The sequence below is a fragment of the Schistocerca piceifrons genome, chromosome 2, assembly GCF_021461385.2.
Source record: "Schistocerca piceifrons isolate TAMUIC-IGC-003096 chromosome 2, iqSchPice1.1, whole genome shotgun sequence".
Lineage (NCBI taxonomy): Eukaryota > Metazoa > Arthropoda > Insecta > Orthoptera > Acrididae > Schistocerca > Schistocerca piceifrons.
This window is the reverse complement of record NC_060139.1, coordinates 365,744,610-365,816,698: the sequence shown is the minus strand read 5'-3', so window position 1 is coordinate 365,816,698 and position 72,089 is coordinate 365,744,610. Positions and strand designations below refer to the sequence as shown.

The 72,089-nt window shown below is 43.7% G+C and overlaps 1 pseudogene; it reads right to left on the bottom strand.

The window, feature by feature from the left end:
• Positions 1 to 36,978: 36,978 nt before the first annotated feature.
• Positions 36,979 to 37,096, bottom strand: LOC124778737 (annotated as a pseudogene).
• Between the last annotated feature and the right edge of the window lie 34,993 nt (positions 37,097 to 72,089).

Here is a 72,089-nt window from a genome sequence, read left to right as displayed (position 1 = left end):
GGTACGCCATACTTGGACCGATGGCCGCACCGGCTACAGTTTGTTGTCCGAGACTGTCATCCGCAGTCTGCGCAGTCTGCTGTCAGATAGAGCTCTGTAATACAAGTGCTTATTTGAGCACTTCCTAAGTTTAAACCCCTCAAAACTCCGATTCACAGGACACCTTTCTTAAAAAGACTAAGGAAGTGCAGGGTCATTTTATATTTGCATTACATGTCCTAACAATAATTGCGTGTGGCTCAATGGCCGGTAGCGAAACTTTCTGTTACGCGCCACTAAGAATGTTTGTTGTTGTAGTTGGTTCAAATGGCACTGAGCACTATGGGACAACTTCTGAGGTCATCAGTCCCCTAGAACTTAGAACTACTTAAACCTAACTAACCTAAGGACATCACAAACATCCATGCCCGATGCAGGATTCGAACCTGTGACCGTAGCGGTCGCGCGGTTCCAGACTGAATGTTGTTGTTGTTGTTGTTGTGGTCTTCAGTCCAGAGGATGGTTTGATGCAGCTTTCCATGCTACTCTATCCTGTGCGATCTTCTTCATCTCCCAGTACCTACTGCAACTTACATCCTTCTGAATCTGCTTAGTGTATTCATCTCTTGGTCTCCCTCTACGATTTTTACCCTCCACCCTGCCCTCCAATACTAAATTGGTGATCCCTTTATGCCGCAGAACATGTCCTACCAACCGATCCCTTCTTCTAGTCAAGTGGCGCCACAAATTTCTCTTCTCTCCAATTCTATTCAATACCTCCTCATTAGTTATGTGATCTACCCATCTAACCTTCAGCATTCTTCTGTAGCATCACATTTCGAAAGCCTCTATTGTCTTCTTGTCCAAACTATTTATCGTCCATGTTTCACTTCCATACATGGTTACACTCCATATGAATATTTTCAGAAAAGACTTCCTAACACTTAAATCTAGACTCAATGTTAACAAATTTCTCTTCTTCAGAAACGCTTTTCTTGCCATTGCCAGACTACATTTTATATCCTCTCTACTTCGACCATCATCAGTTATTTTGCTCCCCAAATAACAAAACTCATCTACTACTTTAAGTGTCTCATTTCCTAATCTAATTCGCTCAGCATCACCTTACGTGTCCCTAATCTATCCCATTTATAAAAGCGCGAAAAGGGGACCTACATGTTCCATCATCTTTCGGGCGTGCACTCGGGACAGCGACAATTCTTCTTGCGATATTTCGGCTGGAAACCTCCCATCCATCTTCAAGGCGAGTCGGAGACTGAGTTCATAGCGTTTGCGCGTGCCTATTTATGCGGAGAGTCACGTGATACAAAGCTGCTGAGGATTGAAAGCGCATGCGTCAAAGATATCAAAGTCGCCACTACTGCCCTAGTCCCGCCCGAGTGCACGCCCGAAAGATGATGGAACATTATGTCCGCCGGGAAAACTTCAAGAATCACAGGGGACCTACAGTTTAACATGGAATCCGCACAACGCGTCGTTCCTGGTGATTCCTCGCATCGTTGAGAAGTGAAGGCTAGATTAAATACCGACTGAAAATTTCCGTGGTCCGGCCGGTTACCAGGCACGCGCTTTGCCACTAGACCACCAGGCCCGACAGCACATGTCCTCTATAAATTTCTGTTTGGCCCTCCATGAAAGATTAATATTTGTTTTTTACTTTCAGATAGCTTCTTAGCACCTCCAAGACAATGGCATATTACAGCATTTCGATGCAGTCAACCTCTGAGCGAGTGTAAGGGCATATCGACTGCGACTGAAAAGTTACACAACCACATTGAGGTGAACGCAACGGAGTACTCCTGAGACTTTCGTGGAAGACAATTGATGAAGCGATATTTGTAATTCTTGGAGTACGCCCAGTGGATGTAATAGTGAAATACATGGCTGTGCCGTGCTGGTCATAGCGACAAAACCTATAGAGAGTTTATGTACGAGTAATTATAGGTTCTAGAAACGTTGATGAAGGTAGCCTAAAACATCGCGATATAAATATGTGCCAACGTAAGGGGAGCGAATTCACTGAAGTGTGAACAAGGTGTGGTACATTTCCAGATATCAGGGAAAGACTGCAGGTGTTGTTGTTGTTGTGGTCTTCAGTCCTGAGACTGGTTTGATGCAGCTCTCCATGCTACTCTATCCTGTGCAAGCTTCTTCATCTCCCAGTACCTACTGCAACCTACATCCTTCTGAATCTGCTTAGTGTATTCATCTCTTGGTCTCCCTCTACGATTTTTACCCTCCACGCTGCCCTCAAATGCTAAATTTGTGATCCCTTGATGCCTCAAAACATGTCCTACCAACCGATCCCTTCTTCTAGTCAAGTTGTGCCACAAACTTCTCTTCTCCCCAATCCTGTTCAATACCTCCTCATTAGTTACGTGATCTACCCACCTTATCTTCAGCATTCTTCTGTAGCACCACATTTCGAAAGCTTCTATTCTCTTCTTGTCCAAACTGGTTATCGTCCATGTTTCACTTCCATACATGGCTACACTCCATACAAATACTTTCAGAAACGACTTCCTGACACTTAAATCTACACTCGATGTTAACAAATTTCTCTTCTTCAGAAACGATTTCCTTGCCATTGCCAGTCTACATTTTATAACCTCTCTACATCGACCATCATCAGTTATTTTACCCCCTAAATAGCAAAACTCCTTTACTACTTTAAGTGTCTCATTACCTAATCTAATCCCCTCAGCATCACCCGATTTAATTTGACTACATTCCATTATCCTCGTTTTGCTTTTATTGATGTTCATCCTATATCCTCCTTTCAAGACACTGTCCATTCCGTTCAACTGCTCTTCCAAGTCCTTTGCTGTCTCTGACAGAATTACAATGTCATCGGCAAACCTCAAAGTTTTTACTTCTTCTCCATGAATTTTAATACCTACTCCGAATTTTTCTTTTGTTTCCTTTACTGCTTGCTCAATATACAGATTGAATAACATCGGGGAGAGGCTACAACCCTGTCTCACTCCTTTCCCAACCACTGCTTCCCTTTCATGCCCCTCGACTCTTATAACTGCCATCTGGTTTCTGTACAAATTGTAAATAGCCTTTCGCTCCCTGTATTTTACCCCTGCCACCTTCAGAATTTGAAAGAGAGTATTCCAGTCAACATTGTCAAAAGCTTTCTCTAAGTCTACAAATGCTAGAAACGTAGGTTTGCCTTTTCTTAATCTTTCTTCTAAGGTAAGTCGTAAGGTTAGTATTGCCTCACGTGTTCCAACATTGCCACGGAATCCAAACTGATCTTCCCCGAGGTCCGCTTCTACTAGTTTTTCCATTCTTCTGTAAAGAATTCGCGTTAGTATTTTGCAGCTGTGACTTATTAAACTGATAGTTTGGTAATTTTCACATCTGTCAACACCTGCTTTCTTTGGGATTGGAATTATTATTTTCTTCTTGAAGTCTGTGGGTATTTCGCCTGTCTCATACATCTTGCTCACCAGATGGTAGAGTTTTGTCATGACTGGCTCTCCCAAGGCCATCAGTAGTTCTAATGGAATGTTGTCTACTCCCGGGGCCTTGTTTCGACTCAGGTCTTTCAGTGCTCTGTCAAACTCTTCACGCAGTATCTTATCTCCCATTTCATCTTCATCTACATCCTCTTCCATTTCCATAATATTGTCCTCAAGTACATCGCCCTTGTATAAACCCTCTATATACTCCTTCCACCTTTCTGCCTTCCCTTCTTTGCTTAGAACTGGGTTTCCATCTGAGCTCTTGATATTCATACAAGTGGTTCTCTTCTCTCCAAAGGTCTCTTTAATTTTCCTGTAGGCAGTATCTATCTTACCTCTAGTGAGACAAGCCTCTACATCCTTACATTTGTCCTCTAGCCATCCCTGCTTAGCCATTTTGCACTTCCTGACGATCTCATTTTTGAGACGTTTGTATTCCTTTTTGCCTGTTTCATTTACTGCATTTTTATATTTTCTCCTTTCATCAATTAAATTCAATATTTCTTCTGTTACCCAAGGATTTCTATTAGCCCTCGTCTTTTTACCTACTTGATCCTCTGCTGCCTTCACTACTTCATCCCTCAGACCTACCCATTCTTCTTCTACTGTGTTTCTTTCCCCCATTCCTGTCAATTGTTCCCTTATGCTCTCCCTCAAACTCTGTACAACCTCTGGTTCTTTCAGTTTATCCAGGTCCCATCTCCTTAAATTCCCACCTTTTTGCAGTTTCTTCAGTTTCAATCTGCAGTTCATAACTAATATATTGTGGTCAGAATCCACATCTGCCCCTGGAAATGTCTTACAGTTTAAAACCTGGTTCCTAAATCTCTGTCTTACCATTATATAATCTATCTGATACCTTTTACTATCTCCAGGATTCTTCCAGGTATACAACCTTCTTTTATGATTCTTGAACCAAGTGTTAGCTATAAGACTGCAGGTACACCACTTTAACTCAAGTCAGGCCACTGTTCAGTTCATCAGCCGTTTTTCTTCTTTACATCATTTACTATTTAGAACTGAAAAACGGAATTTATAAATGGTTCAAATGGCTCTAAGCACTATGGGACTTAACATCTGAGATCAACAGTCCCCTAGACTTGGAAATACGTAAACCTAACTAACCTAAGGACATCACACGCATCCATGCCCGAGGCAGGATTCGAACCTGCGACCGCAGCAGCAGCGCGGTTCCGGACTGACGTGCCTAGAACCGCCCGGTCAAAGCGGCCGCCTCCGGAATTTATAAATGTATGCCTTTTGCCAGGTCAGAACCCTGAACAGATAGTCTTACAGTGTCTTTTTACGGCAGACGCTAGGCAGGAGGTGCCTTTAGGTGGTTTGTTTAACTTTCTAAAATAACCAGAGCCATGCACTTCAGTTGTACGCAGTGTTTCAGAATTAAAGGTACATAACTTCCTTGTGCGACCTCTTGTCGGAGATACAGTGGAACGTTGTCGTGAAGTAATTGAGCATAACGTACGTGAATAAATAACAGTTACGATGTCAAACCGAAGACAAGTGCCCCTAGCACAATAATTTGTTCATCTTATGGGGGATTTGCTGGAGGCACCTGATATGAACGAAACTAGAGGTCGGCAGTAAGTCCTAATTAAGTGACCTTTTCCCGACGCAGTTGGGTGACATTAAATTCTGCATTAATCTATACTTCTATGTTATCACTAGGCATTTGTTTGTTTGCTCAGATTTGTTATGCGTAGTGTGTAGAATTAAGTTGTTAACATATCTATAACAGAGAAAGTCCGCACGGAATTCTCGACGACCTCGAGTTGTATCGAGACATGTAACAACCAAACGGTACCGAGCAAATAAGATATAGCGTAGACAGTTGTCGGCGTACAAAGCGTGTCTAGCAAGACTCAAAAACTTTCAGGGATAGCCAGTAAGCTTTGAAATGTGTGAAATAGAATGGATTCCATTCAATTTTATCGAAAATATTATGTTTTATTAAGCAATACATTTTTCCAACATTTAACTTTATGATTGTAATTCATCAAATAATGGCTGAGATACTGTGTCACTTGTCTGTTCAACGAACTGCAACATACAGCCTGCAAGAATCTCTACTGTATGAAACTTCCACCACCGTGCCAGCAGCTTCTGAGTAAGTCGACTTTCTCCTAGCGGTACTGCACAGCGCTCACCGTTAGCTGCGTGTTCTCCTACACTGCAGTTCTGTCTCGTTTAAATCAAATTATGTATGAGATGAAACAAAGCTTTGGAATATAAAATTCCCAAAGCCTTGTCTTTTTTTGGAGAGATGGGGGGGGGGGGGGGGGCGATTTATAAGCAGTTTGTACAGAAAAACCTATTAATATAGCACATATTATTTCTCTCCGTCTTCTATCTACGGGGCTGTTTTAAGAAATGTCGGTAAGCAACGAAAGTGCAGCCAGCCACATGTTGTGAATGAATGATTTATGTAAATGTAACTAACTTCGGACTGGGCGCATACAGCAATGAGGGTTTCTCGTACAAATTTCATATTTTCGTCCTGTGATACAATAGAATATCCATTATTTGGACATTTACACAACTTTTCATATTATGTTCAACGCCTATACAATTTATTTACTTGACAAATATTTTTATTGTATGATATGCTCAATCATGAGCAAGACTGAGTAAGACATGACGCACAAATGTGTTCGCGTCTGCAGTGTTTAAACGTCACATTAGCTCAGTGATGTAGTATGGTTCGTTGTGTCAAAAAGCAAAATGGTACAGTGATGGAATATTGCCTCAGTTATTGTTATATCTCTCATTACATAATGCAGAGTTTCTTATTCTTAGCCCCGACGGTGAAGAAACAAACGTACAGGTACACACACACGTTTTATATATGTATGTGTTTGTGCAATTATTAAAACTAGTGGCAACTGACAGTCGAGTTTTTGTTTTTATTTGGGATAATATGTAGTCCACGTTAAAACTTTTATCTATTGTGGATACGGGCCACTACAACAGTGATGAACAAAGGTTTCCAGAACGCCTTAGTATTCCTTTTTGAGTAACTGAAAAAACTAAAGCACATTGATGTGCAAAAGTTAAGGATAAGGTATTCTGATAAAGTATGACACAGTCACGCACCCAGCAGGATTCGGACGCGAAAGTCTGCACATTTATATTAACTTCAGTGTTCTTTGCCGAACGCAGAAGGTTGTAATATTACCAATTTGAGTGTAGATTTAAAATAAATGATCTTTCGATTTCAAAGAATATAATTTAGCTTAAAATAATTTACGTTTACCGCAATGCTACTTACAATAACCTCTCTCGTGTGTCAAGCTAATGCAGAACAGAGCTTTTTTTCCTTAAGAAAGAATCCCTATTACTTTTTCTTTGCTCATGAAATGAAGGAAGAGAGAGTGGTTGTTCACATTTGCATGGACCCATTGTTTCTACACAGTAATGGTCATTGTTGTGACGGACGAAAAACCACTCGTCGGCAATGTGAGTGGGTTCTTAGATTTACTTCAGGAGGAGGCTGAGTAGATACCACAACACACAAACAAAAATTAGTCACTACACGATAATGGTCATTGTTGTGACGGACGAAAAACCACTCGTCGGCACTGTGCGTGGGTTCTTAGATTTACTTCAGGAGGAGTCCGAGTAGATACTACAACACGCAAACAAAAATTAGTCACTTTATTATAAGTTGAACAAAACGAAATACTAACATTGAAACAATCCATGTCCACAGGACTATGTATATTTGTTACTGGAGCTGAACGCTGTTGTATCACTTGATACAGTATAAAATAATAATCTCTTCTCTCAATATACTGTACAGTTGACTATAAACTTTGCTACCGTGCTTTCTGTAGTGAGAGACGCTTCGTCCGGCGATGATTGCAGAGTGGGCTGAGAGGCACTCCGCTCTGAGGTAAATCAGTCTTCAACAGTGGCGGCGTATGGAAACTCTTGGGAAACTTTACGCCGACCTTTCCTATCGCTGCGTTTGGTAGCAACTATGCTTATTTATCGTTCCGTCGCGGGGTACCTACTTTGTCATGGTACCTCGTTCTTCGCACGAGACCACAGTCGTATTGAAGAAAACTATCATTAACGGACTTACGTCAAAGAGAATAATGTGATATTTACAATCCCAAAATCGGTGAGGAAGAAAATTGCAAGCAGCCACAGTTTTTGACGAATAATTTATCCCACTGCAACTAGGTTTGGGCGTAGGCGCTTCGTCAGAGGACAACAAGAATTTCTCGTCGAAATTTCGCATTTTTGTTCTTTAATGTAACAGAACATACGGACCCATGATTTTGAGGATTACGAAAGCTTTAACACTACATTCGAGGCCTATACGTCTTACACATACGGGGAGAAATATTACTTTATACATCACAGTGTATTGGTCGACTTCATTAATGTATCTTATATCGAATCACGAGTCAGACTTAGGACAACATCGTGGACGTATGTGTTCACGAATGTTATGTTTCCATCTGACGTCACAGCAGCTGAGGTATAGCGTTGATTGTACCAGAGAACAAGATGGTGCACAGGTGGAATACTTATACAGTCATTGGCTTGTCTCTTACAGTATAACACAAAGTCTCTTATTCCTAATAAATTTCAACCAGCTTCCATCATTTTGCATGTCTAGAGAATGTAGGTATACTGTAAAACACTGATACGCAAGATTAAGGACGTATGATACGTCGCTGCCAAGTTATTATTGCTCAGTGAAACTAGGACCATATACAGTGTGTTAGAAAAAGGTACGGCCAAACTTTCAGGAAACATTCAACACACACAAAGAAAGAAAATATGTTATGTGGACATGTGTCCGGAAACGCTTACTTTCCATGTTAGAGCTCATTTTATTACTTCTCTTCAAATCACATTAATCATGGAATGGAAACACACAGCAACAGAACATACCAGCGTGACTTCAAACACTTTGTTACAGGAAATGTTCAAAATGTCCTCCGTTAGCGAGGATACATGCATCCTCCCTCCGTCGCATGGAATCCCTGATGCGCTGATGTAGCATGGATAATGGCGTATTGTATCACAGCCGTCCACAATACGAGCACGAAGAGTCTCTACATTTGGTACTGGGGTTGCGAAACAAGAGCTTTCAAATGCCCCCATAAATGAAGGTCAAGAGGGTTGAGGTCAGGAGAGCGTGGAGGCCATGGATTAGTCCGCCTCTACCAATCCATCGGTCACCGAATCTGTTGTTGAGAAGCTTACGAACACTTCGACTGAAATGTGCAGGAGCTCCATCGTGCATGAACCACATGTTGTGTCGTACTTGTAAAGGCACATGTTCTAGCAGTACAGGTAGAGTATCCCGTATGAAATCATGATAACGTGCTCCATTGAGCGTAGGTGGTAGAACATGGGGCCCAATCAAGACATCACCAACAATGCCTGCCCAAACGTTCACAGAAAATCTGTGTTGATGACGTGATTGCACAATTTCAACATTACCTTCCCCCAATTGGGCCAACTGGCGGTGAATCGAGGAAGTACAGTACATACTGACGAAACTAAAATAAGCTCTAACATGGAAATTAAGCGTTTCCGGACACATGTTCACATAACATCTTTTCTTTATTTGTGTGTGAGGAATGTTTCCTGAAAGTTTGGCCGTACCTTTTTGTAACACCCTGTATAAAAGAACTGGTATAGTGCTGTACAGAAGGTTACTGAAAGAAATGCGTAATGGGACGCACAGAAATGACACTTTTAGACAGAGACAATAATGACACTGATGTTACAGCTGTTTAAGGCGTGTCACGAACATTACAAAAGGCGGGACGTGGTTGTTAAGAGGATGTGCGTTCTCCACGGACACGGACAGCAACACATGCTCTGCAACGTGATCCCTGTTAGCCACGAGCTTGGTGAGGAGTTCTTGGGGTAGGGCGTTCCACTCCTCTATCAACGCGGTTGGCAAGTGATGAACGGACGCTGGCGCAGGTGGACGTGCTGCTGAACGTCGCCCCAACACATCCCATACGTACTCGATGGGATTTCAGTCGGAGGAATGAGCAGGGAAGTCTTGTCCACGACTCTAACTTTCATTGTCACCGATGTATCCACCTATGGTACCTGAACACTACGAGAGGTTCTCCCAGGGGTATGCGGGAACAGCAACAGTGGTTGAAATGAATCGATAAAGAGGTATACAGAGTGTTTCAAGACGAATACAAAAAAAAAAAAACCAGACAGTTTTAAACGCCTAATTGCTTTACTAATGAGTTAATGTGTTAAATGTTTGCCTTCAAGCATATAAGCGAGAAAATTTTTAGGAAAGATCTAAAGTTTTACTTAAAGTTTATTGGAAGTCACTAAGAGCTCTCATTATGAAACACTGGATGAATATTAACTGGATAAGTGGCGTTCCATTTTAATCGAAAGCCATTTTTTCATGCATCTCAGTGCTTAGACGTCATATCTCCTAAACTATATATATTACGATCATATAATTTTCCAAGTACATTCGGTAATATATGTAGATACTGTGTGCAATGTGTATTGCGAACAGAATTAGCACTAAAGAAGTAACCAATTAGAACGTCGTGCTTGATGCTGAAATTTTACTGCGCGCTTGTTTAAACCACAGTTAGTTCTTCACGCATCTAAATGTTTATGACGTCATATCTCCTGAACTACGTATCGTTCAATGACTTAATTTTGCGCGTACATTCAGCAGCATATGTGGATACTATCTGAAAACTCTGTTGTGAATACTTACTAGTAAAGAACTGATAAATTAAAACGTTATGCCAGATGCTGAAGTTCGACTGGATAAACAGCGGAAATATGGGAATGTCAACGATAAAGAGTTTCGTGACGGTTTCAAATTATGTGTAAATTTTGTTGGAAGTCGCTAAGTAACCTCATTCTCAAATACTGGACGAATGTAGTCCGTGTATTTGTGCACCGTCGGTTACACTCCCTCCAGACAAAACACTTCTTCCGACTGTAATACTTGTCTTACTGTGCTAAGCGTTTAACATAAGGTTATTTCCCTTAATGAGCTGATTACCACAGTATTTTCAATTCTGGCAGTAATTAGATAAAATAGTGAAAATCGAATTTTTCCTGCCTCTACACTGCAAATGCTACTGGGTTCCGGAATAGCCTTTTAGTAATGTAGACTTAAGGAGGTGACAGCATACTAATTTAAATAAAACATCCCGTATAATATGTCCACTTTTTCCTGGTCACATAGATACAGCTGTTAGACTGCAAACCGAACCAATACAAGCATGCGGCTTCAGTGCGTGTTAGAATTCTCTTGACAACGCCATATGTAACTCGTTTCAGGTCGTCATGGCGTTCGTTATTGACCAAAGCACTACTTGTAACGCTAACAATCAATTCGAGTCTTGTGTCTACGTTTTCTTTCTAGATTCCGCTGTTAATTATACCCACAGCAAAAAATCCATCTTCCGATGAATGTTACATTCTTCCAATAACGTTGGTAGATAGTTTTCGAGAAAGCATGTAAGACGATGCGGCAACACAACTGGCCCAGTCAACTGACTCTGCCATACCATACCACTCATTTACAGAGAACAGCTCTTGAAATTGTGTCTCCACAGAGGCATGTTGGTTTCCGTCAGACCACAGATGTGAGTTACTAGTGTTTCTGACAACGTCAAGAGGGAAACTGGCTCCATCAGTGAACAGTATTAATGGGATTATTAAACGATTTACATATTTTGCCAGCTATAAATTTCCTGTCGTTTATCTTCATCTCCTTCTCAAAGGTTCTGAAACCGCTGCAAACTATAAGAGTAGAGGCTGTGCATATGTAATGTCCGTCATATTCTCTTATGTGGAACACCAATACCTGCAGAAAATCTGAGTGTGCGTGTGGAAACACAACAGTCTACTCCATCCACACTCTATTCATTTGCACATACAAATGAGACGTAACGGCTGGGAATTACCCCAGGTTCACACTGTTTAGTGGAAGCACGAGTAAACACTCTTGAGATTACTACTCTGTGGCCGAATAACTGTCTGCCGTATTCTCAACAAGCAGCAGCGTTAACTAATGTTAAGCCGTTCACGAATACCATATCGGCATGCTCAGTACCCGTGAATACATGGGACATGCTTAAACGATACAGTAAAATTGGCGAATAGACCACAGTAACAGTGAACAGTAAACTCAAGCAGAACACTACAACATCAAAACAAAAATGAAAATCGATAAATAAAGGCATATAAAGGGTGCATCAAAACATGTGTGACAAACTTTAGAGTTTTATTCTTGAGGATCAAATATAATAATAATTGTACATGAACTTGTAACCTTTCATTAGGAACGTATGAAAGGAATTGCCTGTAGTGACGTCAGGTGGTGTTATTTACCTTAAATCTGCATTTTTACTCACTTTCTTGTACACAGTTACGAGAGGCGTTCAGTAAGTTATGCAATACATTTATGTTATTGGCCAACTTCGGTTTGAAAAATGCGGTATTTGATGTAGGGACATGATGAAATATTCCCGCTACAGCCCTTATAGTTACATGAAGTTCCGATTGGTGGTAGCGCCATACGTAGCCTTCAAAATGGCGACTGTAACGGATGTGGGTTCCAAGCAGAGAGCTGTCATTTTCCTGTGGTAGAGAACCAGAGCCTCGCAGATATTCATGCTTGCCTACAAAACGTCTACGGAGACCTTTCAATCAACAAAAGCACCGTGAGTCGTTGGGCGAGGCGTCGGTTATGATCGCAATAAGGTCCCGCATATCTGTCCGATCTCCCGCGTGCCAGACGGCTGCACACAGCTGGGACTCCTGCAATTCTGGAATGTGCGGACACTCTCATTCCAGGTGATCGACGGATCACAGTCAATCATGTCGCTGGATAACCGGACGTCTCTGTTGGAAGCACTGACATACTCATTCACCAGTTGGGATACTCAAAGGTGTGTGTCCACTGGATTCCTCGCTGCCGGCCGGTGTGGCCGAGCGGTTCTAGGCGCTTCAGTCCGGAACCGCGCTGCTGCTGCGATCGCAGGTACGAATCCTGCCTCGGGCATGGATGTGTGTGATGTCCTTAGGTTAGTTAGGTTTAAGTAGTTCTAAGTCTAGGGGACTGATGACCTAAGATGTTAAGTCCCGTAGTGCTTAGAGCCATTTAAACCATTTGATTCCTCGCTGTCTAGCAGAACACCGTAAACGGCAACAAAGAACCATCTGTGCGGAATTACTTGGGCGTTAGAGGCTGATCGTGACAATTTCTTTGTCAAACATCGTCACAGGCGATGAAACATGGCTTCGTCACTTTGAAACCGAAACAAAATGACAGTCCATGGAGTGGCGCCACACCACCTCTCCTCCGAAGAAAAGGTTCAAAGCGCACTTTCAGCCACTAAAGTCATGGCGACGGTCTTCTGCGATTCTGAAGGTTTTATCCTGTTTGATGTCCTTCCGAAAGGTGCTACGATCAACTCGGTAGTGTATTGTGCTACCCTCAGGAAACTGAAGAAACGACTTCAGCGTGTTCATCGCAACAAAAACGCCACAAACGAGCTTCTCCTTCTCCATGACAACGCAAGTCCTCACACAACTCTGCGCACCCGAGAGGAGCTCAAGAAACTTCACTGGACTCTTCTTCCTCTTCCACCCTACAACCCGGATCCCACACCTTCCGACTTGATCTGTTTGGCCCAATGAAGGACGCACTCTGCTGGAAGCAATACGTGGATGATGTGGACGTTATTGATGCAGCAAGACGTTGGCTCCGACGTGGGCCACTAGACTGGTATCACGCTGGCATACAGGCGCTTCCTGTAAGGTGGCGTAGACCCAACCGGTTAGCCGTGCGATCTATCGCACTAGTTTCTGGACGGGAAGACGTGTCGGTCCCCGGCGCGAATCCACCCTGCGTATTAGTGTCGAGGTCCGGTGGGCCGGCTAGTCTGTGGATGGTTTTTAAGGCGGTTTTCCATCTGCTTCGGCGAATGCAAGCTGGTTCCCCTTATTCCGCCTCAGTTACACTACATCGGCGATTACTGCGCAAACACTTTCTCCGCGTACGCGTACACCATAATTACTCTACCACGCAAACATTGGGGTCATTGTTGGTGTGAGACGTTCCCGTGGGGAGGGGGCGGGGGGGTCCACTGGGGGCCGAACCGCACAATAACTCTGGGTTCGGTGTGGGGGGAGGAGGAGCGGTGCGGTGAGTGAACTGCTGCAGCCTGTTTTGGGGCTGTGTACCACTGAGGACGAAGCCTCTCCGTCGTTTCTAGGTCCCCAGTTCAATACAATACAACACAAGGTGGCGTAAACCCGTCACATTGAGCGGATATACAATCACGCTCATAAATTAAGTATAATGCTGATACATGGTGAAACAACGCTCTGGTGGGCGGTTTGCGGGTTTAAATCACCTCGGGGTATGACCATGCGGTGCATTTAACCTGCAGTCGTCGCACGGTGGCGCTGGCATCAGTCCACATACGCAGAGGTGTGTTGGTGCATGTCAGAGTACAGTGCAGCGAGTAAGTGTGCAGACGTTTTCAGACGTGCTAATGGTGAATGTGTGTTGAAAATGGCTCAAAGAACACATTGATGAGGTTACGCGGGGTAGAATACTAGGGCGACTGGAGGCTGGTCAAACACAGCAGGTCGTAACAAGGGCCCTCCGTGTGCCACAATGTGTGATCTCAAGATTATGGCAACGATTCCAGCACACAGGAAACTTGTCCAGGAGCTACAGTACGGGATGTTCACAGTGTACAACACCACAAGAAGACCGATATCTCACCATCAGTACCCCGACATGGAGTACTGCAGATAGCCTTGCTCGGGGCCTTACGCAGCCACTGGAACAGTTGTCTCCAGACACACAGTCTACAGACGACTGAACAGACATGGTTTATTCGCCCATAGACCTGCAAGGTGCATTCCACTGACCCCTGGTCACAGGACAGCCCGTAAACCCTGATATCAAGAACACAGTACATGCTCATTGGAACACACAAGAATACAGTACATGGTCATTGGAACAATGGTTCACGTACGAGTCCAGGTATAGTCCGAACAGTGATTCTCGCCGGGTTTTCATCTGGCGTGAACCAGGAACCAGATAACAACCCCTTAATGTCCTTGAAAGGGACCTGTATGGAGGTCGTGGTTTGATGGTGTGTGGTGGCATTATGATTGGTGCACGTACACCCCTGCATGTCTTCGACAGAGGAACTGTTACAGGTCAGGTGTATCGGGCCGTCATTTTGCACCAGTATGTCCGCCTTTTCAGGGGTGCAGTGGGTCCCACCTTCCTCCTGATGAATGATAACGCACGGCCCCATCGAGCTGCCATCGTGGAGGACTACCTTGAAACATAAGATATCAGGCGAATGGAGTGGCCTGCCTGTTCTCCAGACGTAAACCCCATCGAGCACGTCTGGGATGCTCTCGGTCGACGTATCTCTGCACGTCTTCAAACCCCTAGAACACTTCAGGATCTTCGACAGGCGCTGGTGCAAGAATGGGAGGCTATACCCCAGCGGCTGCCCTACCACCTGATCCAGATTATGCCAACCCGTTGTGCGGCCTGTGTACGTGTGCATGGTGATCATATCCCGTTTTGATGTCGGTGTACATGCGCAGGGAACAGTGGCGTTTTGTAGCACATGTGTTTCAGGACGGTTTTCTCAACTTATCACCAATACCGTGGACTTACAGATCTGTGTCGAGTGTGTTCCCTATGTGCCTATGCTGTTAGTACCAGTTTTGTGTAGTGCCACGTTGTGTGGCACAACATTCTGCAATTATCCTTAATTTATGAGCATGACCGTATATTGAAAAAGAGTTTTGTTGCCAAAAGAGTGGGGAGTAGTATGGTGTATTCTGAATCCTGAATAAAACCAACCTGCTTACATAAAAATGTGTTGCATTACTCATTGAACCCCCCTCGTAGTCATAATATTTCTTATGTTTTGCCTGTCAGTTGTTTGTTCTATTTTAAAGTAACTTCTGTCACCACACAACACAACGATATATTCAGTGTTTGAAAAGACGGATACGCACTACATGTCCGCCCTAGCTGGTGGCTATACAACGCAGCATGTCAACTTTATGCTGAATGTTACCTTGAGAGGCAGTTACCTCGTGCCAGAAAATTTGTACGATTCCACCAAGGCTTGCGAGTAACAGGCTCATTTGCGAAGAGCGTTGCAAATGGAGGGATACCACGCGCGATGCACGAATCCCTGAGCCTGAAGAAAGGATTCTTCGTACCGTGAATGAAACTGCATCAGCTAGAACAAGGAAATTTGCGACAAGGCAAGGCATTTATCACTTGACCACCTGGAACATCCTGCACGAAAATCTTGTGTACCTGTACCAGCTACAAACAGCAAGGATTAAATAGGCTGTCTTTGGGCCAAGAATAACTCTCTACTAAGGCATGTTGTGCCAGTGTTCCGTGTTTCTGCAGTTCTTAGCATCAACGTTATGCACTGAAAGTGAATAAAATGACATTTGAGGTAAAGTACACAACCAGGAGTCACTACAGAGAATTCTTTTCACATTTGCTTAACGAAGACTTTCGTGATCTTATAATTTTTTTTTGACTTTGATGTCAAACATAAAGTGTCTGACACATGTTTTTATACACTCTGTATTCACTATTCCTCCTATGAAGTAAATTTTTCGATAGGAATGAAATCACTGAATAAGTAATGATATGAAATGGCATTAGTGCAAATTGTTCAGATGTGTTAAAGCTGCAATGTAATGAAAATGCCGTGCAAATATGTGCCAGACCGATACTTGAACACGGAGTACTGTTCGAAAATCACAGGTTTAAACCCCAGCCACAATGAATATGAAGATGGTATCCGTTCTTTCCGACATGTCCGAAAGAGCAGATACCATCTTCATATAGTTAAGGCTAACCGGCCATTGACCTTCTTCTTCTGTGTGGATGCACACTCATTGTCCGAACTGTTATGGGAATCGGTAAGATTGTCTGCCGCGAGTAACGAGTGTAATGGGCAGGGGCACTTGATTCAAACGGCTCTAAGCACTATGGGACTTAACTTCTGAGGTCATCAGTCCCCTAGAACTTAGAAGTACTTAAACCTAACCAACCTAAGGACATCACACACATCCATGCCCGAGGCAGGATTCGAACCTGCGACCGTAGCGGTCGCGCGGTTCCAGACTGAAGCGCCTAGAACAGCTCGGCCACCCCGGCCGGCTAGGCAGGGGCACTACGAATGTAGTGTGTGGACATTTAAGTTGGGAATGTGGGTCTCACGGGGGGGCGTGCAAGGGATTAATCCCTACAGTCGTACTATCGTCTGTTCCCTCGGTGGCTCACATGTATAGTGTCTGCCATGTAAGCAGGAAATCCCGGGTTCGAGTCCCGGTCGGGGCACACATTTTCAACTGTCCCCGTTGATGTATATCGACGCCTGTCGACAGCTTAGGGTCTTGATTTAATTATAATTTCAGTCACAATGACAGTCCTGGAGACGTGCTGAGATACTGTAATGCTTAAGGTAAAAGATCGTGCTATGCAGGAAATCCGGTTCGCGACCCAGTCCAGCAAAAATCTGCTATCGTCCGCCATATTCATTAACATTATGAGGTTTGGATTTGTAGACAAAAAAACTTTCGCCTTTGCCATTTATGATATTCACACCATTCGGCTGTTTATCACGTGCCCCATAGTTGCGGTGGTGTATTATACACGGTGCTTATTCAGAGTCACTGCCAGCGGAAATTCCGGCTCTTCCACTGCTGAGCAGCTCCGGTAAAACCCCTACGCTGTTGTCACGGAGTCACACGAGATGGCGAGCTGGAGCGAGGTAATTGTCAGAGCTGCCAACTGCGGCCATCTCGCCTGTGGACGAGGTGCTGCAACTGGCGTGGTGTGCTCGCGCCCCGCTTCCCGTCCTAAATGAGGCGTCCCGAGTCCCCACACAAACCTTCCCCACCCCCCCTCTCCCGCCCCCTCCCCCTTTCACAGACAGAGACTATGGCCCAGGCCACGGTGCCAATTGGCCCACAGCTCGACGCCGACAACCGTGGCTCTCAACGCTGAAAATAATGGAACTCAGGCAGCCAACTATCTGCAGGAGCCGTCACCCCTGATTCCTTATATCGTGTGTCACCGCAAATGTTATAAACTGGTCTATAGCATTCGCCCCCTCATATAAGAGCGCGTGCTGAAAAGTAATGACTTCGATATTTTTATGTGAAAAATCTTAAATATTTGTAATAAAACGTTGTTATATTTTATTCGATTCTTAGCGCAGTTCTTTACTATAGTCTGTCGGTAAACTGAAGAGCGAGCGAGTCCCCACTCTGCCTAACCTGCTACGTCACAGGGCGCTTCTACAGGCTGTTCCACAACGTAGTACAAATGGCTCTGAGCACTATGGGACTCAACTGCTGAGGTCATTAGTCCCCTATAACTTAGAACTTAACTAACCTAAGGACACCACAAACATCCATGCCCGAGGCAGGATTCGAACCTGCGACCGTAGCGGTCTTGCGGTTCCAGACTGCAGCGCCTTTAACCCAACGTAGTACAGTCCCTGCCGCGGCGCGCGCTTTAACTCTTGAGGACGCTGTGTACAGATACGTCCCGTCTGCGTTTATTTTTAGACAAATGTGTTAAGATTATAAGGAAAACAAAAGACGATAGCTTCTTCGAAACAAAACATTATAGAGTAAATAATATTAACATAAGAACGGAAGTCATGATTCTACTACAAACATAGAACCGAATGCCTATTCATATGAATGTATGTTCCTCTATTCGTAAGACGAACCAGATTTAGTGCAATCAGTCTGTAGAATTTAAGGCTTGTTCTTACTTTGTGTTTCTACTAAAAAGTAGAAGTTTTCTTCGAAGGGCTGCATTAAAACTTAACAATTCTTGCAACACGAAGAGTGTTTAAAAAGTAACCAGAAATTTTTAATTACGTGTGTTGTATTAGTTCGATTTGCACTGCTTTTTTTGTCATTGTCTTCGTAAACATGTCTGTAAAGTATTTCCAGGTAAATCCCATTTCACGCAATGTGTTGTGTAAAACATCTTTTTGCAACGAAAATGTATTTTTTGTTTTACGCCGGTGAGTAATTTCCGTAATGTGGGCATTATTTTTTGGTTTATGTAAAAGTCCTCCATCGTTTGTCGAATGACCGATTTTGTGAAACTGTCTATAACGATGGGTTTCCTCCCTAAATTCGTAGTTTTCCTTCGTGGCGATTTCAGTAAACCATGCGCCTTGTTTTCGCGTCCCTTCCTTATGCGTCCTATTTTGGCGAGGCTGACGTTTGCATAAACTGCAGCCCTTTGATTGGCACTGGTAATATTAGCCAACAGTTCTTTTTGTGTCGCCTCCTTAACAGACGCTGTAATAACGTTAGAGGCGATCGAACGCTCGTTCTGCGCAAGTATCTTCGTATTCCGCACATTTTCTTGCAATGCAGGGCGATTACCCGTCGCTTCCGGATACTGAAGTATATCAGTGAGTACACTGAGTCAACTGACTGAGATCGGCAACTAAGATCCCACGAACATCTCCAAGGTATTACTGCAACCTACATCCTTTTCAATCTGCCTATTGCATTCACTTTTTACTAGCCTCTACAATTTTTGCCGCACGGGATTAGCCGAGCGGTCTATGGCCCTGCAGTCATGGAATGTGCTGCTGGTCCCGGCGGAGGTTCGAGTCCTCCCTCGGTCATGGGTGTGTGTGTTTGTCCTTAGGATAATTTAGGTTAAGTAGTGTGTAAGCTTAGGGACTGATGACCTTAGCAGTTAAGTCCCATAAGATTTCACACACATTTTTTTTCTACAATTTTTAGCCTAAGCTTTTCCCTCCAGTACTAAACCGACAAACCTTTGACGTCTCAGAATGTGTCCTAGCAACGGATCCCTTCTTTTAGTCAAATATGCCACAAATGTCTTTTCTCCCCATTTCTATTCAGTACCTCCTATTGGTTACTTAATCTGCCCATATAATATTCAGCATTCTTCTGTAGCACTACATTACAAAACTTCTAATCTCTTCACATCTGAATTGTTTATCGTCTGCGTTTCACTTCCATACAACGCTACACTCCAGACGAATGCCTCCAGAAGAGACTTCCTAACATTTAAACCTACATTCGATGTTATAAGATTTCCTTTCTTCGGAATTCTTCCGAACTGCTTTCTTCCCATTTCCATTCTACATTTTATATCGTCTCTACTTCAGCCATCATCAGTTATTTTATCGCCCAAAGAGCAAAACTTGTTTACTACTTTTAGTATCTTGTTTCCTCTGATTTATTTCGACTAGATTCCATTTCCCTGTTTTTCGCTTTTGTTTATGTTCTTCTTACACCATCCTTTTAAGGCACTGTCCACTCTGTTCAACTGCTCTTCCAAGTCCTTTGCTGTCTCTGACAGAATTACTATGTCATCGACAAACCACGAAGTTTTTATTTCTTCTCCCTGAACTCTAATTCCTTCTCCCCTTCTCCTAAATTTCTTTGGTTTCCTTTACTGCCTGACTGGATAGCATCAGGGAAAGGCTACAAACCTGTCTCACTCCCTTCTCAATCACTGCTTTCCTTTCATGCCCCTCGACTCTCACAACTGCCGCCTGGTTCTGCACAAGTTGTAAACGGCATTTCACTCCCTGTATTTTACCCCTCCTATCTTCAGAATTTTAAAGCGTATATTCCAGGCGACATCGTCAAAAACTTTTCCCAAATCTGCAACAGCTATAAAAGTAGGTTTTTTCCTTCAGTTCTCTTCTAAGATAAGTCACAGGGTTATTCCTGCCTCGCGCGTTTCCACATTTCTCCGGAGTCTAAACTAATATTCCCCGAAATCGCCTTCTACCAATTTTTCCATTCCTCTACAAAGAATTCGTGTTAGTATTTTGCAACCTTGACTTATTAAACTGGTACTTCAGTAATATTCACACATGTCAGAACCTGCTTTCTGTGGAAATGGAATTACTACATTCTTGTTGACGTCTGAGGATGTTTCAGCTGCTTCATACATCTTCCATACCAGGTGGAATAGTTTTGTTATGGCTGCTTCTCCAAAGAATATGAGTAGTTCTCAGGGAATGGTATCTGGTCCTGGGGCCTTTTTCGGCTAAGGTATTTCAGTAACATATCTCCTATCTCATCTTTATCTACGTCCTTTATCAGCACCATCTTATAGTTCTGCTATTCTTACCAGAAACATCGTTTATGGACATTAACCCTCGCAATACCAAGGTGGGGAGGGGGGGGGGGGGGGGTACTTTGTGACCATAATTTTTATATCAGATTCCACAATTGTTTTAATATTTTCAGTAAAACTGAACCCAAAAATTTAAGGGTTACTAGTGAGTGTGACTTTTCACAACAAATGTCATTCATATTTTCAGGTTATGTGAATTCTTACACATCTACATAATTTTAAAAAAGTTTGTTGTGCATGGAAATCAACAACAGTTAATGAAATTAATTTTCTTTCTTTACTTTTTTTAAGTAATCATAAAGCACCCGTCCACTCAATGTGAACATTACGTAAAGTACAATGGTATTGCTAAGATCGTACTAAAAGATATTTCCAGGTACTGTATCTCATTTATATCTAAAAAGTATGTTGTTAATAAAAGTCAGATACATTTAGCGAATTTCTTTTCTTAGAATTTTTTCTTGGGTGGACACAAGTTACCCCCTTTCCCACCCCACCTCTTCCTGGTATGACGTGCTATGGGAAATGAGTTGGTATTGCTAGGGTTAACGCTGCCTTGCGGTACAACCGATGTTACTTTCGTTAATGTGGAACATTCAACGACCAGTATAACGTAAATCACAATTCAAATATTCCTCCATCCAACCAGTCACGTATTTGCTAAGACTCCTCGTAGGAACTTATATTGGTTACCAGTTGGCGACGTGTTTTAGTGTAGAACGTATTTCGGAAATCCAGGAAGGCGGGATCTCCTTGTTCACCACTATTATTCTTTGCCATACCACTTGTCCAAATAAAAGCAACTGTGTTCCTCACGAGTAATTTTTCCTGAATACGCTATGGGAAAAGGCTACGATCGTTCCAGTGATTGGTATCTGAATGTTGTATTTGCGTCAGTAGTATTACAAAAGAAATAAATGCCGATATAGTAACTTCTTATAGGTAATGTCCTGTTTACTTATCAGTACTGACATTATTACAGCGCCCTTATTATTCCTGTAGTATCGGTGTAACGACTCCAAAGGCTAATTTATTGATAAAGTAAGTGGCAGGCTTCGATTTTTCTTAAATAGCAGGAAACCGCAGGTTCTCCACGGAAACAAATCACCGGACTGTCGTGTGGACCGTACTGAAATAAACTTCAAGTTTATGGAATCCAATTATTTATCGGTAGATTATTAAGAAACTGCAGGATATCCACGAAAGACATTTCTTACGAAATTTTTGCACGAACCGTATAGTAATCACTAAATGTATTCGCAATTGCGAATATAGACTCCCATCAGCTGCCGAATGTAGTGGTTATAATGAAAATTTGTTCCCGACCGGGACACGAACTCGGATTGCCTGCTTATCGCGAGCGGTCGCCTTACCATTTGACTATCCGTGCACGACTCACGGCCACATCCAAACTTCCATACGTCGTCAATCATGCGTCTACTTGTAACTTGTACTCGTACATCCATTACGTATATTCCTGTCCAGGCGAGACATTCTGCTTGAAAGTCACTTGCCCGGTGTCGGCGAATAAATACGATATTGCAATGCCTGTGTTATTCCGAATTACGACGCAATGATCCTTTAGACATGCATGCATAATCGAATTAGGGAAAAAAGAATTTATGGCACAGCTTGACTGAGAAAAGGTATAGACATACTCAAGCATCAAGGAATTGCTAGTTTGGTAATAGGATGGCGGTGAGGGGGTGGGGGGGGGCAGGGGGCGGGAGTTGTGGTGGAAGGACGGGGGCGGATCATTGTAGAGGGGGACGAAGGCATGAATACAGTAAGCAGGTTCAAATGGATTGTAGGGGTCACCCACTATCGGGCTGAAACCTCTGCTGTTTTACCGGGATGAAGGCCGAGGCCTGTGTGATATCGCAAGACACTTCTGCATAAAACTCTTTGCCGTATCGTCGGCGGCGGCAGGTTGCTTAGCACGGCGGGGAAGAATCTGCCGAACCCAGTGGCTGGCTCAGGCTGCCGTAGTTCGCTGCATCAGCCCTGTGCCCAGATGGTGACTACCAATAAGCGGGTTGCTTGGTGTGGAAGCCATACCCCGTCGGTAGCTCTGCGCGGAAATGGTGGTGGCCACGGCTCATGTGTTGCGTGTCATACGCCGTAGGTAGCCTGTTCCTCCCAGATCACTGGCCCTGTTGTGCTATCAGATCAACGCGATGTCAGCTGCCGTGACGTCGTGTTATGTGCTGATTATGACCCGCCGGTTCGGTAGGCCGTGTGCCCCAAACGACTTTGGGTTTTGAAGCAGTTTTTGCCCCAGACTGGATCGGTGCTGCAGGCCCCTAGGCTACCCATTAGTGGCTGCTGGTACTGGAGCCTGTCTTCTGTCATCCTTGGTTACGGATCAGTGGTCATTTCGTAACGCGGCAGGAGTATAACCGGTACTGGAAAAATCTCATGCACGACACATTCATTAATACAATGCTCAGAGAATCGAGTGCGTACGATACGAACGCCATCGAACTTACTGACTGACTCTAGCCTCCGGCCGCTGTGGACGAGCGGTTATAGGCGCTCCAGTCCGGAACCGCGCTGCTGCTACGGTCGCAGGTTCGAATCCTGCCTTGGCCATGGATGTGTGTGATGTTCTTGGATTAGTTATGTTTAAGTAGTATTAAGTCTAGGGGACTGATGACCTCAGATCTTAAGTCCGACAGTGCTTAGAGCGCTTAGAGCAATTTGAACCATTTGACTCTAGCCAGCCGGCCGATGAGGCCGAGCAGTCCTAGGCGCTTCAGTCTGGAACCGCGCGACTGCTATGGTCGCAGGTTCGAATCCTGCCTCGGGCAAGGATGTGTGTGATGTCCTCAGGTTAGTTATGTTTAAGTAGTTCTAAGTTCTAGGGGACTGAAGACCTCAGCTGTTACGTTCAAAATGTTTCAAATGGCTCTAAGCACTGTGGGACTTAACACTTGACGTCGTCATTCCCCTAGACTTAGAACTAGTTAAACCTAACTAACCTAAGGACATCACACACATCCATGCCCGAGGCACGATTCGAACCTGCGACCATAGCACGAGCGCGGTTCCGGACTGAAGCGTCTCGAACCACTCGGCCACAGCGGCCGGCATATGGTAAGTCCCATAGTACTCAGAGCCATTTGAACCATTTTTGACTCTAGCCTTCGAGGTAGAATATTTAGGGCATCGAGGACAGGCTCTGCTGTTTTATGTCAGTCGTCACGACCGGACGGTTCTGCTCTTCACGACTTGTTAGTGGTCTTCCTTTCTGCTGCATTTCCTTAACCAATTTATTCCAGTCTTTCAACTGCTTTGTGAAACCTCGTATATACGTTGTTGCATCCTCCTTAGCGTTTCTTTCGTAATTTCATGAGAGTAACGGAGGCACGTTGGTCTGCACTCGTCTAACAATTTTCTTCTGAGCTCTTTCGCACTCACACACAGTAGTGTCGATGCCGCCCTGTAGTGAACGACTATCCGCGTAAATGTTTACAACTTACGCCTCAGTCGTGTTGATACTTCTGTGTGCTCGAACAATGCCATTCTGTTCGGAATTGGAAAATTTAACTCTGCTGCTCCTTTACTTTCTTGATGCGTAACAGGTTGTAGATTACAGCAGTTACTAGGAGATGAAGAGGCTTGCACAGGATAGAGTAGCATGGAGAGCCGGCCGAAGTGGCCGTGCGGTTAAAGGCGCTGCAGTCTGGAACCGCAAGACCGCTACGGTCGCAGGTTCGAATCCTGCCTCGGGCATGGATGTTTGTGATGTCCTTAGGTTAGTTAGGTTTAACTAGTTCTAAGTTCTAGGGGACTAATGACCTCAGCAGTTGAGTCCCATAGTGCTCAGAGCCATTTGAACCATTTAGAGTAGCATGGAGAGGTGTATCGAACCAGTCTTCGGAATGAAGACCACGACAGCAACAACAACAACAACACTCTCCAGCAGGCTTAGTACGTCTCTGAACATCTGTTTACGCAATGACTTTCTCCAAAATGGTTCAAATGGCTCTGAGCACTATGGGACTTAGCAACTGAGGTCATCAGGCCCCCGGAACTTAGAACTACTTAAACTTAACTAACCTAAGTACATCACACACATCCATGCGCGAGGCAGGATTCGAACCTGCGACGGTAGCAGTCGCGCGGTTCGGGACTGAAGTGCCTAGAACCGCTCAGTCACCGGGGCCGGCTGACTTTCTCCACGTAATGCATTGTCCTTACCTCTCACTGATTACTGAGCTAGACACAATGGTCAGCTTCTGCCAAGAAAATCAGAACAACAGATATGACCCTTTTCTCAAAGTACTTTTGGTAAGTATTCTTTAGCATTTGTGAGTGGCGAATCAGCATTGGACGCCACTGATCAAACACGGCCTTTGTGCAGGATAACTGAGAGAGCTGTAGAAAATCGTAATGGGCCGGGTTACGCCACCTTGCGCGCTCGCTTACAAGGCTCGATTTCGCGGTGCGTCACGTAGCAGGAGGCTACAGACGCGGCGACACAGCTGCGGCAGTGATCTCACGCGACCCGTGAATCACGCAGCCCGCAGGCGCGTCCCGCTCTGCTTAGCGCCAGCCGCGACCCGCAAGTCAGACGGCTCGCCAGCAGTTAGGCGCCTGAGTGAACCCGGTACGTCTGTGCAGTACAGACAGCTGCGACATGCGGGAAAGTACACTAGAGAGTCCAGAGCGCAGACTCGGATTGTACAGGGAATATAGGGAAGGAAGTCGACCGTGTCCTTTCCGAAGGAACCATCCCAACACGTCCCTTAAGTTATTTTGGGAAACCGTAGAAAAACCTGTATCAGGATGACCGCAAGTAGATTCAGAAGCCGGCCCTTCCAGGCTAAATTCTGTGTTTCCTAAATGCGTCATCGAAAATGATGAAGCCGTCCGGGGTGGCCGAGCGGTTCTAGGCGCTACAGTCTGGAACTGCGCGACCGCTACGGTCGCAGGTTCGAATCCTGCCTCGGGCATGGATGTATGTGATGTCCTTAGGTTAGTAAGTTTTAAGTAGTTCTAAGCTCTAGGGGACTGATGACCTCAGAAGTTATGACCCATAGTGCTCAGAGCCATTTTTGAAGATGATGAGAACGCAGTTCCCACGTTCGACTGTCGCAATATCACGCAACTGGCAGATACAGGAATAACTGAGCTCCAGTTGGATTCTCTGTTAAATATGCGAAGGCACAAGCCCCTCTTACAGCGTCAATTTACAGGAGCTTGCTGGAATAACTTGAGACTATGGAAGTTGCAATTACTCCATCTGTTAGAATTTCAATTTGTCATAACAACTAATTTTTTTTCTCATATTTCTCCTACCTGGACACAGCTACTTAAGTAATTTATATGTGGCACCAGCACAAATATTTCAAAACGTTCTCTAAGCTGAACTTCACTTCGATTCACCATTGTTCACATTATTATTTTTGATGTGCTGATTTTTATATTATATATAATATTCATGGAAGTTTTGGTAATTAAACGAAAATAGGTACCTTGACATTTTACTGCAGTACGACTTAGAAAATGTCGTGTGAGGCAATGCATATTTTGAGGCTTAATGAAACCACTCTTTGTAAAGACCGGTATTCCGGCTTGGCAGTAACGTAGTTCAACTTCTGTGAAACTGATTAACTTATAAGATAATTAGCAGTACATTTCGAAAGTATCTACATTTTCCATCATAGATCTTGCCTCTGTGTTTCATACAGTCCGACGTATCACGTTATACTTCTGTTGACCTAATTATCAAGCACAAGATGGCATACTTCATTACTTGATTAAACCATTAATTAAGAGTTGTCCGCAATCTACCATAATTTTCAATATCGATCGTGTATCTGTGAATAGGCTACTCGCAACACGAATGCATAAAATTGTTTCATGAACTTTTCTAATTTCTTCGACCACTACATACACTCCTGGAAATGGAAAAAAGAACACATTGACACCGGTGTGTCAGACCCACCATACTTGCTCCGGACACTGCGAGAGGGCTGTACAAGCAATGATCACACGCACGGCACAGCGGACACACCAGGAACCGCGGTGTTGGCCGTCGAATGGCGCTAGCTGCGCAGCATTTGTGCACCGCCGCCGTCAGTGTCAGCCAGTTTTCCGTGGCATACGGAGCTCCATCGCAGTCTTTAACACTGGTAGCATGCCGCGACAGCGTGGACGTGAACCGTATGTGCAGTTGACGGACTTTGAGCGAGGGCGTATAGTGGGCATGCGGGAGGCCGGGTGGACGTACCGCCGAATAGCTCAACACGTGGGGCGTGAGGTCTCCACAGTACATCGATGTTGTCGTCAGTGGTCGGCGGAAGGTGCACGTGCCCGTCGACCTGGGACCGGACCGCAGCGACGCACGGATGCACGCCAAGACCGTAGGATCCTACGCAGTGCCGTAGGGGACCGCACCGCCACTTCCCAGCAAATTAGGGACACTGTTGCTCCTGGGGTATCGGCGAGGACCATTCGCAACCGTCTCCATGAAGCTGGGCTACGGTCCCGCACACCGTTAGGCCGTCTTCCGCTCACGCCCCAACATCGTGCAGCCCGCCTCCAGTGGTGTCGCGACAGGCGTGAATGGAGGGACGAATGGAGACGTGTCGTCTTCAGCGATGAGAGTCGCTTCTGCCTTGGTGCCAATGATGGTCGTATGCATGTTTGGCGCCGTGCAGGTGAGCGCCACAATCAGGACTGCATACGACGAGGCACACAGGGCCAACACCCGGCATCATGGTGTGGGGAGCGATCTCCTACACTGGTCGTACACCACTGGTGATCGTCGAGGGGACACTGAATAGTGCACGGTACATCCAAACCGTCATCGAACCCATCGTTCTACCATTCCTAGACCGGCAAGGGAACTTGCTGTTCCAACAGGACAATGCACGTCCGCATGTATCCCGTGCCACCCAACGTGCTCTAGAAGGTCTAAGTCAACTACCCTGGCCAGCAAGATCTCCGGATCTGTCCCCCATTGAGCATGTTTGCGACTGGATGAAGCGTCGTCTCACGCGGTCTGCACGTCCAGCACGAACGCTGGTCCAGCTGAGGCGCCAGGTGGAAATGGCATGGCAAGCCGTTCCACAGGACTACATCCAGCATCTCTACGATCGTCTCCATGGGAGAATAGCAGCCTGCATTGCTGCGAAAGGTGGATATACACTGTACTAGTGCCGACATTGTGCATGCTCTGTTGCCTGTGTCTATGTGCCTGTGGTTCTGTCAGTGTGATCATGTGATGTATCTGACCCCAGGAATGTGTCAATAAAGTTTCCCCTCCCTGGGACAATGAATTCACGGTGTTCTTATTTCAATTTCCAGGAGTGTATTTTCTCACAAGCAAATTTATGTTTAAGCTGAGTAGTAAAATTTAACCTAGCAACTGTCCGCCCCCGGTAGCTGAGTGATACCGGCACGGTAGCTCAGCGTGTTCGGTCAGAGAGCTGGTTGGCCTCTGTAATTAATAAAACACTGACGTAACCCCCTTTTTCCGGTTCTCGATTCAATTACTACAATTTGTATCCAATATGGCTGCCGGGTAGTGCGCCTTTATTAACGCTTACCCAGGTGTTCGAGAATTGTGATAATAAGGATGGTAATTTATGACCCAAAAATGGCGTCTCCCCTCTCCAAGAAATTTTAAGCTTTTGCCTGTGTTGTTCATACTAAGTACATGAGAGATACTTGCTAGATTGTGGTGTTGTTTCTTGTCCAATTAACAAATGGCTCTGAGCACTATAGGACTTAACTTCTGAGGTCATCAGTCCCCTAGAACTTAGAACTACTTTAACCTAAGTAACCTAAGGACATCACACACATCCATGCCCGAGGCAGGATTCGAACCTGCGATCGTAGCGGTCGCCCGGTTCCAGACTGTAGAGCCTAGAACCGCTCGGCCACCCTCCAATTAACAAAACCGATTTGAGGCTCAAGTAAAACCACATACAGCCGGTAGTTTCCTGATTAACAGTATGTTTGCTGGGAATTTGTTTGCCTAAGTAGGCTGTAGACGATCTTTCACATGATTACAGAGTTTCTTTGAAACTTGAACAGAATCTGTTCGATCCGCGATAGTATAGCTACTGCTCCCTAACAAAACATAATATTTTAAGTAACGAATCATAGTCCGATTCCTTCACATTAGCGCTCGATCACGATCGATTCCTTTCGAAAGAGTAACAGTATTGGCAGTTTATTCATGCGGTAATAACCGGTAGTTTTATAAGCTTAAAAATGTATCGTTTATTTGACGGTAAAAGGTACAGGTCATCCTAGTCTACAAGAAGGGCTGCAGGTCCAGTGTGCAAAAGTATTGGCCTATCTCAATGAAGACAGTTTATTGCAGAACTTAGCAAATATAGCCTACTGGTGAGCCAAAATATTCTGACCACCAGCTTAATAGAGTATAATTCCACAGGTGGAATGCAATGCAGCAGCCGTTTTGTGTGGCATGGATTCGACGTTTGCTTGTTAGGTTTCCGAAGATATGTGACACCGGGTCACGCAGTTCTCTTAAATTACGGACCGTAGGTTATCGGACGCAGCGGTGTCTCTTGATAGGGCTAGACGTGTTCAGCCGGGTGAATTTGGTACCAAGACATCAATCTGAGTTCGTTACCGTGCTCCTCAAACTACTATATCAAGATTATGGCCATAACAGTCTACGCTTTGTCCAAGTAGCTCATGTGAGTGTATTTTCCCGTCTGCGGTCTCGAATCATCGTTAAAATGATTAGTCTACTCGTGGGTTCACCTTTCTTCAATCACTTTCCATAGATGCTCACGACAGTAGCACGCGAACAGGCAACCAGCTTCGCCAGTTACGAGGTACGCATTCCCAGCTACCGTCTCTCAACAATGTGCCCTTTGTCAGGGTCATATATGTGAGCATATTTCCCCATTTGTGGCCCCTACGAATGGTAAAATGATTCCCCATTCGTCTCTGCTCCGTTTACATGGTTTGCTTACCGCGTCACGTGTACTCAGCGTTACCGGGTGGCATCCACTCTCGCAATGGGCAACGGTCATAATGCTTTCGTTGACCAGCGTGTACTGTGCCCGTTTCTGATGTCTGTTGTGGAATCGGCTTCGCTCGCATTCTCATCAAGTTCCTTGATTTATATTAAAAAACTAAAAACCCGCCTCGATTGCGAAAAAAGCACCTAGTGTTAACCCAGGTTTCGGCGTAGATAACTACACCTTCTTCAGAACAGCAATAAAACCCACAAGTGCCTAATAAGACCTTTATCAATGATTAAAAGAACACCATAGCTATACATTTATAAACGAAAAAGAAAAGGAAAACACAAACAGTATATATGTACAAAGTCAAAACCACTACTTAATAGTGTGCGCTCCACCTCACACCGGCCTATGTTCGCTGGGCCATGACCCATGGACCAAGAACACATTAGTAGACTAGTTGAACACTGTGGCGTAGAATCTAGTGTTGTTACCACAGTTTTGAATGTCATTGTCGGCTATGCTGTGGGACATGTGAGGAAGTAGGCACCACAGCCGAATAGGGCGCGTGATTCTGTGCTGTTAAACAGTTTGTTCCTGACCACTGTGCATGGCGCAGCATTCGGTATTCGCTGTGAAGAGCAGTTACAATTTATCCGTCAACATGCCCCGAGGTTAATAACATCCAATCAGAAGCATTTTAGTCATATCATAAATATAATAATCCACCTCTCTAGTTGAACGGTATCGCTCGTACTTTTCACGCTCGTGTTCGATCAGTGGTGACAGCACCAATTGAAACTGACACGCCCGTAAATGAAATGACGTCGGATGAAAAAAAAAAAAAAATACACCGAGCTGAGAGGCACGTGGGATTTATCATTTATTTATCTGTAGACATTATGGCAAATATTTTATTACTCTGTATGCACGGTGGATCAATATTAAAAGCCATAACAGACGCAAAAAGATCCAGTAAATATGAGCCCACAACTAGCTATTTGTGAGATAGTTGCGAATTTGTGGTTACGAGCCGCCACTGACTTCACTATGAACTATTATTCCGGTTAGTGCTGAAGTTTCTGAAGTTAACTTTACGATTAATTCCCTTCGTAACTGAGCTCAAATTTCGTGAATGCGCAATGTTGGAACTAGTGCTACTTGCCTGGAGGGCAACTACTGACATAAGACGACATCTAACCCAACAGTAGGATTCACGGTATCGTTAACTATTTTCTTGATAATGCCGTTGTTATAGGGGGTGACTTTAACTTGCCAGATATAGGTAGGGAGAGTCATGTTATTGAACCTGGTGCCAAAGACAGGTACTCGTATGGCATTATTATTAATGTCTTGTGCGAAAATTGCTTCTAGCAGATAATTGGAGAACCAACTCGCGAAGGTAACGTTTTAGAATGTCTGCCTCGGTAGCTGCGGGATCAGCGTGGCAGACTGCTAACCGAAGGGGCCCGGGTGCGATTCCTGGCCGGGTCCCATCTTATACACACTGTCGTATCGCCTTTTCCCTCCTGAGATCGATGCATGGGCAGTTCAAATGGTTGAAATGGCTCTGAGCACTATGGGACTCAACTTCTGAGGTCATCAGTCCCCTAGAACTTAGAACTACTTAAACCTAACTAACCTGAGGACATCACACACATCCATGCCCGAGGCAGGATACGAACCTGCGACCGTAGCGGTCTCGCGGTTCCAGACTGTAGCGCCTAGAACCGCATGGCCACTCCGGCCGGCTGCATGGGCAAGAACCAAAAGCTGGAATTTAAAAAATGTCCTTGACTTCCTAGCAACAAACAGACCTGAACTTACCACATCAGTTCACGTAGAGGAAAGTATCAGCAACCGTAAGCCTGAAATAGCAACTACGATCACGGGTTGTACAAGGAGTAGTAAGAAAGATAGGAAAATATTCCTTCTTAGCAAGAGCGACACGATACAAATTGCAGTGTATCTCAGTAATCAACATCACATATTCAGTGACAAGGACGAGGATGTGGAGTACAAATGGGAAAAATTCGAAAGCATCGTTCACTATATCTTAGATAGGTATTTTACGAGCAAGGTCATAAGAAATTGGAAAGACCCACTGTGGTTTAATACCCGTGTTAGAAAACTGCTAAGTAAATAGACAGAGCTTCATCTGATATTCAAGAGAAGTCCAAACATTGCTGACAAACAAAAGTTGAACGAAGCGAAAATGAGTGTAAGAAGAGCAATGTGAGATACGGTCAGTGACTTTGACAGTAATCTGAGAAAAAACCCTAAGAGGTTTCGGTCTTACGTAAAATCAGTAAGCGGTTCGAAATCCTCTGTTCATTGGCTCAATGAACATACTAGCACTGAAGCGGAAGACGACAGCTTGTGGAGTTCCATACCTGCTACACTCGGTCGGTCAATACAGGGACGGCGAATGCTCTTAGTGTACGACGTTCGAGCTGTCATCCGATGATGGCCTATATGTGCTCGACTGCAGACAGATATCATGATCGAGTAGGCCAAGACAGCCTGCCGACACTTTGTAGAGAATGTTGGATTACAACAGCAGTAGTGGGCGAGCTTTACCCTGTTGGAAGACTCATCCTGGAATGCTGTTAATAATGGCAGCACAACAGATCGAATCACCTGACCGACGTACAAATTTGCAGCCAGGGTGCGTGGAATAACCACGACAGCGTTCCTGCTTTCATATGAAATAGCACCCCAGACCATAACTGCAGGTCAGGTCCAGTGTGTCTAGTACGCAGACAGGTTGGTTGCAGGCCCTCAACCAACAAAAGGCCATCACTAGCACCGAGACAGAACTATCTTTCATCAGAAAACACAACAAACCTCCGCCCTGTCCCTCCAGTAATCTCTCGCTTGATTTCACTGAAGTGGCAAGCGACGGTGGTTTGGGGTCGGTGGAATGCATTCTACAGGACTTCTGGGTCGGAGCTGTCCTTGAAGTACCCAATATGTAACAGTTCGTTGTGTCACTGTGTGACCGACTGCTGCTCAAATTGCTGCTGCAGAAGCTGTACGATGCCCCAGAGTCATGCGCCGAACGCGATGACCTTCCCTCTCGGTAGTGCTACGTGGCCGTCCGGAGCCCGGTCTTCTTGCGGCCGTACATTCTCGTGATCACCGCTGCCAGCAGTCATATACACTGGCTACATTTCTGCCATATCTTTCTGAAATATCTCAGAAGGAACATCCAGCTTCTCGTGCCCCTGTTACATGACCTCGTTCAAACTCAGTGAAGTGCTGATAATGGCGTCTTTGTCGCATTAAAGGCGTTCTTGACTAACATCATCTCACCACGTCCAATCACATAGGTAACCAACTCTCACCACCGTTATAGCATCTAAAGTAAACACGACTTGCATCGTAATTGTGGCACTGCTAGCGTGCTCTTAAGCGACTGGCACGAAATTTTAATAGACAACATCTTTCAGATGTAGAAACACGCCTACCAAGTTTCGTTTACGTCGCACAGCTCCTTCTTGGTGTTGCGATTTTTGTTTCCGTCTGTTTACCAAAACCGCTTTTTGTAAAGTGCCATCTGACAGACTACTGTTCTCAACGCTTTTGTGAGTATATTCTAATCAGCTGGCAGTTACACGTCATGATAATGGCTCTGAGCACTATGGGACTTAACATCTATGGTCATCAGTCCCCTAGAACTTGGAACTACTTAAACCTAACTAACCTAAGGACATCACACAACACCTAGTCATCACGAGGCAGAGAAAATCCCTGACCTCGCCGGGAATCGAACCCGGGAACCCGGGCGTGGGAAGCGAGAACGCTACCGCACGACCACGAGCTGCGGACAAGGATGAGGAGATACTGTGTATCTAGATATGTTAGACAGATACATTCTGCTGTTTGTTATCCTTAAAACATTGTTTTATATTTTTGAGTAAGTGTTAAGTTTCATTTGGTTGTCATGGTGTACGTACTATTTTGGATCTTACCACATATTTCCTTTGGATACCCATTTTATTGTAGACCGTTTGAAAATGGTGAAAAATGTAAGGTGTAATAAAGGCAATAAAATACTGTGGTCGGGACGAACAGTGTTAAGATGTAATCAGTAAGTGCAACAATAGCAACGTTTGAACTGTGGTTTTCTAATTCAGTCTTTGCCCTTGTGCAGTCATCCCTCTTGTGTAACTGCTATCTATTAACTAGGGACGTGCAGTTCATGACCGAACTAGTTCCAATACTGGGAAAAGAACTGTTCAGAGCGATCTTTCTTTTAGTGAACTATTCCTCGCTTACCCGGTCTACTGGAAGTTAAAATGCGCATGCACGATTCTCCCCTCCGTTGATACTGAGTACGGGGTCTACTATGACCTAAGCGTCCATGGTTCTGAACTCTTAACAGTGAACTACGTGAATTGCGTCTCATCGGAAGACAAAAACAAATTCCAAAGTTCACTTAGTTCATTTGAGGCTCCAGGTCCCAACTGCATCAGATCAAAGGGCCGAAACCGTTGCGTCATTTCACTTAGTTAAGTTCAGGCTCCAGTTCCAAACTGTGCAAGCTGCGTCAAATCGGAAGACCGAAACAAATTCCGTTAGTTTACTTCCAGTTTCAAACTGTGCGAACTGCGTCGGATGTGAAGACCAAAACCGTTCCATTAGTTCAGTTAGTTCAATTCAGCTCCAGTTTCGAAATGCATCATATCAGAAGACTGAAATCCTTCCAATAGTTCAGTTCAGCTCCTGTTCTGAACTGTGCGGACTGGAGGGCTGAAACTGTTCCCTTAATTCACTTAGTTCATTTGACTTCCAGTTCCAAGCTGTGAGGACTACGTCGGATCTGAAGATCGAAACCGTTCTTTAGTTCAGTTCAGAATCGACTTCCGAACTGCTTCGGATCGGAAGACCGAAACCACTTCGTTAGTTCAGTTCTGTGTCCAGTGCCAATCCTCCCCTCCCATGCCCCTGGGTGCGCCCTTGATGTTAGGTTCTACTGGTCGGCGGTAGCTACATATGACAAAAAGGCTTCTGATTTCTACCGACAAGTACAGATCAGAACTATTGGACTCGTGGGTCAAGAAAACGTCGACAACAAGTAGATATTCTGTATGTGTACATTTTAATATTTAGAAACAATTACAGTGTATTATTCTTTGTTTCCAGTTATTTGCTTCTAGTTAACAGTAGTCAAAGAATGCATTACATTTCTTAAAAGAATACATTTTTGTAGAGCACATATTCTTCCATAGTTGTTTGTCATTCATCAAATAGCCATAAAGCTCTTTGGAACTAACAGTTATACAGTTACATTCTAGCAGGCCCTACACTCGCATTCATATTCATCCCTGTTCTCAGTCTTGTTCAGAAGGACCACCCATCATGACACACAGGCTGTTACAACTGTTTCGTCCTTAAGGTCAGTTAGCCCACGGGCCACGTTACCCATCACACTCCACAAATTCTCGTAAAGATTGCGTTACTGCTCTATTAACGTAACGTACTTTAATGATGGCTCATTCATTTAGGTGTATTTTAAGACCTGTAAGCCACAGCGAGAGTTTAAAATGATATGTATTCTAATGTATACTCATATAACAGCAATTCAGCCGTTCAGGATTGTGATCATCATTTTATTGCGAAATTCTGCAGAACTAACCAAGTTATGTACAGAGAATTGTAGAACTATAGCTCATCTATAAAGAACCCTGAAAAAAATGTATATTTTTTCGAAAGCTGGATGCTAATTTCACATTACCTGTACAATGTGAGTCGGATGTCTTAAATATCGCGCCAACTCGCTCAGTATGTTGGAAAGGGAAGTGTGGTAGTAACGTGCTTCGCAGTAATCGACATTGTCTTGTTGACGGAGCACCTGCAGAAATCCGAAACAGTTGTGGTGTGTCAGCGTGGCTTTAGGGGAGAGATTTGTCTGCCTTACGGCTGTCAGTCACAGCAGTCGGCGAGCGGTCCTCATTGATCCAGCGCAGAGGGCTGAGTAGGCCTCATCCGTACAGCCATGAATACCGGCAGCGGCAACCAGTCTGTGGGTCCGACTTTCTTCTCTGGTTCTATGTTCAAATTAAAATATGTGTTACTGTCTTAAGCAGCGTCAGACACTAATGCGTACATATCATTACATTTACTGTAAATACGCTGTCAATCTACGAGGGTGTGCTAAAAAGTAATACTTCAGAATTTTTTATTCTGTTGTCAATAAAGGAGGCTGCCAGCAAATTTGAGCTACACATAAACGAAGCCAAGACAGAGTACTTCGTTATGACGCGTGGTCATTGTCAGATTGCTGATCATCTGCAATCATTGCAGGTTGGGGACCAGTCCTACAAGACTGTGCAAGAATTCAAATACCTGGGGGCACTTTTCACTGAGAACTCGTCATGTGAAGCCTCTGCTTCAATGCCAGAATACAAGCAGGAAACCGATCTTACCACAGCCTAGCACAACTGCATCGGTCCAGATATCTCTCCAGACAGTTCAAGATCCGACTGTACAAAACCGTGATCCAGCCTGTTGTTCTATATGGCTGTGAGACATGGAGTATCCGGAAACAGGACTTCCATAAGCTTCTTGTTTTTGAGAGATAAGTGCTTCGGAAGATCTTCGGACCATTTCTGGATGCAGATACAGGGGAATGGAGGATCAGATACAACCAAGAGCTTGAGGAACTATACCAGCAGTCCAACATAGCAGGACCTGTCAAAGCCAAAATCCTCCATGTGGCCCGGATGGAGGATCACAGATGGCCTCGGAAGCTCCTGGATTTCACACCTACAGGAAAGAGATCAACAGGGAGACCGAAGAAGCGTTGGAGAGATGGACTCCATGAAGATTTAAACCAAGTGTCAATAGATGTGAACGGATGGCGGATAGCAGCAATGGACAGAATACAGTGGAAGAGGAAACTTGTAGAAGCGTGTGGTCCACTGGGCCTGGTCACGTAGTAGTAGTAGTAGTGGTAGTTGTCAATACCGGTTGAGGTATTACATGTCATGTATATTACTCAGTCGATTTTCCCGCTTCGCTGATGCAAGATCCAACCCTCTGCGGCTAGAGACCTCCGAAACGTAGAATGTAACATGACTGTGCATATTGTAAGTACTAAAAAAATACTAAACTCCGTCCCAACAGGCCATGAAGGCCCAACGGTACCGGCAAGCTGCCGTGTCATCCTCAGCCCACAGGCGTCACTGGATGCGGATATGGAGGGGCATGTGGTCTGCACACCGCTCTTCCGGCCGTAGGCAGTTTACGAGACCAGAGCCGCTACTTCTCACTCAAGTAGCTCCTCAGTTTGTCTGACAAGGACTACGTCCACCCGACTTGCCAACAGCGCTCGGCAGACCGGACGGTCACCCATCCAAGTGCTATCCCAGACCAACAGCGCTGATCTTCGGTGATCTGATGGGAACCGGTGTTACCACTGCGGCAAGGCCGTTGGCTTGTATTGTAAGTACACCGACGGAAAAAAAAATCGCAACACAAAGAATGAGATGTGGAACTAAATGAAAGTTTGCAAGCATGTTTCTACACCTGAAAAACAATATCTATTCAAATTTCACGCCAGTCGCATGACAGTGTCGCTAGTAGGGCCATCATTAGGGTGGAAATCAGCTTTGCGTCAATTTAAATACGCGCTGTAACGGTCAGGAGGGTTAGTTTCCTTTAGACTGGACGTGTTGAGTTGATGTAAGTCAAGAGTGTCTTCGAGCTGACAAGGACATACCGTTTGAACGAGGTCGTGTAACAGGGCCACTAGAAGCTGCATGTTCCTTCTGCGATATTGAGGAAATGCTTGGCAGGAATGTAGCCACTGTACATGACTACAGGCGTCGGTGGTTGCAAGAGTGTACGTTCGCAAGATGACCTACTCTGGACGGCCCCGTGGAACTACCTAGGGGGAAGACCATCGCGTTCGGCGTATGGCTCTGGCGCATAGTACTGAATCTGCAGCAGCTATTTGAACGATATTTGGCACCACAGTGACACAAGGAACTGTTACAAATCTGTTACCTCAAGGACATCTCTGAGACAGGCGCCCTGGAGTGTGCATTCTACTGACCACAAAGCAACGCCATTCTCGACTTCAACGGTGTCAAGCGAGAGCTCATTGGGGGGCAGGGTGGAGATCTGTTGCATTTTCTGATGAAAGCTGGTTCTTCCCCGGTGCTAGTAATGGTCGTGTGTTGATTAGAAAGGGGTCAGTTGAGGGCCTGCAATCCAACCTGTCTGCGTGATAGACACACTGGACGTAAACGTGGAGTAATGGTCTGGGATGTGATTTCATACGACAACATGAGACTTTGGTGGTTATCCCACGCACCCTGACTGCAAACTTGTACGTCAGACTAGTGATTCGATCTATTTTGCTGCCATTCATGAAGAGCATTCCAGTGGACGTTTTCGAACAAGATAAAGCTCTCCCACTACACCTGTTGTAACCCAACGTGCTCTACAGCTTGTCGACATGTTGTCTAGGGTCTGCTCAATCACCAGTTCTGTCTCCAATGGAGCATATATGGAACATCATCAGACGACACTCAAGCATCATCCACATACAGCTCTAAATCTTGCGTTTATTGATCGACCAAGTGCAACGGGCATGGAACTTCACCATACAAACTGATGTCCGGCACGTCTACAACATCATAAATGCACGTTTGGGTACTTGCATTCAATACAGGGTGTACATAAAGTTCGAGAACACTCTCAATTACTTACTGTGCAAGAACTTAACATTGTACAAATGTCATACATATTGCAATTTGAAGAGAAACTCTGAAAGTCTTTTTTACAAATATTCGATACGCGAACCGTGAGGCCGGCCGAAGTGGCCGTGCGGTTAAAGGCGCTGCAGTCTGGAACCGCAAGACCGCTACGGTCGCAGGTTCGAATCCTGCCTCGGGCATGGATGTTTGTGATGTCCTTAGGTTAGTTAGGTTTAACTAGTTCTAAGTTCTAGGGGACTAATGGCCTCAGCAGTTGAGTCCCATAGTGCTCAGAGCCATTTTTTTTAGCGAACCGTGAGTGACCCGGCAGACGTCAATACGGTAATCGAATTCTTGCCATACCCGTCCCAGCATGGCATCGTCGACTGTGGCAGTCGCTTCCCGCATTCTCTCCCGGATATTTGCTACATCATGTGGTAGAGGCAGTACATACACCAGATTTTTAATGTGTCCCAGCAGAAAAAAGTCACACGGTGTGAGATCTGGTGATCGGGGAGGCCGTTTCATGAAACAGCTATCCCCTTCTGTAGCACGGCCGAACCATCGACGCGACAGCTCCATGTACAGGTACCCACGAACTTCACGATTAAAATGGGTTGGAACCCCATCCTGCTGAAGGATGAACGGAGAGTCCGATTGCATTTGAGGCATCAGCCATTGCTGCAACAAGTCCAGCTAGGAATCTCCAGTGACAGTGCTATCGGCGAAGAAGAATAGACGTACAGTTTTCGACGTGACAAGCACTAAAAACATTTACCTTTAGAGAATCACGCTCAAATTCAGTGGATTCCTATGGATGCTTTGTACCCCTTATTCGACAAAGATACCTGTTCACTTTCCCATTAGGGTGAAAAGTGGCTTTGTCGCAAAAAATTAAGTGATGAACAATGCTATCCCCATCTTCATTCAGTTGTTTCAACTGCGAACAAAACTCAAAACGCTTATCTTTGTCGTCGTCATTCAGCTTGTGCACTAGCTCCAATTTGAATAGTGTCATAGACAGCTTCTGTCGCAGGACTTTCACACTGTTCATTGGAGCCATTTCGTGTTCACGAGATGCACGACGCTCCGATTTCTTTGGACTCCTTATGAATGTCTCTCGTACGCGCTCCTCATTCACTTCACTCACACTGGGACGTCCGCTTCTCTTTGCCGGGCACAAGCAACCCGTCGTAACGAATTTGTTGTGTCAGTGGTAAATGGCCTTCCTTGTCGGTGGCTTCTTACCGTACTTGGTTCTAAACATCCGTTGAACAACTGCAGCACACGTGTTTTTGTTGAACTCCAACAAACAGAAACCTCGCGCCGCACTTGAACTCGCCAAGTTTAACGACTAGCGCTGACTATCGGCAAATTGCCAAACTACGCTGTGGTGGTATACATGAAAAAAATCTTTCAGGATTTCTCTTCAAAATGACATATGTATGATATCTGTACAATGTTTGGTTATTGTGCAATAAATAATTCAAAGTGCTCCTGGACTTTATGTAACCCTGTATTATGGCTGTTATTGATGTGCCAGCATTCCACATTTGCAATGGCTTATCTCGCTCTTACATTAACCTGCGATCTTGCAATGTTAGTCGCTTAAGTATGTTACTTGGACAAATTTATTTCCGAAATTTCATTACTCTACATTAATTATTTTTTGTTGGTGCGATTGTTGTCCCTTCAGTGTATGTCGTTGTGAGCTAAGTAGCCTGCTATAATCGATCTGCTAACTTCAGGAAACTGAAAGCACTAATTGGAAGAGTTCGTCCACACATGGAGTACTTCAGCAGTGTACAGAGATGGATGTGACCGTCACCAGAGTTCGTGAATTTCTAAAATGAAATTATTATAATATTAATAAACTCATTATATATTATTAATCAGAGCTTTAGAAAATCTGCAGTATATATTTTAACTCAGTATTTAGAAGAGATGTGATTAACTATGTTGGAAAGTTGAAGGGTTGGGCATCCAAATAAAGTAACAAAATTAAAAATTTGAGTCCAACATATAAGTTCTAAGTCGCCATTTGTAACTGATATATTTTCCTTATTACTGATCAATAATATAGAAACAGTGATGGTTGTAATTTGTTCATTATTATTGCTGTCACTAACATTTGTAATTTAATTTTTTTATGCTTAAATTAAAAGATATCTTGTATACAAAACACCATTACAGATTAATGACACACTAAAGGTATAGATTTTTTCATAACAAAAAAAAGAAAAAAATTACAGAGCAGATAGAGAAGATCCGAAGAAGAGCGGCGCGTTTCGTCACAGAGTTATTTGGTAAGCGTGATAGCGTTACGGATATGTTTAGCAAACTCAAGTGGCAGACTCTGCAAGAGAGGCGCTCTGCATCGCGGTGAAGCTCGCTGTCCAGGTCTCGAGAGGGTGCGTTTCTGGATGAGGTATCGAATATATTGCTTCCCCATACTTATACATCCCGAGGAGATCACGAATGTAAAATTAGAGAGATTCGAGCGCGCACGGAGGCTTTCCGGCAGTCGTTCTTCCCGCGAACCATATGTAACGGGAACAGGGAAGCGAGGTAATGACAGTGGCACGTAAAGTGCCCTCCGCCACACACCGTTCGGTGGCTTTCGGAGTATAAATGTAGATGTAGATGTAGACAACACCAGACTACACACGAGCACTGCGACATCTCTAACAATCCGGCGCCTCCATGAAGTCCCGAATTGGCACCATCTGACTTTCATCTCTTTCCAAATCTTAAAGCGCACCGTCGAGGACTTCACTTTGATAGTGATATAGTCATGCATCCAGAGGTGAGGTTGTGGCTCCTCCAAAAGTCAACCATTTTACAGTGACTGCGTCAACAAACTGATCTACCGTTTGAAGATATCTGTTTTTCGCTGGGGGGACTATGTTGAGAAATAAACATGTACACATGAAGAACAGTGGTGTAGAATAATAAGAAAGTTTGTTTTATTTAAAAATCGGTTATTGTGTAAGTCGTATACGGGGCGTCTCAGAGCATAAGGGGCAAAATTATTCATATCGTAGAGGATCTTATACTGAGTATTTTGAAAGAAGAAACTAAAGACTGCAAATAAGTGCACAGCTTGAACCAAAATTCGCACACTCAGACATGACAGAAGATTCCTTGCTTCTAGCAGTGTGAAGATGTCGTTAGCAAAATTTCGTCCCACGCACATCCATATCAACACAAATTATAAAAATAAATGTATGTATGTACGTTCCATACTTCCTCCTAAACCACTGGTCCGATTTCATCAAAATGGCTCTGAGCACTATGGGACTTAACATCTGAGGTCATCAGTCCCCTAGAACTTAGAACTACTTAAATCTAACTAAACTAAGGACATCACACACATCCATGCCCGGGGAAGGATTCGAACCTGCGACCGTAGCAGTCGCGTGGTTCCGGACTGAAGCGCCTAAAACCGCTCGGCCACCGCGGCCGGCCCTATTTCATCAAAACTTGGTACACATACCATTTACCGTCTGGAAAGAATCAGTGTGGGGTATGAACCACCCACCTGTCAGAGGGGTGGGTGTTGGGATGAAAGAGCAATGTAGCTCACAGCGTGAGAAACCCCATACTTCAGTCATTCAGTACTTGAGAATGATGGCACTCACAGACTTGCAACAAACTTTACTCGTAATTTCAAACCTTCACGAAAATTCTTCTCGGTGACAACCTCCACAAAATGATAAAAGGGGAAAAGTTTATCGCTTACTACTTTTTCTCTGTTCATGCAGTACAACTGCCAGACGAAGTATGACGTTTTAATTTATTACTTATTCACTACTTACTGTATTCGTGACACTTTTTGCAGGCAGTATTCACTTATAGCTCTAAGCGAGAAAAATTACATGTTTGTACGACACACAGTTCTGGAGATACTACGTCATAAACACTGAATGTGTGGAGAACTACCGCAGCATGCAAGATGTTTAAATTTATTACTTCGTTGCTATTAAAAGTATTCGCAACTCGTTTCGCAGATAGTATCCACATTTGTCGCTGAATGTACCTATAAAATTGTATCATTGTGCGACACATAATTAAGGAGCTATGACATCAAATACTGAGATACGAGAAAAAAACTGCCGCACCATGCATGACGTTCTAATTTGTTACTTCTTTTCCTACTAACTGTATTCAAAACACATTTCGCAGAGAGCAGGCTCATATGCGACAGGTGGTATCTGCAAAATTATCTCTTTCTACAGCGCATAATTTAGCAGTTACGACGTCATAAACGGTAAGCTGTGTGAAAATGAAACTGCATGGCGGAAAGCGCTAGACTTACATATGAAATATGTGTACAAATACGCGGTTCAGGGGCTTTCAAATTATTTGAATTTAATTTTCTTTTTTTGTAATTGTCGCAGTTTCGAATCCTGCCTCGGGCGTGGATGTGTGTGATGTCCTTAGTTTAGTTATGTTTAGGTAGTCCCAAGTTCTATGGGACTGATGACTCCAGATGTTAAGTCCCATAGTGCTCAGAGCCATTTGAACCATTTTTTAATGAGCATAAAATGATACAATTAGCCATTTGAGATTTCCAGAAAACAGTCAAATACTCTATTAAATGAAACATCGAATACAAGACTTTTGTTGCCGCTGGAAGCAGTTAGACATGGAACCTACAACCAGGACTGTGCACAGTGAATCATGGACGGGTTAGACGTTTAGTAACATAGATGAGGTGACGGACAATATCTGCAGCAGTATGAGGCAGGTCTCTGACGACGTATTTGTGTACAGAGATCTTCATTATTGAAGGTTGTCACAAATTTCAGTCCAACTTGACAACTTCTCTCTAGTGTGTAGATAGCCATAGTCACTTTGTAATAACATAGCCGTCTGACACTCTATCAGGAACGAGGGTAAGAACCATACGTCCTGCATTCTCACCACAAGAATAAACAGCAATAGAACCCAGTACGTTGTCCTCGATGGTAAGTGTTCATCGGAGGTGAGGGTATCATCTGGAGTAGGTCCGCTGTGGTTTTCTATCTACATAAATGATCTTTTGGATAGGGTGGATAGCAATGTGCGGCTGTTGGCAGATGATGCTATGGTGTACGGAAAAGTGTCGTCGTTGAGTGACTGTAGGAGGATACAAGATGACTTGGACAGGATTTGTGATTGGTGTACAGTATGACAGCTAACTCTAAATATAGATAAATGTAAATTAATGCAGATGAATAAGAAAAAGAATCGTGTAATGTTTGAATACTCCATTAGTAGTGTAGCGCTTGACACAGTCACGTCGATTAAATATTTGGGCGTAACACTGCACAGCGACATGAGGTGGGACAAGCATGTAATGGCAGTTGTGGGGTAGGCGGATAGTCGTCTTCGGTTCATTGGTAGAATTTTGGGAAGATGTGGTTCATCTGTAAAGGAGGCCGCTTATAAAACACTAATACGACCTATTCTTGAGTACTACTCGAGCGTTTGGGATCCCTATCAGGTCGCATTGAGGGAGGACATAGAAGCAATTCAGAGGGGGACGCTAGCTAGATTTGTTACTGGTAGGTTTGATCATCACGCGAGTTTTACGGAAATGCTTCAGGAACTCGGGTGGGAGTCTCTGGAGGAAAGGAGGCCTTTTTTTCGCGAATCGCTACTGAGGAAATTTAGAGAACCACCATTTGAGAGTGACTGCAGTAGTTTTACTGCCACCAACTTATATTTCGCGGAAAGACCACAAAGATAAGATAAGAGAGATTAGGGCTCGTACAGGGGCATATAGGCAGTCATTTTTCCCTCGTTCTGTTTGGGAGTGGAACAGGGAGATAAGATGCTAGTTGTGGTACGAGGTACCCTCCGCCACGCACCGTGTGGTGGATTGCGGAGCATGTATGTAGATGTAGTAGATGTAGACTTACACCCTACTTAAACTAAACTAACTTATGCTATCTCACAAAGAAAGGTATAAAATTCGACTTTATTGTATTAAGGATGCAGGTGTATAGCTGACAATGAGGGTGGAGCCTCCACTAACCGCAAGAGGTGGCCTGGCGCTTGGTTAAACCCCCGTTAGCGGGTGAGCGCCTGGCGCTGCCGGCAGCCGCGGCAGAGCGGCGCCTCGCGCCCCGACGGCGGACCCCCCCCCCCCCCCCCCCTCCTTCACCCGTCCCTCCCACGCTGCCAACAGAGTTATGCGTCTGGCGACCCCTCGCCCAGACGGCGTCGCTCCCACAACACGTGGGCCCGCTTCACCTCGCCCACGCGCGCAGCCCCGTCCAGCCACTTCCTTGGTCAATGCCATCGCCGCAGTCACTGCAGAACACATCAGCTGTACTCGCTGCCGCAATCACTAACAGGAAAGCTATTTATACTACTAAGCGGCTAACCCGGTTTGCGGTGGAACTACGGCCGTAATTTTTCCCGAGGACATGCAGCTTTACTTTATGGATAAATGAGGATGGCGTCCTCTTGGGTAAAATATTCCGGAGGTAAAATAGTCCCCCATTCGGATCTCCGGGCGGGGACTACTCAGGAGGACATCGTTATCAGGAGAAAGAAAACTGGCGTTCTACGGATCGGAGCGTGGAATGTCAGATCACTTAATCGGGCAGGTAGGTTAGAAAATTTAAAAAGGGAAATGGATAGGTTAAAGTTGGATATAGTGGGAATTAGTGAAGTTCGGTGGCAGGAGGAACAAGACCATTGGTCAGGTGAATACAGGGTTATAAATACAAAATCAAATAGGGCTAATGCAGGGGTAAGTTTAATAATGAATAAAACAATAGGAATGCGCGTAAGCTTAAAGTAGAAAAGGAGTTTTGCTATTTGGGGAGCAAAATAACTGATGATGGTCGAAGTAGAGAGGATATAAAATGTAGACTGGCAATGGCAAGGAAAGCGTTTCTGAAGAAGATAAATTTGTTAACATCGAGTATAGATTTAAGTGTCAGGAACTCGTTACTGAAAGTATTTGTATGGAGTGTGGCCATGTATGGAAGTGAAACATGGACGATAAATAGTTTGGACAAGAAGAGAATAGAAGCTTTTGAAATGTGGTGCTACAAAAGAATGCCGAAGATTAGATAGGTAGATCACATAACTAATGAGGAGGTACTGAATAGGACTGGGGAGAAGAGGAGTTTGTGGCACAACTTGACCAGAAGGGATCGGTTGGTAGGACATGTTCTGAGGCATCAATGAATCACCAATTTAGTATTGGAGGGCAGCGTGGAGGGTAAAAATCGTAGAGGCAGACCAAGAGATGAATACACTAAGCAGATTCAGAAGGATGTAGGCTGCAGTACGTACTGGGAGATGATGAAGCTTGCGCAGGTTAGAGTAGCATGGAGAGGTGCATCAAACCAGTTTCAGGACTGAAGACAACAACAACTACTACATTCCTGGTTGCAGGTTGCCTATCTAATGGCTTCCAGGGGCAACAGAAATTAGATTTTTCAATACGTCATTTAATTATTGATCGAGTTTAATAATTTAATACACGGTCATAATCTAGTCATTAAGATACAGGAGTCACCTACTTAATGTGACCACTACCTTTGTCAGACGTCAAATTGGAATAACCACTCACACACGGCAGGCAGCAGCACTAGCAGTGGAGGATCTATAAACTGTGTCGGGGGGACGCGGAAAACAGTTCACTCGTTGTCCTAATTTGGGAACTGAGTGATTTATCCTACATCCGAAATGGCATGATCATTGACTTCTGGCCCAATAGTGGAAGCACATCAGAAACGGCTAAGTCTATAAACTGTTCGCGTTCCGTTATTGGTTGAAATATACGGGATGTTCAAAAAGTCTCTCCGCAGTGCCGTATGATTGTTAGCCGCGAGTGACGTATGCCGCAGTGAATATACCGAAATGAAACTCAGTGAAATATAGGTTATTAATTTATTCAATATTCATTTTTACTCACAAATTCTCACATTAAATGTTGAAAGTGTCCCTTCTGTTATTGAATACACATTTCAATTCGTCTAATCATGTTTCCAAACACAAGCTGTAACATTTCTTTTGTAACAGAGGGAGTGAATGTGGATATTGCAGTTTTCAATTCATCGATGGATTTTGGACGGTTTTTACAGACAGTTGCTTTCGCTGTAGCCCAGAAGAAAAAGTCAGGTAGTGTTAGATCAATCGAACGAAATTTTTGATCCATTGACAATAATGCAGTATCTTGGCAAGATCAGTATTTTTTTCAGTTGTTGCACGACTGCCAATTTGTATGGGAAGAGTTCTAATTTTTTTTCTTACAGCTTTGTGGGCCGTTCCGACACTAACATCGATTTCCTGCGCGAGTTTTCTTACTGACTTGTTCGGACTCACGGACATTTTATCGGAAATATCGAGTAGTTTATCCTCAGACAAAACGATAGGACGACCACTTCTCGGTGCATCTGTCACTGAACCCGTACTTCGAAATTTGTTAGTCAAATCTCGCACAGTATCGCGATGTAGGAGTGTTGTCTACGGTAAAACTGAATTAAATGTTTGACGAATTGAAACTGTGTATTTACTGCCAGCTTTGAACACTTGTTCGACTATAAACACACGATCTTGAATAGTTAGCATTTTAACAGTGACAGAAACGAAACAAACGAACAAAGGAACTAAACTTAAACGTTCACGTCAACACGTAACGACACACACCAACGATACTACTGACGCTTGTTGAGTTAAACGAAACAGTGGAATGTTGGGAGAGTCCACATGAAGGGAAGTAACCTCGGCAGACAAACAGTCATACGGCACGTGCGGCTAACAATCATACGGCACTGCGGAGAGACTTTTTGAACACCCCTTACCACGCAGGGCAAAATGACGCCTAGGTAGCTGCGGTGCACCACGGGCCCTAGATGACAGAGGTGAACGACGGTAGCGTAGATGTATATAGCCAAATGGACGTGCAACTGCTGACTGCCCAGAGGAATCAAGGTGGTTCCAAGAGTGCCTCTTCAACGACCGTGCATAAACGTTGCTGCGTACGGGCCTCTGCAGAGAGCGCCTATTTCATGCAGACATGCTGACTGCTCTTCACCGGCGACGATAGCTGGAGTTTGCACGCCAGTACCACAACTGGACGTCCAGCGGGTGGCATCACGCGGCCTTTTCGGAAGAATCACATCTTTCGCTCTATTGCACAGAATCCTGTGGATGTGTGCGGCTTGAAACATTTGAAAGCAAACAAGGAGGAAGCGTTATGGCGCGGAGAATGTTTTCGTGCCTTACCTGCCCTAGGGGATCATGTCCACACCTATGTGCATTTTGTTTCTACTCGGCGTGATGGTATCTTCCAGCAAGACAATTCAACATGTCACACAGCTCGCAGTGTGCGTGCGTGGCTCGAGGAGCAGTAGGATGAGCTTACTGGACCCCCCTGGCCACCAAACCATACCCGACGGAGAATCTGTGGGACCATCAGGATCGGGCCATGGATCCTGAACCGAGAAACCCAGCGCAGCTGGCCCCGACACCGGAGTCGGCGTGGCTCCACATTCCTGTCCATACCTTCCAGAACCTCACTGACTTTCTTCCTGCACGTCCGAAAGCGGTTAGCGCTGCAAAATGTGGTTGTTGAGGGTTTTGAAAAGTAGTACCATTAATGTGATTAGGCAATGTATAATTACATTTTAAAGATCTACTACAGTAAGACAAGTATTAGACTAAGAAACTGTCGCAGGTTCAAATCCTGCCTCGGGCATGTATGTGTGTGATGTCCTTAGGTTAGTTAGGTTTAAGTAGCTCTAAGTTCTAGGGGACTGATGACCGCAGCTGTTACGTCCCATAGTGCTTAGAGCCATTTGAACCATTTTTTTAACTAAGAAACTCCGTATACGGTGTGGAAAAATTTCCGCTACCAGTCACAATAAAACGTTATTTATTTGTCACACGACCGGTTTCGGGCTTGCGCCCGTCCTCAGGTGTTTACACATTCATGTATATGTTTATTTTGCTGGAGATCACTGTATAAATTAAAAAAATTACACTACTGACCATTAAAATTCCTACACCACGAAGATGACGTGCTACACACGCGAAATTTAACCGACAGGAAGAAGATCCTATGATATGCAAATGATTAGCTTTTCAGAGCATTCACACAAGGTTGGCGTCGGTGGCGACACCTACAGCGTGCTGACATGACGTTGTTGTGATGCCTCGTGTAAGGAGGAGAAATGCGTACCATCACGTTACCGACTTTGATAACGGTCGGATTGTATCCTATCGCGATTGCGGTTTATCGCATCGCGACATTGCTGATCGCGTTGGTCGAGATCCAATGACTGTTAGCGGAATATGGAATCGGTGCTTCAGGAGGGTAATACGGAACGCCGTGCTGGATCCCAACGGCCTCGTATCAATAGCAGTCGAGATGACAGGCATCTTATCCGCATGGCTGTAACTGATCGTGCAGCCACGTCTCGATCCCTGAGTCAACAGTTGGGGACTTTTGCAAGACAACAACCATCTACACGAACAGTTCGACAACGTTCGCAGCAGCATGGACTATCATCTCGGAGACCATATCTCCTGTTACCCTTGACGCTGCATCACAGACAGGAGCGCCTGCGATGGTGTACTCAACGACGAACCTGGTTGCACGAAGGGCAAAATATCATTTTTTCGGATGAATCCAGATTCTGTTTACAGCCTCATGATGTTCGGCGACAACGCGGTGAACGCACATTGGAAGCGTGTATTCGTCATCGCCATACTGCCGTATCACCCGGCGTGATGTTATGGGGTGTCATTGGTTACACATCTCGGTCACCTCTTGTTCGCATTGACGGCACTTTGAACAGTGGACGTTCCATTTCAGATGTGTTACGACCCGTGGCTCTACCCTTCACTCGATCCCCGCGAAACCCTACATTTCAGCAGGATAATGCACGTCCGCATGTTGCAGGTCCTGTACGGGCCTTTCTGGATACAGAAAATGTTCGAGTGCTGCCCTGGCCAGCACATTCTCCAGATCTCTCACCAATTGAAAACGTCTGGCCAATGGTGGCCGAGCAGCTAGTTCATCACAATACGCCATTCACTACTCTTGATGAACTGTGGTATCGTGTTGAATCTGCATGGGCAGCTGTACCTGTACATGCCATCCAAGCTCTGTTTGACTCAATGCCCAGGCGTATCCAGGCCGTTATTACGGCCAGAGGTGGTGGTTCTGGGTACTGATTTCTCACGATCTATGCACCCAAATTGCGTGAAAATGTAATCACATGTCAGTTCTAGTATAGAATATTTGTCCAATGAATACCCGTTTCTCATCTGCATTTCTTCTTGGTGTAGCAATTGTAATGGCCAGTAGTGTATTTGCTGGTGACCAAACAGATACAAATAGGAGAACTGTAAGTGGCAAGGCAGCATTTGTCGAAAATAAAGATGAAGCATCATGATGTTGATAAAGATGAAGCATCATTATTATAGTTACGCTATGGTGACAGTTTTTCCACTTAATTGCACACTTATTATCATTTTCACGCTCAGGTGTTTATACATTAATGACCTGTTCATATTGCTTGAGATCACTGCGACTAAACACCAGCAAATAATTTTTTGTATTTATACAGTGATCTCCAGTAATATAAACACGTACATGAATGTATAAACACCTGAGGATGGGCGCAAGCCCGAAACCGGTCGGGTGACAAATAAATAACCTTTTGTTGTGACTTGTAGCGGAAATTTTCCTACACCGTATAAAAAACAGTCACGGACTTCAACAGCATCCACTACGGATAAAATTCATTTAACTGTGTATACGTTTTAAGGTGACATATTACCTAGAATATATTCATTCAGTATAAGAGAATGTGAGTACCTGCCGACTTCTAGCAAACTTTACACGTAATTTGAAACGATTATAAAATTACTTCTTGCTGACAGCCTCCACAAAATAATGAAAGGAAAACAGTTCACCGGTTACTACATTGTCGCTTTACATGCAGTAAAACTGCAGCATCAGGTATTCAGGCATGACGTTTCAATTGGTAACTACTTTATTACCAACTCTGTTTGTAGCGCATTTTTTAAACAGTATCCACTTATACCATTGGACATACCTGTAAAATTATATCGTTGTACGACACATGGTACACGAGACGTGATGTCATAAACACGGAGATGCCTAAAAAATCTGCTTTTACATGAAACAAATCACAAATTATCCAGACTATATTCATCGGGTGTTTGATAATAATAGCATTTACCGCTTTCAAACCAACTTTAAACATTATTTCAAACTTTTTCCCGCTTATATTCTTAACGTCCAATATTTTGCACATTAACTGATTTGTAACGAAATTTTTTTAAACATAATTTCAAACTTTTTCCCGTTTACATGCTTAACGTCAAATATTTGATACATTAACTGATTTGTAACGAAATCAGATGTTTGGAGCTGTTTTATACATGGGAGTTCGATCATTTAAAGAGTCAGTGTACTGTGTTACTACACTCATGCTCATAAATTAAGGATAATTGCAGAATGTGGTGCCACACAACGTGGTACTAGACAGAACTAGCGCTAACAGCATAGGCACATAGAGAACACAAAAGACACAGATCTGTAAGTCCACAGTATTGGTGATAAGTTGAGAAAACCGTCGCGAAACACATGTGATACAAAACGCCACTGTTTCCTGCGCATGAACCCCCACATCAGTATGGGATATGATCACCTAGCACACGCTCGTAGTTCGCACAACGGGATGGCATACTCTGGATCAGGTGGTCGAGCGGCTACTGGGGTACAGCCTCCAATACTTGCACCAGTGCCTATCGGAGCTCCTGAAGCGTCCCAGGGGTTTGAAGACGTGCAGCGATACGTCGACCGAGAGCATCCCACACGTGCTCGATGGGGTTTAGGTCTGGAGAACAGGCATTCGCCTGATATCTTCTGATTGAAGGTATTCCTCCACGATGGCAGCTCGGTGGGGCCGTGCGTCATCATCCATCAGGGACCCACTGCACCTCTGAAAAGGCGGACTTACTGGTGCAAAATGACGGCCCGATGCACCTGACATGTTACAGTTCCTCTGTCAAAGATATGCAGGGGTGTACGTGCACCAGTCATAATCCCACCCCACACCATCAAACCACAACCTCCATACAGGTCCCTTTCAAGGACATTAAGGGGTTGGTATCTGGTTCCTGATTCACGCCAGATAAAAACCCGGCGCGAATGACTGTTCAGACTATACCTGCACTCGTCCGTGAACATAACATAGGACCACTGTCACAATGACCACGTACTGTGTTCTTGACACCAGGCTTTACGGGCTCCCCTGTGACCAGGGGTTAGTGGAATGCACTTGCAGGTCTCCGGGCGAATAAACCATGTCTGTTCAGTCGTCTGTAGACTGTGTGTCTGCAGACAACTGTTCCGGTGGCTGCAGTAAGGTCCCGAGCAAGGCTACCTGCAGTACTCCGTGGCCGTCTGCGGGCACTGATGGTGAGATATCGGTCTTCTTGTGTGTTGTACACTGTGGACGTCCCGTACTGTAGCGCCTGGTCACGTTTCCTGTCTGCTGAAATCGTTGCCATAATCTTGAGATCACACTTTGTGGCACACGGAGGGTACGTGCTGTGACTTGCTGTGTTTGACCAGCCTCCAGTCGCCCTAGTATTCTACCCCTCATAACGTCATCAATATGTGTTCTTTGAGCCATTTTCAAGTCACAGTCACCATTAGCACGTCTGAAAACGTCTGCACAGTTACTCGCTGCCCCGTACTCTGACATGCACCAACACACCCCTGCATATGTGGATTGCTGCTAGTGCCACCGTGCGACGACCGCAGGTCAAATACACCGCATGGTCATACTCCGAGGTAATTTAAACCAGCAAACCGCCCACCAAGGTGCTGGTTCGTGATGTATCAGCATTATCCTTAATTTATGAGCACGAGTGTAGTTTCAAGGAGCACTGGGGAACAGCACTTGAACAAGATATAGTCAAATGGTTCAGATGGCTCTGAGCACTATGCGACTTAACTTCTGAGGTCATCAGTCGCCTATAACTTAGAACTACTTAAACCTAACTAACCTAAGTACATCACACACATCCATGCCCGAGGCAGGATTCGAACCTGCGACCGTAGCGGTCGCTCGGTTCTAGAATGTAGCGCCTAGAACCGCAAGGCCACTCCAGCCGGCAAAGGTATAGTCTGTCCGAATTCAGTTTTCTACATTTGTTGCTTCGAACTCGGTGAGAGTACGCTCGGTCGAGTCTTTTCGCCAATACTTCCCTGTCGATGTCTGTCACTATTCATTACTTTTTCGTTTGCCAAACCTCCATATCATCTAGTTCGACGCTGTTCTTCATCTGCTATTGGTCTCCTGAATACCACTAGTGCCATTTTTTATATGTGGCATCCGCCTTGCACTTTGTGCCTAAGTATGAAAACTTTATCACGTCTTATTAACTCCGACAGGATGCGAGCATCAACTGCTCAATATTTTTTGTGAATTCATTCATAGTAAGAGCGCTGAAGTTCGACTACAGCGATCAATCGTAATATTACGATCACTTACTTCGTAGTACAAGGTAACAATGAACATCAGAAACATTTCAAAAAATCGGTAGAGATAAATGGCCAATAACAAATGATATACGAGAACGTGCTGAAAAGAAGCAATTCCTCCGAATTTTTTATGTGAAAATTCATAAGGCTTTTCAAATAAAACACACGTTATTAACATCCTACAACTTTATTCTCCGTGTTTACACATTTATTTCTCAACATAGTCACCCGGCGTACGAACACATTCCTCCCGACGATAGACCAGTTTGTTGATACAGTCAGTGTTGAATGTTTGACTTGCTTGACGGAGCCACAACCTCACCTCTACTAGTATCGCTTCATCAGTATCAGAGTGAAGTCCTCGAAGCCGTTCTTTAACTTTTGGAAACAGATGAAAATTGTATGGGGCAGTTTAAAGAATGGTCGATGACAATGAATCCAAGGCGTCGGTCTGTTGCAGATGTTGCATCGGTCCTGTGTGGTCTGGCATTATCGTGCTGAAAGAAAGGGGACTCCATGTGTGGATGAATCCCAAACTGAGTTAACAGCGTACCGTTTCTCATGTAAGGAAAAGAAATTTAAGATTATTGTAAGCGAATATGCAGCACACTTAAGAACAATCAGAAATAGTGAAAGACTGATCAGTATGTGTGACATATTCCAGCTGAAAATGTTGTCTCTTTTCTTTCTCGCGAACAGGATATCCAGGGTCATCGTTGAATTCCCAAAGAAATACGTTGTTAGCCTGGAATTTTGCTGATTTGGCTGCCGCTAACGCGTGGAATAGCCGCCTCTTTCGCCACCTCCGCCATTCCGAAGTCCAACTTCTCCGCCCTCGCTGAAGTTGAGGTCTTCATCGTCAACCTCGCTAAAGGCCCTTACATGGTACTATCAACCGAGCTGTATAAACAATTTTTTTCTGGCCTGGGACAGGCGACCTTGGATAAGTTAGGGCCCAGGGAGTTTTTCAAGTTATTGTTATAGTTATTTTTACTATTATTATTCAGTGCATTTGTTCTGCGTCTAATACAAAATGTAACATAAGAGAATAATACATTTGTCCAACTGAATGAAAAATAATTAAATATCACTGTCATAGGCCCTGACTTCAAGAGATACCATACAGATATTACAGTTTAGCTGGGCCAACGACAAACAGTATAATGATTAGGTACCATTTAGAGCAACCGCAGCCGGCTGAATTCTGATCTTTTTGTAACGCCAGGATTTCACCCGACTGTCTCGCCTGTGCAGCGAGTGCACAGTTCAGCGAGCACCTGAAACTTATGAACAGACCCGATGGGCGTGACCTTTAAAGTAACAAACTTCATAAAAGGCTACAAACAATGGTTTTATGCCACAATGAGGCACGAAAACCATTATTACTGCTTTACGAGAGGCATTACAGCTTCAGCATCATGTATTATTGGAGGATTGGGTTTCGTGACAACGGCTCGAGATCTCGACTGGAATATTAGCGTGTGCTGTCACGCCTGACGTGAGTTCAGTTTTACAAATTCCATTGTTACGGACAAAAACAAAAGGGTAGAGGCAACTGCGAAGTTAGTATCTGCAGGCTTCCAATTTCGGCTTTGCAGTACATTATATAGCGGATTCAGTTGCCAAAAATTAAATTCTGGCCGTCTGTTTTAATGATCTTCAAGCTTCTCGTACCACACGTAACTCAGTCATGAGCATAAATGCTGACATTGCTCAATACTGAACATAAGGAGCGTCTACACGGAATATATGTCTCCTAAAATATCAACCAAGCTTCTGTCTCACCTGGAATTCAGGAACAAACAAGGTGTAATTCGTCCAAATATAACACAAATCTTACGCTTTACCCGTCTTACGCAGGTCCCTAATGAATTGTGAATAACATTAAGAAACACTTAACACTCAACAACCATTTGAATTATAATAAAAATTATAATAATTAAAAAAGCAAGAATGATGAGATGTTTCCAAAAGCCGCATAGCTGTATGAAGGAGTTTTACTCGCAACTACCAGTTTCACGTCAGTATAAAGCGTCTATAGCGACATGAAACAGGTAGGTGCATGTATACTGACGTGAAACCGGTAGTTGCGGATAATGCTCCTTCATACAGCTATGTGGCTTTCGGAAACACCTCATCAATCTCGTGTTTTTCTTATTCAAACTGTTATTGAGTGCTGAGTGTTTTTATTTCTATTCACGATATGTCCGAGCTGTGGTTGCTTTCCCCAGGAAGTTGTTTGCAATATTAATAAATGTTTCGATTTATGTTGAATACAAAACAGAAGTTCGTAATTTTCATATGATATTTCTACTTATTTGGAAAGATTAATAACTATAAAAATAAAACAAACGTTTCTTTTTAACGGTGCAAGAAACTTTACTTCGGAAGTTATTTTGATAATCTTAAAACAAAACTATAATCTAATGATAATTTTTTCTAAAAATGAGTTTCTAGGTTTTATTGTTCCGGTATTGCAAAAACTAGAGTATGTTGTTAGAACCAATATTTGTGTGGAATGAGTGCGTTATAGGATTTCCGTTTGAAACGCAGTTTCGAATGCTTGGATTGTAACTTGTCACAGAAGTTTCGACATGATATAAAGTGCATTCTGAATACTCCGTCCTCTAATCTTTCTAACGAGCTGTTTATTACCATATGGTAATGGCATTTTACAAATAAGTAACTTCTGAAGCTAGATGTTTCATCAGATTTCGTATCAGTTTCTGTACCATTACATTTTAGATGGCTTTTCTGTTCCCACACAAGATATGGTCATTACCGAATTAAATCAAATATTAGTCAGTGTCAAATTGCTTCTAAAAATGTTGTCTTTAAATATTTAGATGTTGCAAATTTGTTTGTAATTACAATTCGTCAGAAACCACTCCTTCCGTATTTAACTTGCAAGAATATAAAGTGAACGTTATAAAATTATGTTAGTGTAAATATCAATGACAGTATTCTGATGTTTGTTTCTTCGTCTATATGCCGAAAATCAAGCGTGCCGACTTAAGTGAAGAACCCGACACACAGCAAAAAGTGTTATACGATTCAATACACGACATGTTGCAGTAGTCTCCGATACACTGTCTAAAACGTTATAGTGTCTAACTAACCCATAATGTTTTACGACTGCCGCATTCTATATTTTCACGAAAACAGTGAAAGAAATACAATTGTTTAGTACATATCGTTGTATTGTTTCACAAAATATTCGCCTTAAAATATTATAAAAATTTTGCATGAGTTCGAACCAATTCTGGAAATATTTTCTGCGATCAGATATATTGGTATCTCCAAAATATGGTTTTGGAGAGATTCGACGCTTCTTGAGGTGGTGAAAATCACTAGCCACGTATTTTTTTGATTTACATCAAATTTTTCTACAATACATGGTGTGGTGTCACCGTCAGACACCACACTTGCTAGGTGGTAGCTTAAATCGGCCGCGGTCCATTTAGTACATGTCGGACCCGCGTGTCGCCACTGTGTGATCGCAGACCTAGCGCCACCACAAGGCAGGTCTCGAGATACGGACGAGCACTCGCCCCAGTTGTACGACGACATTGCTAGCGACAATAAGGACGAAGCCTTCCTCTCATTTGCCGAGAGACAGTTAGAATAGCCTTCTGCAAAGTCCATGGCTACGACCTAGCAAGGCGCCATTAGCCTTACCTACTTTGAGAGTTATAGTATAAATGTCTCCAGAAGAATGCTGTATTCATCAACGAATAAAAGTTAAGTATAAAGCAGCTACGTACTTTTCTTGCTACCATTCAATAGTTATCCTGTTCCAGAATTCACGCCCGTCTGCGTTAGATAACGTGCCTATCGGCCCCCTCAAAATAACACTGTGTCGGCACTTCTGTCGACACATCACATGGCGTATCAAAAAGAATCATCCGATTTAAGAAAACCGTAACTATTATCTATTACGTTATTTGAGATACGTGAGTGAACAACGTACTGTTGGAAAGAGCAAACTGTCGAGTTTTACGTGGTTACCGCTATATAGCAGTAGTGTGTGCCCACTTCAGTTGTAGTTAAAACGGTGTCAGGACAACAGAAAGCGTTTTGGTTCTACGTTTTGCGCACTGCCAGTCAGTAATAACTGTTCATCGTGACTTTCGTACTAGGCATTGTGTGGATCCTACTATAGCATAGAGCATTAAACGATGGCATGCACAATTCCGAGAAACAGGTTGTTTATGTGAACGCAGATCGCCGGGCCACACACGTCGAACGCATCCACCACAGTTTCACAAGGAGTGCGCAGAAATCCGTTTGCCGTGCAGCTCGACTGCTCAACATGCTCCAGATGTCCGTCTGGCGTGTGTTGCGTCGACCTTTACACATGGAACAACACAAAATTCAGCTACTGCAAGCTCTTCGTCAAGGTGACAAACAACAACGTGTGGAGTTCTGTAATTTCCTTCTTGGCAAGATGTAGGATGACAGTTGTATTCCACGTTTAGTGTTTGGTGACAAGGCAACATTCCATTTGAACGGAAAGGTAAACCGACATGATGTGAGAATATGGGATACGTAACAACTACATGAAGTTGTACAAACTGAAAGAGACTCTCCAAAATTTAATGTGTTTTGTGTAATCTCACGGAAAAAGGTGTATAGTCCATTTTTCTTTGCCGATAACCCTGTTCCAGGAAGCACATACCTCGATAGGCTTAGAACTTTTTTTCCCTCAGTTGGACATTGGTTCGAGCAGCTTCATTTAGCAACAGGATGGGACATCTGGAAGTGCGGGATTTTTTTAATCAAAGGATTATTGAACGATGAATCGGTCGCACTGGAGCAAATGATTCAGTCTTACATTACTGGCCTCCAAGGTCACTGGACCAGACTGTATGTGGTTATTTCTTATGGGGGTTTATAAAAGACTCTGTTTATGTGCCTCCGTTACCAGCAACAATAATTGAACTGAGACATCGCATAATAGCAGCTGTGGAAGCTGTAACTGAAGACATGCTCGTTGCAGTGTCGGAACAATTTAAATACCGGATTGACATATGCCGTGCATCTCAAGGGGCCCTACTGAACACCTATGAAAAGATATGAAAAAAAATTTTTTTGAGTTTCTCGTTCAACAAAAAATAAAAGTAACTGTATATGTTTATTAATTTTAGAAATACAGACGTGCCAAATCGGATGATTCTTTTTTATACACCCTGTATTACGAGGGTCACTCCAAAAGAAATTCACACTTTTTGTAAAAATACAGTTTTCATTCAGCATGTCTGAAAGTTTTACAATGTGTAGATACATCCTTCCCGCTTGTTTTCAAACTTAGTTCATCCTGTTCCCGTGAGTGGCGCCGTCACAGCATGTCTTCAAGATGGCTGCTATACTTTACGTTCGTCAGAAGCAACGTGCTGTCATAGAATTCCTGTGCTGTGAAAACGGGACAGTGGGAAACACCCACAAGAGGTTGAAAAAGGTGTATGGAGATGCTGCTGTCGATCGCAGTACAGTTAGTCGATGGGCAAGCAGGTTACGTGATGAAAGCGGGCGCACGCCAATACAGAGGATTGTCCTCGCAGCAGCAGGCCTCGTAATGCACACATACCAGACAATGTGCAGAGAGTTAACGAATTGGTGACTGCTGACAGACGCATCACAGTGAACGAATTGTCACGCTACGTTGGGATAGGGGAAGGAAGTGTTTGCAGAATACTGAAAGTGTTGGCATTAAAAAAGGTTTGTGCCAGGTGGGTTCCCAGGATGTTGACAGTGGCTCACAAAGAAACAAGAAAAACGGTATGCAGCGAACTTTTGGAACACTACGAGAATGGTGGGGATACATTTCTTGGAAGAATTGTGAGAGGTGATGAAACATGGCTCCATCATTTTTCACCAGAGACGAAGAGGCAATCAATGGAGTGGCATCACGCAAATTCACCCAAGAAAAAATACTTTAAAACCACACCTTCTGCTGGAAAAGTTATGGCTACGGTGTTTTTCGATTCCGAAGCACTCTTGTTTGTGGACATCATGCCAAGTGGAACCACCATAAATTCTGATGTATATATGACGACACTGAAGAAACTTCAAGCTCGACTGAGTCGTGTTCAACCACATCGACAAAAGAAGGATGTTTTGATGTTGCACGACAATGCACGGCCACATGTCAGTCAAAAATCCATGGAAGCGATCACAAAACTCGGATGGACAACATTGAAACACCCGCCTTACAGTCCTGACCTGGCTCCATGTGACTATCATCTCTTTGGGAAACTGAAAGACTCTCTTCGTGGAACAAGGTTTGAAGATGATGGGTTTGAAGATGATGACTCCCTCGTGCACGCTACCAAACAGTGGCTCCAACAGGTTGGTCCAGAATTTTACCGTGCGGGTATACAGGCGCTGGTTCCAAGATGGCGTAAGGCAGTTGAGAGGGATGGAAATTATGTGGAGAAATGAAAATATTGTTCCTAAGGATGTATCTATACACTGTACAACTTTCAAACATGTAGAATAGAAGACGGATTAAAAAAAAAATAGTGTACATTTCTTTTGGAGTGACCCTCGTATTTACTGCAAAACTTACTGTAAATAAACTACTCAACCCGTTTTTGAGCAACCAGCGTTTTAACAGTAACATGTGAGAAATTTTATAACAATAGTAATATCAAACTCAACATTGCCATCCATTGTCATTTTCTAAAAAAGGATTAAAAGGTGGGGCTCGCAGGTTTCTCTGGTATTTTCAAGTGCTTCCTGTGTCCTTAAATACCCTGGATCCTCGATTTGCTTCTCTGTTAACTGTCAGCAGTTTCTCTCAGCAGTGACGGTTTTCTCATTGGGAAACAGTCTAAAAGATTAAAAACAATGTGTGATACGTGAATTCAATACAACTCATTAAGGGACAATAAACTGCAGCCGAAAAGCTAAACCCCCAACTCAACTCTCGGCTTCACAATGGCTATTGTCCGTGTCGCGTAACGAAAACACGGCGATCCCGTGGGGTCTGCGGGTAGACGCCACATGAAGAATCATTGGACATCTGGCGTATCGCACAATGGCTGTGCGGGAGACAATCAGCAGTGAGCAGTGACAGCTCCGTATCGGGAAACAAAACGATCCTGCACAGTGAGCACCTGCTGAATGTGTGCGGGGAATTCCACATGCCGGATATTGCGCACTAAATATAGAGGGAGACCTAACGAGTCGCAACGGAACGCATTTCATAATTCACCACGTGATCCGACGGTAGTAAAAAATACTGACAGTAGCGCGAATCGGTTTCTACAGCGGACACCGTGTTTTTTCTCAATAATAAAGAAGTGACTCTTCCGGGTTTCCAGGTGGATCTGCTGGATGTAGGGATCTAGGGCCTAACACCGGATCACGCTGTGTAAATTCCATAGTGTTTCTTCGAAAGTAATGCTCAACATCGACTCTGGTTACTGCTGCCAATTAGTTGCTACTGGCGAGCATTAATTAGCAGAGCAGTTGCATCGAGATAGCACTTAGCAGCAGTTAAGCAGGAGCAATCCCTTGGCGATGTCGAGCAGATGCCTCCAAGCAGTACAGAGGTATTTACACAACGTGATCCAACGACAAGGCCGAGATCCACTCAATCATTGATGAAACAGTATTAAATCCAAAAGATTTACATTTTAATTAAAAAACAACGGCCAAGTTAAATGCGTAGTGTTCCTTTTTAAGGTAAAATTCTATTGTTGTCAGTGTTTCCTCTCAAATATACACATGTTGCAAAAAGATTCTGCATTAAGTAAACACAATTTTGTTCTTTAGAATCCATACTTATCGTACAGAAGTTTCATCATCGTCAACGGGTGCATTTTATTTTGATAAAGTTATAAACAGCCGACCAGTTGCAGTGGATAAAGAAATTCTTTACCTAGGTTTCGACAAATATAAATTTGTCTTCTTCAGAAGGTAACCTAAGGGCAATGAACATCATAGCTCACATTAGAAAAGTATGAAACTTATAAGCCTAGAATAAATTTTAAGACAAATTAGACAACTCTTGCATTACAGAAGTATGATAACGACGACTGATAATTACAATTTTACATTAGTAAGGACTAATGTACCATCGCCGTTTTTACAATTGTCGGCATAGATCCATGTGTCAAAAATAAAATACAGCCCTAGAATTAGGGTTTGTCACGTTATATAAAATAGCTCATGGATCTTGCAGAGCTCACAACCGACTGAGTGTGACCGGCGAGCGTAGTTACTCTGAAAACAGGGCAGGTGGCGCTCGTGCCGAGAAACATGTGCCAATTGGCGTAAAAAGGCAACGTGTAAATTATCAGTATTAATAACGTCTTTAGGTAGAGTAACAATAAAAAAAAGGAAAGAAATTAACACTCCCGTTATAACAGTATGGGAGCATTGGTACAAATAATGTAGTTATAGATCAAAAAAGGCAGGTGGCGCTTACGCTGAGAAACTGACTCCCAGTGGCATATACAGTCAGAATATAAAAAAATGCATTACTATATTAGTGATGCCCACAAACGGTATACATGTCAGAACTTTAAAATTGACAATAATGGCTCTTGTCAAGAAAGAATTACGAACACTGGTACACGATCCTGTTAATACACATTCATAGGAAAAACAAAATTTTAGAGCCAGGCAAAATCACATAAGGGCCGATGTAGTAGCAAACATACATCGTGACAAGACCAACATTACATAAGGGGTAGTGAGGTTAAAGTACTGAAGGTGCGTCATAGCTTCCTGAGGAAATAAACCACTAATTTGTCTTAAAATTTATTCTAGGCTTATAAGTTTCATACTTTTCTAATGTAAGCTATGATGTTCATTGCCCTTAGGTTACCTTCCGAAGAAGACAAATTTATATTTGTCGAAACCTAGGTAAAGAATTTCTTTATCCACTGCAACTGGTCGGCTGTTTATAATTTTATTGAATGAAACCGTTGCTGTTGTGCAGCTATGTTTAAAATATTGCATTTTATTTTCTTAATCACACGCACTCTTAAGTCTGCAGTACAGCTGGAATTTTCGCACAATTTATCATTCGTATTTTTGTGGTTTCCACGTTGTCATACCTTTGTCAAACAGTACTCGGGAACACACACTGTGTCACTGTTACAGTACTCACAAACACACACGATGTTCATTAGGCCGTTGTCTGAGTCTTTACTTAGCACGAAGAACCCAATGCAGAGGATCCTCTGTCAGCCTCCCATCATTTCGCCTCGCAACGTGCCTATTCCAAATCCATTTCAGTTCTGTAAACCACTTTTGCGTTCTCAACTCCTGTCGTTTTTCTTGTCAATTTGTTTGTATGCCTGTTCTTTCTTGTTACACCCAATAGAAATCTTTCCATTATTCGTTTGAACATTTAATGTCTATGCTTCGTTTCCAAACGTTAGTACTAGCAGTATACATTAGTTATAGACCTACCAGTTAGGGTGAACCTTCCACTTTGAATGTAAAGAATGACTGAGCTGCTAAAACTTCTACGTTACTTGATTTTGAAACTCCGGAGTGAAACTGAACGCATTGAGACAGTTTTCCCTTTACTTATTCTGATCATTTCTAAACTGACACACAATATTTTAGCGCAACGCAATCTGACTTTTAATAATCCCTACAAAAGAATAGCCCTGACTAACAATAACCTATAGCCTTCATGAATCACTTACCTCACAAAAATCTTCGTTACTCGAACTACTGCGATACAGCTAGTGCCAATACTGCCACCTAAATAAAAGATTCTAACTACTGAAGACACTAACTACTGATAGACGTATCGTCAGCAAATGAAAGATTTTGACAGAGAACAAACAATGTATTTACCTTAATAATGTGTTCAAAATAATATATATATATATATATATATATATATATATATATATATATATATATAAAAAATTCCTGACATCCAGTTAAACAAATTTCCTTCCGACAGGCACACGTCCATATCGTCAGCTCATATTAACATCTCAGAACTCTGGCATCTCTCCCCCCACATCCACCACTGCTGGCGGCTCACCTCCAACAGCCCAACGCTACGGGCTGTTCACATCCAATTGTCCAACACTACACTAGCGAATAACTTCCAACAACGAGTCCAACTAGCCACAGACTTCACACAGCACAGTCAGCGATTTTAATACAGAGCGCTACTTGGCGTTACCGACATAAAAACCTAAACAGGCTACTTACAAAGGCAAACTGGGAATTTACTTCTGCATACAGCACAAATTTTCCCACATGAACTTCAAGCTGGTTTTCCCCTCTACTGCATTCTTTTATGTGTCACAGTTGTTCTTTTCAGCTGCCACAAGTATAGAAATTAGTCAACTGGTTGTATAAGTTAACAATTCATAAGTATCACTGAACAACTAACCCGTTTCATGGTGTACGATTCAAGCTGAAGATTGCCTATGTGATCCCCAGGGAAACAAGAATTTGATTTTCAGCATTTCATATAACCATTGACTGAAATTAAAAGTCGGCCGGTGTGGCCGAGCGGTTCTAGGCGCTTCAGTCTGGAACTACACGACCGCTACGGTCGCAGGTTCGAATCCTGCCTCGGGCATGGATGTGTGTGTGATGTCCTTAGGTTAGTTAGGTTTAAGTAGTTCTAAGTTCTAGGGGACTGATGACCTCAGATGTTAAGTCCCATTGTGGTCAGAGCCATTTGAACCATTTTTGAAATTAAAAATTTAAAACCTGCCGTAATCTAGTCATTAAAACTTGTAGCCTTACGTGAAAGGTTTAACACAATAACACACACAAGAAACTGTCTATCTACATCCACATCTACATTTATACTCCGCAAGCCATCCAACGGTGTGTGACGGAGGGCACTTTACGTGCCACTGTCATTACCTCCCTTTCCTGCTCCAGTCGCGTATGGTTCCCGGGAAGAGCGACTGCGAGAAAGCCTCCGTGGGCGCTCGAATCTCTCTAATTTTACATTCGTGATCTCCTGGGGAGGTATAGGTAGGGGGAAGCAATATATTCGTTACCTCACCCAGAAACGCACCCTCTCGAAACCTGGACAGCAAGCTACACGGCGATGGAGCGCCGGCCGCGGTGGTCTCGCGGTTCTAGGCGCGCAGTCCGGAACCGTGCGACTGCTACGGTCGCAGGTTCGAATCCTGCCTCGGGCATGGATGTGTGTGGTGTACTTAGGTTAGTTAGGTTTAAGTAGTTATAAGTTCTAGGGGACTGATGACCACAGCAGTTGAGTCCCATAGTGCTCAGAGCCATTTGATGCAGAACGCCTCTTTTGCAGAGTCTGCCACTTGAGTTTGCTAAACGTCTCCGTAACGCTATCAAGCCTACCAAATAACCATGTGACGAAACGCGCCGCTCTTCTTTGGATCTTCTCTATCTCTTCTGTCAACCTGACCTGGTACGGATCCCACACTGATGAGCAATACTCAAGTATAGGTCGAACGAGTGTTTTGTAAGCCACCTCCTTTGTTGATGAGGTAGTGTAACTCACAGTTCACGAATTACCCAGACTATATCGATTTGGGGTTTTGTGAATGAGAGCACTTAGGTATTTCCAGAAAGTGTTACGGAATTTTTTCTCGCTGACGCCCCCAATAGAATATTGAAAGCAAAAATGTTTATCGCTTGCTACATTTTTGCTGTTCATGCAGCAGAATTCCAGCATCAGCCGTCACTGCTAACGCTGCTGGCAACATATTTTCCACGCAGTACTCAGATATACCGTTGAATGTACCTGCAAAACTTCATCTTTACACTACACATAGTTCAGGAGATACAACGTCATAAACACTGTGGTGCGATAAAATTGAAATGGAACACAAATTACCCTAACTATAGTCATCGATTGTTTGATAATGAGAGTAATAAGCGACTTCCAACAAACTTCAAACATAATTTCAAATCTTTTCTAAATTTCTTCTCTGTTACAAGCTTAACGTGAAATATATGAAGATGGTATCTGTTCTTTCCGATATGTCTGAAGGAACAGATACCATCGGTGACCATGCAGCTCGTTAGAATTTTAATTAACGTGAAATATTTAACACATTAACTCATTTGTAACGCAGTCAGACGTTTGAAACTATCTTATGCATGAGAGTTCAATTCTTCAAAGAATCGGTGGTGGGGTTCTACAAGTCTTGACTATTCTGGTGTAGGCAATTAATTATACATTATTTTTGCCTTACTGTGAGAGACCTTCAGGCCTAATGTCATGTTTTCTCCTTTCAGTTCCTCCGTTGTTTGCAGAAAATCGTCTGGTTCCCAAGTAAACAAAACACTCTCACAGAGTAATTGAATGGAAGCTGTAGCTTTGTATAAAGACTTCGACAAACTGATGTAGGTAGGTTATGTTTCTTAGTTCCGACTTGCTGCTAGCACGGATTTTATTGTGACAGTAACAAATTCCTTCTCGCAGGGTACAAGCACCATACAAGGTGGTAGCTGATATTTGTTCTTTCTTTCTATAGTTTCGTTAACAACTTGCAAGTGCCCCATTCGGGTGTACCCACTTCTAAAACCATCTTGCTCTTATCCATGGTTGAAGTCTTAGGTTTTTCCTAGTTGATTACCACGAACTTCTGCATAAATCATGTGTACCACTGGCATGGCTGATGGGCCTACACTTCTTCACATTTTCCTTGATCCCTCTTTTGTTAACTGTAAAAAATGGATAACATATATTTATGCTGAGGGGCAGCTAATAATATTTACACCAAGCGCTGATCAGTGTCAGGTCTTCTTGCACTTCGTAACAACTTTCTAACGACTTTTTTCGTGTGTATAACAGCGTTATCTGACGACCCGTTTTCGCTGACAGTGTTGGGAACTATGAGCAAGTGTAGTAATCAGTTTTGAGATGTAACATCACACTATACCGAGTTTATTGGAGGTAGGTGACGCACTCTAATTGGATACTGGTGGGGAAAAGATGCAGAGTTCCAGAAACATTTATTACTAAATTTTTATTACTAAGTACTGCCAAATTTAAGAAACTTTATAGCGTACAATTGGATGTACAACTATATTGTTGTTATATTAGTGGTAATTAGTTGCTTATATATGTTGTTCATAACACTATTTCAGCCAGTATCAACCATGATTTGAAACAGGGATGTTCCTGCAATGCCACCTGTCTGACATACAGGGTGTCCATAATTATAGTTCCAGTTTCAGAGCGCTATAGAAAGAGAACCACTTATTATTGGGCCTCGGTGGTCTAGCAGTTCTAGGCGCTCAGTCCGGAACCGCGTGACTGCTACGGTCGCAGGTTCGAATCCTGCCTCGGGCATGGATGTGTGTGATGTCCTTAGGTTAGTTGGGTTTAAGTGGTTCTAAGTCTAGGGGACTGATGACCTCAGATGTTAAGTCCCATAGTGCTCAGAGCCAGCTACTTATTATTGATGCAAAGGGGAAATTTCGTTGAAAGACAAAAAACAAAAAAAAAAAAAACAAAATTATGGAAATTTGGGCAAAAGATGGCACTGTAAGCGTCTTAACGTAAATGGGGTCGCCTGCAAATGACAGATGAATCGCAATAAATGGCTCTAAGCACCATGGGACTTAACATCTGAGGTCATCAGTCCCCTAGACTCAGAACTACTTAAACCTAACTAACCTAAGGACATCACACACATCCATGCCCGAGGCAGGATTCGAATCTGCGACCGTAGCAGCAGCGCTGTTCCGGACTGAAGCGCCTAGAACCGATCGGTCACAACGGCTGGTGAATCGCAAAAACATGGCTATGGTATAAGTTGCACATTACACCATTCGTACTGTTCAATGTGCATGACTGCATAAGTTTAGCAGTCAGCAGTTGCGGCACTGTTAGTTCGGTAAGCCCATCCGTCAAGGCACAGTCGTACCACACTGGATGGAAAAAATCGGTTTTAGTTGTCCTGAGCCAAAAACCTCACGTCCTGAGCCAAAAACCTCACAAAAAGTAAAACGGCATCCGTTTTCAACTGTCAGGAGGCGAAAACAACATTGAAAATAAAATGATATCAGTTTTTAATTGTACTGGGGCCAAAAGCCGCATAAAAAGCAAAATGACGTCGGTTTGTAATTGTCGAGGGAGTGGCGCAAGACACCGTTTCTGCCACAAGCTGAAATCGAGAAACAGTATGTTCCACAACCGATCTGAGTATCTCAGGGTCACGTTCAGAATGCATTGCGCAATTCGTGAATCCAGTTCAGGTATGTTCGTAACTGAAGCACTGAACACAACATCGCTGTATACACCCCTCAGCCAGAAATCACACGGATTAATATCAGGTGATATGGATGGCCAGGCTGTAGGGAAACGATGGCTGATAATTGTAGCATTTCCGAAATGACTCTGCAGCAGTCACTTCACTAGCTGTGCAGTCAGGAGAGGAACGCTGTGTTCCATAAAAATGATCCTCATGTGACACGACAGTCACTTGTTGTCTGTTGGAGACGTGAGTTTGATAGAGGGTCGCTCTTGGAAGGCGCACACACGGCGACCAATGTGGCCGTCTGAGCCAGGCAGAGGGCGAGAGCGGAAAGGTGAGACGGCGGCGAGCGAGAAAATGGTTCAGATGGCTCTGAGCACTACGGGACTTAACATCTGAGGTCATCAGTCCCCTAGACTTAGAACTACTTAAAACTAGCTAACCTAAGGACATCACACACACCCATGCCCGAGGCAGGATTCGAACCTGCGACCGTAGCGGTCGCGCGGTTCGGGCGAGCGAGAGGTCAGCGGCGGATCGCTCCACGTGGACCTGTCAGTTACAGACAGCTGGCGATTACGTGACGTCACAAGCGTTTACAGCGCACGCCTTTAACACAATGCTATATCCACTTTCTCGTTGATAGCACAGAAATGGAAATTAGTACAACAAATGACGATACGGCAAATGAAAGAGGAGTTTGAGACGAAGCAGCAGAGACACTGATATAATTTATACGAATTTTATAGCCATAGATATTAAATAAACAAATCTAAATAATGTGGAATTCACTGAATAATTTATAACCTTTGAATCAATGCAGGTACAGAGTAGAGTGAGTGCTCATTTTAAAGGTCTCGTCGAAACGCAACGACTGACATACTTGTATAATTTGCAGCATTATTATTTAACCAGTAAAACACAAAATTTATTTATTTGTTGCTAATAATTAATGAAAACAAATAATACAAAACTGACATACGAGCGGCAAAGCAGTGTAAGATAGTGGGTGTCGTTATACACATTTCAAGATCATTAGTCTGTGATACTTGTAATTATTGTGGTATGTTGTCTTTGCTTATTAGTAATTTTTGCATAGTTTTGCCCATATCTGTTTAACCTTTGTATATATGTAAATTATGGTCAGTGAATCAGAAAGAGTGCTTCAAATCCGTATGGGAAGGTGAGCCTTATAAAGAACTGTAATGTTATTTCGGCACAAATAGGCAGATACTATTTTCGCACTCTGCAATTGTAACTGCAAAACATTAATTCTGGGCAAACTATTGCAGCAAGAAATTTGTGTAATATGCGTTTTTTATGAGAATTTGAGAACCCATATAATGGCACAAACAGAATTGAGATTACTCTTCTGAGTAAAAAGTATGCAAGGAAGTAGGGATCACTGGAAAGCAGTTATGTGACGTAGCTTGGGGAAATTCGGATCCACAGTATCTAACCGAAGCTGACACAAAGCTCCAGGACAGAGTTCTGGCTCCTTGGCCGATGCGATACCTGTGTTGCTCGACGCGACATTTCGGAAATAGTTCTTGCGGCTCCAGAAGTGTTGAACTTATTCGAATTTCGCGTGTTCGCGCAAACGGAAGATACATTTCTCCGTGGAGAATCTGGACTTAGGGTATTTTTGGTGTGGAACACAGAATAGACTTGTGTTTTTCGGGCATTGTGTCTTTTGGTGATTGTTTTAGTTTAAGGGTCTTCGCTGCAAAATCGTAGCTGTGGGACTCCGTTTCTACTCGAGTGCCGCCTCACTTAGCTGCTGAAGCTGTACTGTGGGACTCGTGTTTATTTTGGAGCATTCCAAATTGATTGATTCTGAAATTGTGTCACTGGACTTTAACTGTGTTTAAATCAGTCGGGACTTTGAATACCTTGTGACATTTATCAAATGAACTTAAGATCATCGGGATTAGGCAGTGTTTAGCGAACTGATCTGTGTGCTAAATATCGGTCGATGTTCTTCAGCATTCAACAACTTTTATTAAAATTTATATCGTGTTCAATATCGCTACTGCGAGCTCGAGCAATAATTAAACCGGCACGTAACTATTGGGAAGGTCTCACCAGTGAACTGTATTTAGTTATGAATAAAAGCTTGTGAATTTTAAGTATCTTAACACACGCATCCGATTCGTCATTTGACATCGGGCTCCTAGACTGTACGCTAGCTGACATTGTACTTGTCGGTCACCAGCATCGAGAGTATATCATTTATGTACTTTAAAAGATGTTAAGCGTACATGGCTTGCGGCAGAAAGGGTAGGAGATCATCCCCAAGTTAGACGACGAGAGGCAGCGAGCAGAAAGAAGCATTTGTAGCTCCATTCCATTTTCCGTCCACCGACCGTCGCAGTATACCCCCCTCCTCCTTCCCAACATCCATGCTGTTGAAGCGTTGAAATGTTGATGGGCAACAGACTCACATAGCGTTTACCTGTGACAGCGCAGGTACCAGGACTTGCAGGATCTCGTGGAAAAATACGGCCCAACGATAAACGATGCCGCCAAGCAGCACCATACAGTCACCTTTGCCGATTGATGTGAGTGCGTATTTTCCGTTCTGTTCTGAAATGTTCTTGAAGATGAAAATGAGTTTTGGCTGTACACAGAACGTTTCCATGGCCACACATTGTCCACTTCCACGCGAGCAAGAAATTCCACAGCTAAAGTTTGTCTTACTGGCAGATCAGCGGGCTACAACCCTTGAAAATGGATGATTTTGTATGGATAGCAACGCAGAATGTTTCGTATTATTTTATGCACCGTGCTCGCAGGCACGTTCGGGCAATTCTCCTTGCACATAATCGTGAGAATATACACACAACTAGATTCGATAACATGTCATGGAAATCAAGAGATGCTGCGGTAGTTCTAACAGACATGGATGAGCATACAAATCAATTTGGTCTTCTTGACAGCGTCATCCAAAATTTTCTTTTTTTTCCTTGCACTAAAATAAATATAGTTTCAGTAAGATTGTACCGAAGAAAAAAAATTCTCTGTAATATCCACACAACCCAACAATTGTCAATTTGAAACTTCCTGGCGGATTAAAACTGTGTGCCGGACCTAGACTCGAACTCGGGACCTTTGCCCTTCGCGGGCAAGCTTCTGTAAAGTTCGGAAGGTGGGACACGAGGTTCTGGCGGAATTAAAGGTGTGAGGACGCGTCGTGAGTCGTACCGGGGTATATCAAATGGTAGAGCACTTGCCCACGAAAGGCAAAGGTCCCGACTTCGAGTCTCCGTCTGGCACACAGTTTTAATCTGCCAGGAAGTTTCCGCTGCAGAGTGAAAATTTCATACTGGAATTGTCAGTTTTCCTATTCTGTCTGCGTATGTTGAACTGTTTACGAATCCTAACGAGCGTCCATATTACATGCCTCAGCCGGAGCCCAGACTACTTTATTAGTAATGTACGTTGTCACCGTGATGAGTCATCGGCAATAATTGGCGAAATATTGGAATATTTTGCAGCACAAACATAGAAAAATTACTTTCTAATAGCGTTATAACGACATAGAGTAGAAGGTCTGTTTTGTGCAATTTCACAGTCACAAATAAAAGCTGCTTCGTAGTGCACACACAATGATTTCAAAGAGAAATCCTAATGGTAAATCGGTGATAGTTGTTGTAATAAAGGCAAGAGCAATAATTTTGGAGTGTTATTACAATCATTTTTTATTACTTGCATACGTATAAATTCAAAAATTTGTGAAAGAAAGGATCCACGCTGAGAGATACGGGACTTTCAGTTAGGTGAATTAGAACAAAGTGAGACAATTTTCTCGTCATTCAGGGAAATAGACAACTTGGAAACCGCTTAGTAACACAGGTAGTTACTTTAAATGTATAGCTATGCAGAACAGTAAGGGCGCCCGCGAAATATTGAATCTTTAGCAATATGCATCTGAAGTCACAATCCGTCACTCCTCTACTGAGTTACGTGTTAATTTCACTACGCATTTCTTTAATTCTTGCTTCTTCTATATACCTATTTTATTTGTATTTCTGCGGCAATAATAACTCGACAGAATAAATTCTGATTAGAGAAGCGATGAATATACACCATTCAAGTCACACATTCTCAAGAGATTCACTGCAGAAGGCTTCAGATCTTGAACAGTTGCGTACGGAGTCGACAGAGCCTACGGCGAGTTTTTCCCTTTTGGTGTCCGTGTACGCTCCCTCCCTAGTCGTCCCTTGTTTGCACTGACTCTGGTTGTTTGATTTCCGAGAGGAAGTCTCTGTTCCATTTTTAATCTGCTACATCTCCCCGCTCTGTCATTGAGTTAATATGCAACGCGAGGCTAGCGATCGATTCAGAGAACTGTAAAGAGGTTCGTGAATTGAAAATGGTACGAACGACGTTGGAATAAGAAGCACACGGAAGGAGTAGGTTTTTGTTCGTGGAATTGTAAATAACTGGACTGCCTTGCTGGATATGTCTGTAATTATGCGAGAAATAATTCGGATTAAGGAAACACTGGTTTCAAGAATTCAGAGAGCACTGTCGAACATATTTACTTACTTTTATGTGAGCTTTTTTAATGCAACACACGAAATGAGTACTTTGAATCAACAACTCGACGGTGGTCGACGCAGTCTCACGTAAGGTTGTTCTCGTTGTCGTTGTTATTTCTAAATATACTTTCGATGTAGCGACAGTTTCTGGAGTTCCATTAAAAGCGCAAGGGGTGGTTGGGAAAATTTTAGAAATTTGTGGTAAAGACTATGGGACCAAACTGCTGAGGTCATCGGTCTCTAGGCTTACGCAATACGTAGTCTAACTTAAACTAACTTACGCTAAAGACAACATACACACCCATGCCCGAGGGCGGACTCGAACCTCCGACGGGGGGAGACGGGGGAGGGGGTGGGGGGTGATGGGGAGGAAGGAGAAATAAATAACAATTTTTCTTTATAAGGGACACATGTTATTTTTATTTTCGCAGTATTACAATATAAACACAGATGATTAT